This window comes from Nyctibius grandis, chromosome 4 (genome assembly GCF_013368605.1).
Source record: "Nyctibius grandis isolate bNycGra1 chromosome 4, bNycGra1.pri, whole genome shotgun sequence".
Lineage (NCBI taxonomy): Eukaryota > Metazoa > Chordata > Aves > Nyctibiiformes > Nyctibiidae > Nyctibius > Nyctibius grandis.
In genome coordinates, this window is record NC_090661.1 from 100,965,874 (window position 1) to 101,037,962 (window position 72,089).

The 72,089-nt window shown below is 41.5% G+C and overlaps 1 protein-coding gene across 1 annotated transcript; it reads right to left on the reverse strand.

The window, feature by feature from the left end:
- Window positions 1–3,433: 3,433 nt before the first annotated feature.
- CHST15 (carbohydrate sulfotransferase 15) lies at window positions 3,434–47,431 on the reverse strand. Its single transcript, XM_068399310.1, has 8 exons — window positions 47,371–47,431; window positions 20,486–21,560; window positions 19,382–19,721; window positions 17,038–17,184; window positions 12,952–13,108; window positions 8,709–8,865; window positions 5,177–5,324; window positions 3,434–3,970 (listed from the first exon to the last, which is right to left on the reverse strand). The coding sequence occupies exons 2-8, from the start codon at window positions 21,026–21,028 to the stop codon at window positions 3,780–3,782; spliced, it is 1,683 nt and encodes a 560-aa protein (XP_068255411.1). The 5' UTR covers window positions 21,029–21,560; window positions 47,371–47,431; the 3' UTR covers window positions 3,434–3,779.
- Between the last annotated feature and the right edge of the window lie 24,658 nt (window positions 47,432–72,089).

Below are 72,089 nucleotides of genomic sequence, written 5' to 3' on the forward strand. Positions count from 1 at the left end.
TTCTCTGCAGAGTCCCCAGCTCCCGGGATGGACTGGAAATTATATACCTGTGGGCATCTGAAAAGAAACGGAAATATCTTTTTTTGCACCTGCCTTTTCTTTTTTCAATTTAGGAAAAAAATGCATGCCTGTCTACGGCACAAAGTGTTGCTCGTGCTGACCACAAGATGGTACTGCAACACAAGCGTTTTTGTTAGAAAAGACTGCTCATGAGATGCATCATTTACCATGCTCGGGTCAGGGGTACATAGCAGGAGTAACTTTTTGTGACACCGTTGTGTTTCGTCTTTAATAAAAGAGCATTTGGCTTAGCTGGAAGGCGGATTAATTTCTCGGCAGAAAGGTATATTCAGAACTGTGTCAACTTCACTCTTTATCCTCAGTTTATTACGCTGAAGCACACAGGCCTGTGTGCTGGACTCAGCAGATAACGACGCATCATTTTCTGTGTAAACCAGCGCCTGTTTTTCTTAGCAGGAGATCCTTTGTTTTTACTGCGCTGCTTCCAGTTAACATGCTTGGCCTGAACACACAAGGTCTTACGGAAAACACATTTCACATTCTTCTGCAGTAGCAGTGAGAACATTTGGGAACGACCCTTTCCTCATCGCCTTGGCGCTTGGGGAAGCTGTGTGTTTGCCTGATTGCTTTTGTTCAGCAGAGATAAGAGGAAACACAGTACGAGACACACATTTTCTGACGTTTTTTCTCTTTTCAAAGAGCCACTGCTATGCTTTGGCAAACATGGAAATATATTGTCTTGGTAGTAAGTCCAATTTCTTAGCAAATTGCTGTTCTGGGGATGTAGGTCAGCTCAGTGCTACTGTGAATAATAACAATAATATTGAATTATTTCACAGCTAGAATTGCCAACAGAAAGGTAAAGAGAACTGGAAGAACTTGAGATGAGCTTTATCCTACGTAGAGATTTGCTGTGAGGTGGGAGTGAAGCCACCGAAGGGCAGTGGTACGGTGTCTGCTCTGCGGCTGGAGAGATCTGACACCCAGCACCGTCACATCACTCTAGAAAATCAAATACTTTTCTATTTCATTCTGAGTCACCAGATCAATACTACTTTTACAGTCTGGACTAGAGAGCAACATCCTTACCTCTGAGATGCCCCCTTGACAGTTAATTAGCTATTTTTTTTTGCTATTTAGACATGCCACAACCCAACAGCGTAAGGTTGCAAAGCATTTAATCAAGAGATCATATTTTGGAGCTCATGAAAGAGATGAAGACATAAAAGCATCCTCATTGGAGACTTCACTTTCAGAAGGACCACAGGCTCCTTAATAGATCATCTATAGCTATAGCTCCTTCTCCATGTGTTATTGTGCTACACACAACACAGTGACACTCAGTGCATCAACTGCTCTCTCTTGAGCTTAGCCACACTTGGGCATATGTGGTCACCACTGTCCACCTTCATACAGGGAACCTTCAACCTCTCTCCTTCCTCTGAGTTAGAACTAGGAAAGACCTTGATGTAGCAGGGCGCTGGGTATGATTCAGCCTAAAGAAGAAATCTTGACTATGAAACATGTTTTGATTTAGATTATATATATAGGCAAAGGGCAGAGACAATCTCTCTGACCACTGGTGGACTGCATGGTTCTGCTGGCAGAAATTGGAGTTCAGCACCATACACCAGTGTGGCACAAACTAGTGCGTGTGATTTGTTCATGAAATTAATGCTCACACTAAAAGATAATGACAGATACATTCATTAGCTTTTAGGGCTGGTAAGGTAGTATCATTAGATCATGCTTGTAGCTGACAACTAAATGGAAATGTTTGACCATGGTAGATCAGGTTAGCAAATATTCTTTATAGAGTTATACTGACCACACAGTGTTGAGTCTGATTCAGAGCACAGCTGGCAGAAATCTTTAGTGTAAATAAATTGTTGACTGAAAATTTTACATTGGCAAACAGTGGTGAATTCATTCTGATTTTCTGATTCATGCTGCCATGATGTACTGGTAAAATAGTCCATTCTCAGTTCTCTAACCATTTTTGGCCTGTAAGAGTGTCTGAACTAGAAGTAATTAATTCTAGTTGTCTAGAACTGCTTGCCTAAATTACTTCTTTTAGGCTTTCCAAACACCAGTCTGAATCCTTTTTAAACAGTGCATAACCAGTTGTCAAAGTACCTAGAAATGGACTTCTGTTACAAAAATCTCATGTCATCAGTCACATTGTGTGAAATGTTCAGGACTGATGAAGTTTTCAGCATTAACTCCTTATTTAGAAACACAGGAGGTGAGTAACATGTCCCCATGGAGGAGGATGGTGAATAGTTACCTTTAGTATTTGCAAATGTATTTGTGAATCTGTCAGTAAGCTGTATTGTGGGGTCCAACATAAAGGTCAAAAGGGCACATGAAGCCAATTAGAGATGATTCTTTGGGCTTCTGATATCTGCTACCAAGCTACCAGCTTCATTTTACCCACTCAATACACATTCAGGGAAGAAACAATCAGTTTAGCCCTTGAAAGGAAATTATCAACAGGAAGCATTTTCATTTGTGTCTTAAAAATGTCCCCAGCTTAGGTAGACGATGCTGGGCAGTTCTACCTGCAGGAAGACTGGAGACTGTAGCTGACAGTGACCCTAAGCAGGTGTGTTTAAAATCAAATACTGAATTATTGCACATTTATATAAAAAATCAGCTATTTTAGTCAAATAAAAGCTTTCAGACAGTCCAAAGTTTCTCCATAGCTTTCAGAATGCTTTTTTTCCCTCAAGTCTGTATATCTCAACTTTTTAAACTACATGTAGATATCTTTCCTGAAGAGGGAAGCACATAATGTGCAACTGATTCATTAATTAACATATACTTTCTATGAGGATACTGTCCATTTATGCCTTTAATAACAAGATTTCATAATACAAGCATTTAAAATGCTTATTTCTTTGCAATGGAGAAGAGTAATTGTGTACGACCAAACAGAAAATTCCATAAAAGCTCTCTGTGGCCAGCAAAGGACTTTACATCAAGCCCATTGGTGGTTTCCTGGGAAAATGTGAGTGATATGAATAGACGATACATATTTGAATTCACGTGAATAAAATATGGAAGAAAATGGATTTGTTATGCTCAACACTGAATGTGGCCTGTTGTTTAGATTTCAGTCATCCATTCTTACCTAGAATATAATTTTTTTTTACGATAACTATGGCTAGGAAAGTCCATTTATCTTGGAGATATAAATTATACTTGGAAATTTATGTAAATGCAATTATCCTTTATCTTTGTTTCAGAATTAAGGAAACTTAAAAACCTTAGTGCGAGTGAAGACCATTTGTGAATATGCTGACAAAAAGAAACAAAATTTTAGGTTGAAATCAATTAAAAATTTTAATGACTAAATGACATTGATAGTTTGAAAAAAATGAATGAATAATATATATTGAAAATGAGATATAAGTGTAATTGTAGGAAACTGATGCTAATTCTGTGTTGCAGCATCTTAGAGAAGGTTAAACTTCAGCATCCCCGTGGAGAGTGTAACACATCTTTGCACTAATGCTCTTCCACTCTTTTGCTGGGGTAAAAGAAGTTGCAATAAACTGGTAAGCAAGATGCTTTACATTCTCACAAGGAAAATGTGGTATAACTGTCGTGAAGTGTGCTGACTGAAGGTGAGAGTCTCATCTCATCAATCAGCTTCTCTTTGGAATGGGAAAAATGTAAATATCCACACACAAAAATAGAATTTAAAAAAATAAAAATTCCTTTAAGCACTGTATTTGTGGCACTAAATTTACATATTATGTCCTCTTCCATAAAAAAGCATCATCAAAAAGAACTTGTGCCAGTTTTGTATTAAAAGGCCTATAGAAATCTCTTAAAATTGCCTTCGTTGTTGGTAGCATTGGTCCCAGACTTCTGTCTTCAGGTCGTCTAGTGTTTGATGCAGGACTCTTTGTAATCAGAGCTTCTTGTTTTTCACTTAAAGGTCCTGTGGAAAAATAGAATATTATCTTAAAATATTTCACCAAAAACGCCTGTGCTAAAGAAGATGAATGACTAACTCAGAAGGTTTGCCAAGGGAAGACAAATGGAATTTGTGTTAGCAGCAATGATGTTTCAGAATATTGAATACAGGCTTAGAATAGTAAAATAAATCACTGTTGGTAAATATGGAAATAATACGTTTTCCTTTCACATTAATCAATCATCTCTACAACAAGCAGCATAAATCATTTCTGGAGGAAAAAAATTGTTTTCAGAAAACAACTATGACATTGAATACAACTTCCTGCCCATTTTGGAGTTGCAATTATTTTATACTGTTATATCATTTTATAAGGGGAGTTGTTTAATACCTGGTAGAAACTCCACAAGCCTCACTCATGTAAGCCCTTTTTTGTTTGTTTTTGAGGTTGTCAGTGGGATCAAAGCAGTACACAGGTACAGCAATGCCCCCATTCCAGGAATAAATATAAGCCCTTGACAATGTGCTTCAGCAAGATAAAACCCCACAGACTTTCCCAGCGTCAACCACATTCAGGAAGAAGATGCCAAGCTCTTCATCTGTTCAATCTGCCACATTCAAACTTTCTCATCATCTAGACCAGTGTTTGGACCAGCCAGACTATTTTGCAGCCACATTTTCATCCTCTTGCTACTGTCAAATCAACATTGGGCCACATTTTGTCTGCCAGCGTTTCTCTGAGGATTAGCAACAGATGTCTGAATCGACACAGCAAAACCACAATTTCCCCCTTCTCCCCAGCTAGAAACACAACCTTTCTTCATACTCAGATTTAGATTCTGGATTGGTGCATGCTGTTGCCAGCACACCACGGTAGCACTTCAAGATGTTTAAGTTGCGTGGGATAGCTCTTGCATCTATCGAAGCCCCTGACAAACAAGCCCTGACTGCCTGCAGAAGCAGGACTGGCTTCCGTATGGTAAGATATATCCCTACATCCTGAATGGGCTTGATTTTTTTCTTGATATAGTCTTACTAAGATCTTGTAACACCAGTCTTTCTATGGGAATCCAGGAATTTTAATTTTGCTTGACTCCAGGCAACAAGATCAATGCATCCTTCAAGACAGATTCCCATGCTTCTGTTTTGTCTCTTAATAAAGCAAAAAATGACCTAGAAGGATAATACTGATTTTTTAAATGTATCTCAAAACAGCCAGGAGACACCTACCCAGATCCAGAAACCGGAACACCATGTGCATGGTGTATTTCACATTTGATGCATGATCCTCCAAGCGAAGAACGAGTATCTGATCTTTGTCAAAAACTGTCAGCCAGTCCAAGAGATACACAACATAGAGCCCAACCTGTAATCTTACCTGTAAGCACAAAAAAAACCCCAAACCAAATAGAAATTAATTAATCTTACAATTTTCTAGCAGTAACAAACCAACACTCACCTCTGTCTTCTGAGAAAAAAATCCCAAATATGTGCCTTTGATGAACCATGAAAGACAGTATCTGAACATTTTTTTTAACCTCCTTCTTGTTTTCAGTGTAGCTTAAGGGAAATGTTTGCAAATGGACTTTCTACTGGTTGGAGATGTCACTTTACTAAGGGCTTGGCTGTGCACTGCTGCATCAGCCACAGGTCTGTGTAAAAGTGCTGCACAGAGACAACCATATGCAGAAGGATGCTCGGCCACCTCACCTCCATGCTCCTCCATGCTTGGGATGGCCCAGCCTTCAGAGACACTGAGGGCTTTCAGCCCCTGCATGAACAGCAGAGCAGGGGAAGGTGCTTAGCCCTGCTACCTCCTCCAGACCCTAAGGCTGCTTATTGCACCTTCATGATCAGCTGCACCAGATCACGCTGCCACGTGTAGTACAAATATTCCGATTCGGTGTCAGGAATTGGATTTGGGTGTATCTGCTTTACCCTCTGATTGCAATTGTTAGATTTAGATCTAAGCTGCAGTAGCAGTGGCTGATAGACAGTGTTAATGGTGCATCATCTGAGTATGCAACGAGAGAGCCAGACTACGTTAGACGAGAGATGTGAAAAGGCAGTTTTTCAGCCTGTCCTGAACTAATATCTGTTTTTCTTCCGCCCTCAATTTTACATAACAAGCTGAATAAAAAGGGTATTCTGGTGTTCTTAAAAGTCCAACCTCCAGCTGTGCCTGTAAGTATTTTTCTAAATCCCTTTAGGCTCAGAAGAGAGAAACATGAATCCCAAGTCATAAGCATCTTTTATGAAAGAGACTTAACATCTTCAAGTCGTATTACAACAGAAGTCAGATAACAATAGTCTCTTTCGCTTCTTCCACTGATTCGTGTGCCCTACATTGATACCTAAATTCCAGTAAAATAAACCATATTTTAAATTATTGCTAAGTCATTATTACCCTAATGTATGATTCTGATGTGTGTCTTTGGGTGCTTATAACAATAAGCCTCCATATTTAGCAGACTTCTTTATATATGTGCTACACAAGAATTTGAAATATCTTATTTGATTAAAACATCAGCCTAACATGTAATATTGCTGGCAGGGCAGTACTCCAGCCCGCAGCCAATACCCCATTTCACTGAACACTGGGGCAAACGTGTGGCTCAGTGATGGGTTTTTGCTCTTCCTTCTCCTGGGAGATGAAGGTGAGTGAAAGGCAAGTGTCGGCTGCGTGGGATAGTTTGGGATTATAGTTTGGGATTGCAGCGCTTTCCCACACAGGCTTAGAATCTTTTTCAAAGCTTTTCATGAGAAAAAGGAATTTTAACTAATATGTCCTCATAATTTTAACTAACATGTCCCTGTAATTTTCAGTTTTCTTGGAATCAGCAAGAACCTCGATTTTCTTCCCTGCGCAGTGTGTTGTACTGACTTCTTTTTCCATCGCTGTTCTTCTGAACCACACTATCTCCTTCCATAAAGCTCCAGTGCTTCCCCCTATACATCAAAGGCATCAGTAGGTTTTCCCAAGCCATTGTCCCCTCCATAATATCCATTTCTGCACTTTCAGTTTGATCACCCTGGCTCGGCATGCCTTTATCTGGGTAAAACTCTTTTCGCTGACTCTAGGTGAGGATAAGCTGACAAATACCCCTTTCTTTACAGGTTAGCATCTATCAGCAGTGACAATGTCTATGACACCTCTCTTGTTTCAGGAATATATTAACAAATAGCAAAACAAAATTCTTCTGGTGTAGTCGCACAATTCGCAATCTAATGCGCTCACTGGGGAAAATAATCCCTACTTTTTCAATACGTAGCAAACCATGCACATAACAGACTTTAGCATCTTGGCTGAAGAAGCAGCTAAAAAAGCCCACTGAGGAGCACAGTTAGTATTTGTGTTTTATTATGAACACCTGCTTGTGGCTCTCTGGAAAGAAGCATCTTCATTTCCAAAAGTGTCTTCTTCAGACGGCTGCCTAAGACAACAAAGGAAGATTGGTTCTGCACCCTGAGGACAAAGATAAGAGGAAGTTCTTTCCTTCTGGCGCTCTCTGCCTTTCTCTCCCCAGACTGGAAGAAATGCATTTGTGCAAGCAGGTAGCTGGAAAGTACTGTGATACTGCCCAGCAGCAACTCATGCTGAAAGGAGGTTGTAGCGAGGTGGAGGTCTGTCTCTTCTCCCAGGCAACAAGTGACAGGAAGAGAAGAAACAGCCTCAAGTTACACCAGGGGAGGTTTAGATTGGACATAAGGAAAAATTTCTTCACCGAAAGGGTTATCAAGCATTGGAACAGGCTGCCCAGGAAAGTGGTGGAGTCACCATCCCTGGAGGGATTTAAAAGCGGAATAGATGTGGTGCTGAGGGACATGGTTTATTGGTGGGCTTGGAAGTGCTGGGTTAATGGTTGGACTCAATGACCTTAAAGGTCCTTTCCAACCAAAACGATTCTATGATTCTACGTCTGTGGAGGTTCTGGAGGCTACCATCAAAGACTAGCAGCTCCAGTCTACCTGCCAAGGTAAGTAAGAGGAATGTCCTGTTTGCCCTCCTGCTGCAGGGCTCAAGCCTGTGCAATACACTTTTTTATGGGTATTTTATGGAGTGAAGGAGGCAATAACTTCACCCCGGAGACAAAGGAGGGAAGTATTCCCTCTGAGTCCTTTACAGCCTGAGCAAATAAAATAGGATTGAATGGCAAACTGGCCAGATATGATACTTTAAGTCAATCTCTTCCACATTATTCTCCTCCCTCAAGCAAAATTTGAAGACAGTTCTGCACTAAAAATGTGAATTTTGAAATACTGGGCCTGTAATACTTATCCATTCCCCTGCCAGCAGTTTCTGTATTTCCTTTTATCATTTTCTGATGTGCACAATTTAAAAAAAAGGAAAGGTTTTATCTAGTTATTGGTAGCCTTTTCTTTCAAAAGAATACATAATTTATTCTGATTTTGAGGCAATTTCACACCACAAAGATCCTCACCAGAGCTACTTTTTGGAGAACTGCAAAAGCTTACACATTAAATTGTAATCTTCACAAAATGTGCTCTCCATACGCTTGCACAATAGAAAGACTGTGTTATTGCTGTTGGCATTCATCAGGGAACAGACTGAGGAGGCAGCTGAGCCAGTACCTCAGCTTTTACAGGCTTACATATATATTTATGTCATCTGCTCTACAAATTAAAAGAGAGAAAGTTTTATTTCTTGATGCTTATTTGCACAGTATTTTGGTACTTTAATAACCTTGACACAATGTACCACTAAAGAAACAAGGAATCAACTGTTCTTGGAAATACGTACGGGCATGGCATTGTTCAGGGTGTTGTTGTAGACACAGGCTCTCAGTGAGTAATCCAGCATGCAATTTTCAAACAGCTGCAGTGATTCTGCCACTTTTTCATGGAAATCTTCCGCAGATTTATTAGCACTTGCGAAGTACAGATAATCGGAGTACAATCTGCGAACGAGACATGTGTAAGCAAATGACAGAGGAAATGAAATGAGATTCATTTACATGACAATGGCAATCAGTTACGTGAATTGAGGGGAAGGGTACATGTGTGTGACATTGCCCCACCGACAGCCTCTTCAGCCAGTGACATGTTTTCTATTCATTTTGATGGGTTTTGGCTCAGAGTAACATCCACTCGAGGGAGCTGCTAAACATCATCCCCGCTTTCAAGGTCAGCATCCCTTGAGAACCTGACCCTAGTAATTGTGCGAGACGATATTGTCTCCTGAAAGCAAATTTTTCACATGTATATACTTTACATTTGTGTAGCCTATGAACAGTAGAACCACTCTCAGCTGACATTGGTACCCCTCTATATTTGGTGTTCCACGCTGCCATGGATAGAAACAGTCCTCATCTCAAAAGCTTGAAGTTGATTTCAAAACAAACAGAGGAATGGGATGGGTTAGAAAGAGTGATTTTTAAATGATTACCAAGCTGGCTACCATCGAGAGTAGGAAAGAGTCCAGATTTCCTAGGTTTTTTTGCAGAAAGCTCCACCTCCAATCCTGTATTGACTTTCCATCAAAAATTTCCAATTTACAGCATTCCACCTCCTGTTTTTTTTAAGCCGAAATACTACAGCTAGGTGAATGGCCCACACTGGGGGTACAGCCTGTAGTGCTGCGTTCCCCAAGCACTCCCATCTCTACCCTGAGGACAGCAGGACCTGGGCCCATGCATATTTGCAGCTTGCAGGCAAGCAGAGCCCCTGCCTCAGCTGCTGCTGTGAGCAAAAGGCATCAGCAACAGGAATTTCTCAAAGTTACAGCAGAGGAGTATCCCCTCATTGCACATGTTTAGCCCAAGTTTTACAATTGCTTAATATCACTTTAAAAAGATTATCTAAATTCAAATCCCTCTGAGGGGTAGTGGTGGTGAAACAACCCAAAACCTTCAGGCAAGTAAAACATCTACTTTAGCATTAATCGCTGAAACCTTGATTAAACTTTTCCAAGATAAACCTGGTTCAAAGAGACAAAGGAAATGCTCTGACATGGCGTAAATATTACATCTGTTGAACATGATATTTTAACTTTCTTTCATATTTAGGCTTAGAAACTACTACCAGAACCCCAACAATACTGCAGGATTTTGGAGACAATTTTGTAACACTTGGGAAGGAGTCACGTCCCTGGGTGTGTTTGCAGTGCAAATATTACGCCTCCATAGCACCCACCTCTCAACAAAATTCCAGAAATCCTAGATGTCTTTCAGCCTCTTTCAAAAAACACAGATGTCTGAGAAATGACCTAAAAAATTTGATTTATTTAGGTCTCATTTTACTGCTGCAGTGACCTTTTGTATTGTACTTACTTTATTTATTTTTTAACTTCCCTAGATGTCCACAGGTACTTAAAACTTCATCATTTAATTTAGAAAGTTTAGGCCCTACTCCAGCAAAGCACTTAAGCACAGGAATAGCCCCTCTGCACACGTTATTTATGTTTTGCAAGAACAGGATTTTAATTCCCATATGAAACAATGGAGACTTTCTGTTCATTTAAGAAGGAAGAAAAGGGGATACATTTGTTGCAGGATGCTTTTAATTCAATTTTTTACGTACTTTTTAGAAGAAAAATCACAGCAGACTATAGAAGATGAGGCAGAAGCACCCAGTACTATCTGTAGGAGTCACCAACTAAGACAGACAAACACTCTGATTTTTGTCTAGTTCCTCCCAGTCTCGTAAATGCAGTTGAGACAGTTTTCTTTAAATGAAAAAAACTCCACCTCAGCGCAGAGGGAGGGTACCAGGCTTGGACCAGAGTGGTCGGGCAGCCTCTTTCAAAGTGATGCCCACCAGTGCTTGAGGACCACAACCACGGCACCACGCATGTCCTCTCCCTCTGCAATCACAGACCTTGGGTCCCTCACGCTGCACCCACAAAAGAGCCACCACACCAGAGCGAGGTGCAAGGACGAGCTGGGGAGAAGCTAAGGGACAAAGCCAGTCGACTTGAACTAAATTAGGCATACAACAGTATCCCCCGCTTGCAGAAGAGTGTGTACACCAACAAGTCTGTCTTGCCCTGCTTGTCCCAGGGATGGCAGAGCAGGTGAAAAGCTTCTTGCTGGGGGAAGTCAGCCAGCAGGCATCATGTACCGCATGGGCCGGGCTGCAATGTTATTTAAAAAGGTTTAATATGACTGCTTAGTATTTCTCATCATCCATTAAAATAAATGCATCATTTTAAAGACTTCCTGACATCATCTGGAAAACTACGTTCTTGAAGACAAGTTCTCTCTCCATAGGGCAGTTGAGATTGTTCTGTATTTCTTTCCATCTGTTTTTAATTCTGGGGACATCTGCCTGGAAATAAAACCTTTGCTGATTAGGATTTTAGCTGTTCTGGCTACTTGAAGTCATTACCCTCAATCACCATCCATTACAATGAAATATTGACTCCATTGACACCCACCATCACAAACCTTGATGTCCTCCAAACACCCCCAGTTGGGCAATAGACCAGACCCTGTGCAGGTTAGGTCAGACCCTGTCCCAGACCCTGTGCAGCACCCACATCCTCCTGGCTACTGCAAGGCAACTGTGCCGCTGCCCTGCATCGCTGATGGCGCTGCCTGGGCTGCCCCTTCTGCCACGGCTGAAGGGCATAGGGAATCATAAACAAAAAGCAACCAATTTATCATAAATACAGTAAGGGAGATGAAGCTGACTTTTTATCTCACCCTTATTAAAGCTGGCAAAGAGCTACACCCACATTACAGAGGGTGGTTAAAGCAATCACGGAATTTGTCGGTAATTTACATGAGGAAGCCACTTCAGCCAGCTCTCTTGCATAAAATTACCATCTGTTAAATCCTGAGGTCAGGAGATGCCATTCAAAGTTGAGAACTCTGTTTCTTGATGTAGGAGATGGGGAGCACTCGCACAGCTCTGCCTCTCACCAGCAGCCATGCCCTGCCAAGTCCTGCCATCAGGGAAGCTCGCCCAGGAGCACCCGTCACTTCCCACTGCCAAGTGCTCTGGGCAGCTGCTGGGCTGCGGGGTAGGGGCTGCCTGCACAAGCACCCCACGTCTGCCCTTCTCCCAGTGCCTGAGCTCTCACCAGAGCCTGGTCCCCATCATCACCTGCATCCCCGTCTCTTTCCTGGGTGCTTCTGGGGCTTTGCCCTTGAGCACTGACCTAGCTCTAAGTATCCTGAATCTCGCTACAGAGAGAAGGAATTCACACCCCCTTGGTCTGATCCTTTTGGACTCTGTCTCCATCCCCTCCACCCTCCCCATCACCCTCATCATTATCATCCTTCTTCAGAGGACACAGTGGAAAGAAATGCCTTAGAAATCTGGAGGAAGACTTGAGAGAAAAAGTGAAATGCAAGTGAAAAGAAGGACCACCGTGACTAACACAATGGAAAACCATTCAAGAACAGCCCGCACCTCTGCAGAAGTAGAGCCCTTCCACTGCAGACAAAGTTAGGAAGACCAAGGATGAACAGCAGCTGTTAGCTGTGCAAGCTAAAATTGTCTAGGGAAGATTTATATGAGCGTTGCACCAAACATTTTCTTAAGATTAAAAAAATTTTGTATCATTTGCTCTATCTGGAGCTATTTGCAATATTTTAATCATTTTGAACATTACACCGCTTGAAGACATAAACCTTATTAGTTAACATCAATTGAAGCACTTCACAAGACCACTAATGCCAAGACACGTAAATGCAGTGCCATACTCAGTCTAGTGAGCCCTGCTGAGACCCAGGGCATATCAGCTCAGGTAATGGAGTTATATTGCATTTGACAATGTATAAATTATATTATTCCGAGTAGCTCAGGTGTCCATGCATGGCCCTCACTGTGCCATTTACACTCACACGCCCCTCTTAAAACACTATCACAATTACACATACCAAAATACACAGAACAAAACCCGCTGGCAGCTCTCATCACAAGCCAAGTAACTCCGACAAATACCATGTGAACATTTATTTGCATCCAAGAGAGCGAGAATAAAATTATTATCATAAGAAATATTTCTTGCGTATTTTAGCAACGTGACCCTTGCTCACCTTTCAACAGGGTCTCTCAGCATGACGATAAGTTTGGCATTCGGTTGGAAGGCATGGATAAAATCCTGGATTAAGAAGGGAGGTTCTCCTTCGGTACTGTTGTCATAAAAGAAAATCCAAGCGTTGTTGTCCCACATCGTCGAGGCACTGGCCTCCCCTGGAAATTAAAAGCATCTCTGCTAGTAACTCATTTCATTCTTTGTATTGGAGTGGAAATTGGCTGAATTTTGAACTGGTGTAAACTGTTTAAAACTGACTCTATTAATTTCAGCACACCTTGGTTCTTGCAAATTGATCTGGCTAACGCTCCCCAGAGCCAGAGCAATCACCCTGCCTCGTACCTTTGTGAATGTAGTGATGGTTAAGGCAGGTTTTATGCAATTCCACCTGAAATACTACTGTCCACTAACCACACCGCTTCCTGCTAGTGGTTAACCCATGCAAATATATTTGATCTGGGCTGGAATGGACTGCTTAGGGGTTTGGCTCACCCTCCGGCGAGGAGGCAGGAGCTTGTTGCTGCCAAAGACCTGCAGTGCTCTCTGTAGCACCCCAAGGGTTCGTTTTAGTGCTCCTGATCTCAGAGAAGTAACTTGCTAACAGACTGTACAATTTGACACAAACTAAAGAAAAAAGTGGAAACCACCACTCCAGTGTATCAATAGTGTTTAGAACATAAACAGGACAGTTAGTGAGCACACGGGAAATACTGAAAAAGATGCACTAACCAGCTGAATTGTGTCACTGTGGTTTGAAATATCCCTTTTTGAGAATTATCCATTATCAGAACTGTTTTATATAACTACAATTATTCATGTAGATTAAGTCAAATATAAGTATTTACTAACGATTACACAAAATGTCTATAGAATAAATAACACATTTGGTTAAACACCAGATTCTGATACCCTTAGTTTCTGAAGAAGCTTACTCTGAAAGTAATGCTACAGGGAGAAACACAATCAGTACCATCTCTGCCAGAACAGGGTGCATGATGCTTCAGCTGCTAAATAAATGATCTGATATGATGTTTTGTGTTGTGTAATCTTCCCTGTCTTTTTAAGCGATACTGCCATTTATGTGGCACACTGCTGTTTAATAAAACATATACAGAAGCGTTTTGGAAACTTCCACTCTTCAGCAGTCTAATGAGATCTAATTCTTGTTAATGAGGTTTTTCAAATCAAAAGGAATGAGATGAAAATATAATCATATTGTAGGCTTATAGACTTGCATATAATTTCTCCTTTATTTTTTTTTTTCCCCTCTCGTGGGAAAGTCCAATAAAGATTTTAAAAGATGGCCAAAACACAACATGAGATAGGTACTGGCTCCAGACTCCGGCTTAACATAATGTGATTCATTAATAAAGTCTGGGAGTTGTTAGAAAACACATTAATCTTCTGTCATGTTCATTTTGCCTCTTTTCAGAAGGAGGAGATTGGGTCCATTGGCTAAAGCTGGGTGCCCACAACAGCTCTGCTTTTCCATTTTAAATTAATTAGCCAAAGCACTGCCTAATCATTGGTGGGCTCTGACTTGTCAATTAAAACTCAATTAGTCCAGCTCCCATGCTGGGTGTAGCAGAAACAAAAAAGACTAAATACAGGACAAGAGCTGACGTTCTACAGGTTTAGCTGTACCACAAAAACACCACGCAGCTCCTTCTGCGCTATCAGAAGACGGTGTAATGCAAATGGGCACCAGCACTTGCATACACGGATTTACAGAACGCTGTGCTCCGGGGATGAGAGCGACCTTGGAAAGTCATTGCTACATCTTTGTGGTGGGAACGGCCAGGCTTAAACTGTTCCTCAAAAATGTTTGCCTAAAGCATGCCAAAGATTAAAGTCTATGACCTCATCAAGCCATCTGTTCCTCTCTAGAATAGCTTTTATGATCTTCCTTCATACTTTTCTCTGCTCTGTAGACCTCTTGATCATATTTGATGCTGTATTGGATTTATTCCAATTAGCTTACATATAGTGACCAAACCTGAGCATAAGAACAGCTGCTTATACATGTGCTATCTAAACTAAATAAAATCAGTGCATCTACACATAAGCGGGCAGATTCTCTTAACTTCACAGACCAGAACACTCCACAGACACTGTTTCAGCTGGATCAGCTGTCACCACCAAAAATCTGCAGGCAGTGCACGAGCAAGGGAAGATCACAGGCACACGACCGAATCATGCTAAAGCATTAACAGGGACTCAAGGTGCTCTAATGCAGTCAGTCCAGGACAGCCTGGGTTCAAGGTGGCAAATCTTCCCCAAACAAGCTGACTGTCAAGAACTAAGGGCGGGGGGTGGGGGCAGTGTAAAAACATCATTCCAGTCTCTGCTCACTCTTATAATTTTAATTTTCTGAAGCAGGCAAAAATACTCCTGACAATTTGACAGTGTTCTGTTCTGTTTTATAATACAGATTTAATATCTGCAAAGAGAATGAGCCATACTAAATATGAGATAAATTAATCACTGCTATAGTAATTACGTCAAATTACTGCAATGCAACCAAAAATATATTAATTTTCATATGGACTTAAAGAACATGCGAATTATTAATTGTCTAAAGAATAGATTTATAACCTCTTTATTTAGTCATTAATGGATTAAAATCATACTGTGCTTTCACTAGACATTCCTCTGAATTTATCCTATTAATGATCACAAATAAACAAGTCCTGCTCGGAATGCCTCAGGCTAGATCAGTGTTGTCCTCTTTGGTTCATCTCTAAGCAGATGTTGTTTTTTTCGGGAAAATGCAATTATTAGCCACTAAGTATAATATCCAGAGAAGCTTAACTTTTCAAAATAATGTAACATGATGAGCTACTGAAATGTTTGTAGTTTTAATTCGATTTTTCTTTCTAGTCATCTGAAATAAGAAAATGGAGGATTCCAAGCAAACCTGATATTCACACAGATTCATTTTAGATGACCTAGCTTTGTTTTGTTTTTCCTACCAAGGTCATAAAAGACTGGCTTAATGAGTATAATCATTCAGGACTTTTCCTGTAAACTTAATAAGAAAAGTGAACAGAACCTTAATGAAACAAGAAATGAGACTACAGGAAAAAGAAACACAAAGTGAACTCTAGAAAAAGCTGTAACAGGAGGTAAGTAATCAAAGATGTACGTTGCCAATTAGATTAGCGAATTTAATTAGTATAAGCACTATGCCCATGAAAGGACAGGAGATATTATTGTAAGTAGGAGGAAAATCTGCAGACGTCCTTGATGGCAATATTTCTTAAGACCCCATCTTGCAAATTTTGCTCAATGCTGAATATTTAATAAAGTGAATGGGAGACTTACATGGAGGCTGAGAAAGTATTGAACAAATGTGACTTCCATAAGGTACAATACAACTGCATTTCTGAACCATTTTTAATGCTAATCAGGTAATTTAACAACAACTGAAACTGTAAGATTACCTTCAAATAGTATCCTGTACTGTCCCTCTAGGTTCCACACATGAAAAGAAATACAGCGCAAGATAGCTTCAACTTGACTCCCTATATTCCTGCTCTTGAAACTTGCATTATCTTTGCTGTTAACAAAGCAGCTCGGGAGCTGAATCATATTTACTTCAGTCCATCATAGGCTACGTAGGGATGATGACAGAAAAAATGGTGGTCCTTCTTCCTACATGTATCTTACCAATAGTGGTGTGTTACCCCAGACACATTGCTACAGCATTTGGTCCTGAAGCTACAATCCCATCACTACAGGCAAACCCCTCGTAATGCAAATAAAATGAAAGCAGTGGTTGAAGGAGTCACCAAGGTCGTTCTCTTTTTTTTAAAAAAAGATTTAATTAAATGCTGATGTTCATCAGACATTTATTGCTTGCTCGTGGATTTTCTAAAGATAATCACAACTTTTTAACGAAGCAAATAACCACCCTCCAGGAAAAGGCAAGAACCTCTACACTATCCACACACACCAGAGAAAACCAACATCAGGGGCTTTGCTGTGAGCGATTCACATCTGGGAAAATGCCCCTCTCATGCCTCAGCTACGAACGCTGCCAACCTGGAGCTACAGAGACATATTTCAGAGGCTGTATTTGCCCTACCAATTATGATGTTGTTCATCTTGCCGCGCTCTTTGGCTGCTTCACTCTGCAGCACGCCCTGGATCTGATGTGCTGCTAAGTCAAACAGATCAAGGTAGTCTTCCACTGGGTAGCGATCATGAAATCCATCCCTCAGACGAATGATTCCTAAAAGACAGTGAAAAGAGAGAGGTTTAAAATAAAAATAATAATAGCAGGGCAAGATTAACCACTTGATTAAACCAAGATTAACCACTGGTGTAAAACAAGACGGCTTCATTGACATGGCTGGCACTGAGCCAGCTAACGTCAGCACAAAATTAGAACCACGAAGTGCAACACTCAGATAAAAGTGCCAACAATGAAGTAGCTGAGATTTGAGATACTATACGATTAAGCCATAAATTCACAGTGTTCTGTTTTATAGTTCCTGCATTAATAGCTTGCATTCATTTATTCTAAATTTAGCTTTTGGAATGAATAGAAAAGACCAGATTCTGCTCTCATTTGCACCAACATAAACTGATGTAATATTGGACTCCCACTAGATTTACTATATTGAGATTGAGAACAGACTCTGATGCCAAATATGCAAATCAACATACACTTATCAAAATCAGAAAAGTGGGAAATCATTCATGTTTTTATCTTTCACAAGTAGAACCACAAAGCTCCATGATAGCATCTTATTTTTCTCCTCTCCTTCCTTAGACTCCAGGGTGTGTTCAGTATCACCTTCTCCCTGCATTTCTCAGCATCTTGAGCCACATCTGTGATTTTTATACTCCTTTCCTCACTCTTCTTTCCAGCCCTCACTTCTCCACTTTCTGTATATGCTGTCCATGCTCGTCTTTGAATTCTTGCCTCTGACCATACCACAAGAGAGTTTCTCAAGCGGGCAGAGGTCAAGGTCAGCAGTGGGAAGGCAATGGAGTAGGAGCAAAGGTAAGAGTATAGAGCAGGACTTCTCAGCTCTCCCTCTCCTGTCCCCACAGGGCCAATGATATTCAATTATGCAAGGGAGTTCTTCTGTCCATTCCCTCTGATTTTCCCCTTTAGGAAAGAGGGATTTAATGAGGGTAGAAGAAAGCTCAGCAGTGTATTTTGACTTGTTTTGCAGCAAAAAAAAAAAGGTACATGCAAGGTGCTACAGACTGCCTTGGTTTGTTGCCACCTCACCATTGGGAACAGAAATTGTGGCCAAGAGCCAGGAAAGGGAGACAGTCAAGCTGGGAGAAAGTCCTATAGAGCATCAACCATCCCAGCGGAATGAGAAAGCAGTGATTTGTGAAATGGGGCCTCCCCAGGAGGGCTGTTTAGCTTCAGCTGAAATTAGTCAGTCTCATAAAAATCCACTGAATCAGAGAATGCCAATAGAACAAAGAGACTTTCTTCTCCAGATAAATGTTACAAACTAAACTAAGTTAATAGCCAGGAGCACAGGAGTCATACCCATTACCTGGCTTATAAAGGAGGCTGTCTCAGTTTCACTTGTTAGTCTATTTTTCATATTCTCTTTTTTTCTTTTTTTTTTTTTTTCTTTAAATAGCAACCATTAGCTAATGTACTCTTTAGGCAGAGAGAAAGGACTGAGCCACCAGGAGCAAAATTTAATCTTCCATTCTCAATGACAGACGGTCTGAGATGATGATGGGAAGGTCATCTCCACAGATCTCCCTCCCACGACATCCCAAGCTCTGCAATCTTTCCTCATTCTTCAGCTTTACAAAATAATTTCAAAAAATTTAATTATGCAAAGAAAGTTCTCTTCAAGGATCTGCACTTGGTCCCCAGTGGCTGACCACAAGATCATGTAAGTGGAGAGTTTATGAATGCCAGCACAGAGATGGCAATGCATCCTCGTTCTCAAATTATACGCACTCCAGCCTGATTTCTTACGCTCTTCTGCCTGTTTGGTAGGTCCAGTTCTGAGCTTTAGTGAGTCCAGTCTTGCTTTAGTGAGGCTGGATGCACTACTTCCTCCAACATTAATTCCAAACATTTATGTTGAGGCTATTCTTTAAATCTCCCATCATAACCTAATAGTTCCTCTTCCTGATTTGAAAAATTCACAGGGTTGGTTTTATCTAGTGTTTTTATTTTTTTCCTAGATTTTCCAAACCATTGCAAATAAACCAAATGGAAAGTGCATTATCTCAAGCTTTAACCCAAAACATCATTAAACAAAAGCAGGCTGGAACCTACTGACCATTCATCACCCGTATTTTTCAAAACTATTAACTCCCGTGGTTTCAAGGTAAGCCAATATGGAGCAAATCCACAAACTTCATCCCAAATATATACAAGAAATGTCAAAGTTTAATAGAAAGAACTCGCCTGAATATCAGAGGACACGTTTACTCACCAAACCGTTTTCTTGTCCACCAGTGTGGCTCTTTGATTGCCGAGAACCGAACGTCGGGGTGCAGCCTGAGCCGGTCGTAAAGGTCCGTCGTCCCACACTTGGGCTGGCCAATGATGTAGAAATGGGGGAGACAGCGCAGGCGGTAGTGTTTGTCCTTATAATGGTACAAGTGGTTCCAAAATACCTTCCTGAGGTAATCAAATATGGTTCGAAAGCGCTTTGAATACAGTGCATAGGAGTTTGTTGCATAAGGATCTGTGGTTGTGTTTCCTCTGTACTCTTCATACCAACAAGGATTCTTGCTATTTGGAAGGAATTTATTAGGAATTACTGAAAACATCTGCAAACATAAAGAACAACAATTTCAGTCAAGGCAGCAAAAAATTTACAGTTATACTTTTCTAACTTAGCACAGTAAGGGAACACAACTGAAACACTGTGTGGACATTTTTAACCCTTATTTTTTTTTTAACTACAAAGTCGACATAACTTATTTCTTCTGATGACCCCAGAACCAAATCCTGTACAAACAGCTGGACTGGGAGAGGAGCACATTTAGAAATCCTTTGAATTTAAGGCCAGAAAGGACCTCAATAATTCCCCAGCTCCCCTGCAGCCCCAATAATTATTTTTCAAAGTCAAACACATAATACTCAAATCAAATTAACTTCCATTTTTTAACTCTGAAATACAAGGTTTGCAATGACTGGATTTTCAGGGAGTCACACTGGTAATCAGTTATTAGAAAGGCTCCTTTTTTATATATCATTTAAGGTGACTGGCAAATATAAGTCAGAATGATTTTGCATGGGACAAAGTAAAAATTCAATGAGATTGTACACCTATCAGAAGATTGCCTGATTTTTTGTTTTGGGTGTCAAGACCATTTATATAACTCATCGATTTTTGCCCATGACTCAGAAGGACGTGATCTACAATATCAGCTTTTCAGCTGGTGTAAATCAGGAGGCTCTAGATGGTGTAAATCACTGTATGAACGTATGAGCAGTTGCACTTTTTTTTTATTTCAGTAAAAGATTGAACCAAAGGTCTTGAAATAAGCAAGTACACAGCAGTTTCAGACACACTTTAATTCATACTTACATGTGGCTCTTGTTTCCTCAGCTCTTCTAAATCAGGGCGCTGTCTCGTTATAAACTCTATCTTTGAAGTAATAGTGTCAATAATTAATTTAATGCTTGGATAATCCTTTACATATGAAATATTCATTTTAGAAGGCTGGTAATGGTCTTTCATGTCACTAAGGCTTTCATTGTCCATTAAGCTTGGATTGCTAGTAAAAGCTCCATAATGGAAGGGAGACGGTATTAACAACAGGCCATGCTTGGCTCCAGTCAGTATGTAGGATGCCATCACTAGAGTCATTATAATCAACCCAAATATTAAGCTGCATAGCTTCCCCTTCCTCAAGCAGAAAAATCCATTCCAGCTTTCACTGTGATCAGTCCTTACTTCCAGAACTGCAAGCAACTTCATCTGCTTGCTATCGGTGTACAAAGGGATCTTATTTTCTCCTTTGCAAACAGGACACTTCTGGTTATTATGATTAGGTTCACGGCATCTGAAACACTGTCTGTGCAAGTCATTTGGTAATAAATGTATGCAACAATTAATGCAATACCTCATACTACTACTGTTAAACTCCTGTATTAATGAGCCAAGCACAGACAAAAAAACGTTGCTTAAGCATACGAGTCATCTTCTGTAAGGCTGAAAATATTTAATTCCTTGAGTGATTCTACAACCACTCAGCAACGCAAAAGGACAGGTTCAAACCGGAATAGTTAAAAGCACTCAAAAAGTGACATATGTCATATAAGGAGAAAAAAAAAAAACAACCAACACACAAAAATAGATGTACTGTGGACGCGGTTTCAAGAATTTGGCTCAGTAAGAGGAATGTGGCGAAGTAAGAATCAGCTACACAGCTGGCTCAAGTTTTTCCCATTGAACAAAAAGAGAAGGAAGAAAAATTCTTATGTAGTGTGAAAATATGCAAAAAATAAAAATAACTCATTGTCCTCTGATTTACGCTGGAATAGGCAAATATGGATAGAAATTCCCAGGTATTCTTAAAACAAGCGGGTTCCAAACCAAACTGCTGCTAGTGTAAGCTTCATCTTCCCAGAGGTGGTTTCAAAGATTTGCATTGTACAACCTAAAGGAACAAAAACATGTATATAGATACACACAGAACAGTAGAAATAATATCTACAATCACTTTCATTCAAAGCCATAGCAAAGTACAATATACCACAAGTAATTTCACAACTCTATTTGACGGATGTCTTCTATTTGTGAAGTATATTAATTAAGGCACTCATGATATTAAACCCAGGAAACATTTGCCTTCGAGTTCACAGTGAGTTGCCCTTTTCAGTCACCCATCTGCTCACATCAACAAACAGTTGCTACCACAGGTAACGCTACACGACTTGCCTCAGCGGCTCACTAACCTATCTAACAGATCTTAATCTGTTCTTTAAATATGGAAGCATTTTTGGGCAGTGTCCAGGAACACAGGTTTAAATATTCACCCTCTGTCTGTGCGCAGGGACCTTAAATTAACTGTTCTGAAGTGGAGTAGGAACCTAGCTAAAAGGAGAAGGCAGAGATAAGATAACAGTCTCCTTTCAAGCATATGAGATAAAAAGCCAAACAAAAAACCCAAAAGCCACAAGTAAAACATTCAGCAAATCGAAGGGATTAAATAATAGACACAAGCAAAAGCTCATGACAGGATCTCTGGTTTGTGGACCAATTGATTCTGGGACAAGAGTAGCCATCTGCGATGTACCGCAAGCCACCAAGATACTTTCAGCACTACTAGGCAAACATGTTTTGAAAACACTACTCGCTAAAAATGGCAAGACACGTTGCTTAAATGAAACACACAACCAATACAGCAGCTTCAAGGCAAGACCCTGGATCCAGCATATCCTCTTAATGGTGTACAGTTTGGTATGGGAAAGATTGTGCAGAAACCACAGGAGCAGATGTCCCCTTGCTACATGGCAGCCACCATGGGCAGGGACTTGAGCACCTGTGGGTCCCATGAAGGTCTCCACGTCCACACAGACCAGGGGCTGAAGCACCCTGCTGCACAGGGTACGTGTCATCCTCCTTGAAACACTTCAACACCATGGCTGCTTACAGCCTAAAAGTGACCAGAGCTGTTTAAAGTATTTATGTCAAGCTTTGGTCTTGGCTTGAGCGTGTCCATGCTTGGCTTTCCAGGCAGGATTCAGAGCAGAGGCACTTAAAGTCACAAACAAGTCATCAGCTTAAGGACAGTCTTAATTAAAGTATATTTATGCATAGTTCCTCAAGAATTTCTGTTTTCATGGTTTATTAAATACCTTACTGGAACTACTCCCATTTTAAGGGCAAAATCAACTGTCTAGTTTGAGAAGTCAGATTATCCAATACAAAAGTTCACAGATTATATACCTTCTTCTATATACTATAAAATATTTTTATTTTCTAGAATTACCTTTCCAGGGGAACTAAAGACAGGAAATGTTTTAAAACAATCTTGAAAAGTCAGAAGCAAACCATTAAAGTGGCATAGGATGAAAAGGAAAAGAAAAAGATGGGGGAAACCTAATGGACAGTAGTAATGTATGGCTCTGACAGGCAACTTCTATTTTGGCTTTTGACACCTGATACAGACTGCTCTTTAGTCCCTGGGAATGAAGATACCTTAAGGCTCCAGTGCTGTGATGCTCCTTGTCCATCCCGATGTGGATACCCATGAAAGCAGCAATGCAGTTACCCCCCAACAACTCCCTTTCTCAGCATCACCCAGGACCTGAGCAAAGATTTTCACAGAAGCAGCAAAAGAGGCAGGAGAAGACTAAAGTACTGTCAGGGCATATTCGGACATCATCCATGGAGGTAATAGAGGAAATAATGAAAACAGAGAGAGTTTGCAAAAAAAAGTCTGTAGAAAAAGAGAGGATGGAGATGAGGGCCCTGGTAAGAAAAGATAAGAAAAGGGAGGTGAAAAAAGCACCTCTTAAAAAAGATGCACAAAGAAGAGGCTACAGGTTACAGTGGTAGCTATAAAAAAATCTGGTAACCAGAAGGTAGCCTACAGCACCACTTCAATTAAATTAATCATGTGCTACACATTTGTTTTCGTGTAAACCTTCCACCCTGAACTCCTCCACTTTGACACCCAGCGAGTATCTCAATATTCTCCCAGACCTCTGCTCTCCAGCTCCTTGCTGTTTATTTTCAGAGGGACTAGTTACTATGCAATGTCTACTGAGAGAAAAAATAAATCCATTTTATTTTCCAGTCCTCTTCTAACAGGGATCTGAAACTTGCTCAGTGACACTGATTGAACAGATTTATCCAAGATAGTCTTACAGAATCAATTCAAGATTTGTGCATTTGACATTAATTCTCAAATTTTTAGAAACAGCCATCAGAGATACATTGGATACAGGGTGCAGGATCATAGAAAAAAAACACATAAGCTTCTCAGTCCTATTTTATGTCGATTTGCATGTTAATAAAATGAACTGGAATTTATTGAACCCTTCCCAGGTGCAGACACTTCTCATGAAACCCCGTTACAAATATTACAAACTCAAAGAAAATCCATGTTAACTACATCTTCGACAGCTGAGGAAAATGCTTTATCGGGAAGATGATACAAGGAAAAAAAGAAAATAAATACGCTTAGGCTACAGTAAAATAGATCTTAATCACACCAGTCATGAGGGAAAATTTAAAGTTCCACCAGCAACCATAACTGCCAACTTACGCACATGCACTACAATAGCCTGCTTAATTAGACATCAGTTTGATGACCTACCATAGGGCGATATGACATATTAGTCAGCTAATAGAATAGAGAAGTTGATTTTGTTTTTTTTTAATAACTGCTAGTTGCAGACATAACATTTACATGATTTCCCACTGTCATGTTCACATAATAAAAAAACCCAACTGTAATAAGCACATAAAAGTCAGGATGTAATTCCCTACTGCCACTCCCTTCTCTTTACCAAGGAGTTTTTAATAAAAGTTCATTCCCCGACCTTTTAGCACGCAATGAAGGATGCCCCTCAGAAGGCCATGATCTTTCCCCAGCATAAGCAGCCCTCATTTTCCTCATTCACCCCACAAAATCAAGACATCTACAGTATCTTTTTTTTGTCGTTTCTTCCATTCAACATTTCCAGTAGTCATAAACACAGATACACTTCACCTTTGTTGTATTTTGATTTAGAAAGCAGAAGGCTGTGAATTGCAGACAGAATAAAGGTTATGGGATTTGAGTTGGTAATAAACCATTTATGTCTTTTTATATTTTAGTCGCAAAACTGCTGTCAGTTCACTGGCAGAATATTACTCTCTTTACACAACAAGCAGTGTCTTTGTGTATTGTTGAATAATGTAGTATGTAATTTCCTCTTGTTGAAATGAATAGTGAATTATTTATGATTGTGTCTATACGGTATTTGCCTGTTGTACATAAATGTATACCAGCTCTAACCACAAAGCAGAAATCAACATCAACCTTTCCAAGCTCCTTGGCCAAAAGCAATCCCCCTCAAAAAATGAGGATCTTTGGGAATCTCCTAAGTGGGAATCATAGAATGGTTTGGGTTGGAAGGGACCTTAAAGATCATCTAGTTCCAAGCCCCTGCCACAGGCAGGGACACCTTCCACCAGACCAGGTTGCTCCAAGCCCCATCCAACCTGGCCTTAAACACTGCCAAGGAGGGGGCAGCCACAGCTTCTCTGGGCAACCTGGGCCATAAACATGGATATAGGAGATGACACACAGTGGAATGGGGAAAAAAAAATGAATAGCTGTCTTAGAGTTCAATATACTGCTGAAGCCAAGGAGACCTGCACCACTGCTTCAAATTGAAGCAGATGCAAGCTAACAAATATATTTATATGCAGGAGAGAACTTAATAGCACACAGGTGAGTCCTTTTCCTTGCTAGTTTCCCTGTGCAACTCCTTCAGTATATACGAGGAGGATTCACTGGGTGCACAGGCTGCAGGATGCCAGAGAGAAGGCTGGCAGGGAACGCGGGTACCACAAAAGCAAACAGCACAAGGCAGAGCTGCCTGCTAGAGCCTTACAATAAACTACTGACAATGCAGTGTCCACCGTGTCCTACTCATTGCCCAATGGGAAGCTAAATAGGGTAAAAAGACAAATTCCACCAAAAATAAAACATGCAAGATTTTTCATTGTTTGCATATTTTTGTTCACTATATAGAAAATGTTTGAAATTCTGTTTTATTTCTTTTAAATAAAGATTTCATGAAATTCCTCCCCTTTCTCTTAAACCATTGTAAGGGAAGACTGTAATCAAAATGGCTATAAAAAGAAATTACTTTCATATGCTCAGTCATATAACTAAAGTTCTCCTCTGTGAATAAGATAAAACAGATGAATAGATTTTACATGCACGCAGATCTTCTGGACATCCAAGTGTATGACCTATTTTTCAGGTCACCAACCTTAATATTTAATGTGCTTTCCTTTGTTCATAATTCTTTAAAATAAAGATAAAACAAACGTTTGCTAGTACTCTTAAGGCTAAATTTTATACTAGCCTTGTTACTTTTAATCATATTCAGCCTTTCCTACTCACACATGAAAGAGTGGCATGCTGTTAACCTATTATAAACACACTTCAAGTACACCAGTAACATGTTTCTCAGCTTGATGTATAACTGTTTCTCTGTTTGATGTCAATGGAGCTACAGCACTTTGTTTCCTCTCTTCACACAATATAATTAAAACCTGGAACTCATTGAGGCCAAAAGTATGAGTGCATTTGAAAGACATGAGACAATTAATGGAGAATAAATCTATCAATGGCTGCTATCCTCAATTCCCAGAAGCTAGGAAGGGATGGGGATGGGATATTAATACCTGTTCTTACACTCTTTCACTGAGCGTTTATTACTGGCCATAGCCAGAGGCAGGAGAGGGGGACAGAGATATCTGTGCCAGCTGAAGATTTGGGCTACGACTGTCCTGTTGGGCAGGTCACAGCCTGACAATATGGATGTGTAAAACAAGTTAGAAAATAATCCACCAACTCTCATGTTAGATGGGATGAAGCCCAGCCAAAGCGTGCCCTTCAGGTACAACTCCCACAGAACAGGCTCTGCAGTCTCACAAAACACATTGTCTTTTTATTTTCTGTCCATTTTTCTATCCCTACTCATGTTGGGAACCATGTCAAGGATTTGTATGTTGATGTGCTTATTAGAGCTGAGAAAAATGGTCTCTTTTTCCCAAGGAATCTTATTACTTCTCAGCAAGAGTAAAAAAAACTAGAACTGTTAATATGTGGAAACACAAGAGCACTTCATGTTCTTGCTCTGTTGCTTCCTGGTTATGGGAAGACCTTCAGCTGCTGTGATGTCTGTTATTTCTCCGTGTGATGAGAATCAGTTGCACCACAAGAAGATACTTCAGCTGATGCGTCACCCAAAGCAGACATGTGGAACATGTCCTCTGCAGCAGGTAGTCCTTGTTCCGCTTCTTTTTTAAATGAAAGCTACAGGTGCTATAAAAATAAGGATAAGCACCTTTAGCAAAAATTGAAAAAAAGAAAAAAAGGATTAGGCAAAATATAATACTGTTGGTTCTCACCTGGTCAATAACTTCTGGAGGAGCACATGGCTCCTAATTTAACAATATCTAATGCCATTCTTTGAGTAACAGCTATGTTGTTTCATCCATAGTCTCCTAATTGTTTTCACTAATCTGGATAAATATTCTTACTGGCTAAGTGCCTTCCCTGTCAAATCAGGAAGATTTGTTTAATTCAAGTTCTCAGTTTGTGCTGCTGATGCTTTTTGAAATCTCGGAGCAAATCTGATCCCACACTCTCCATCAACACTCCAGAAATTAACTTCCCTTTGGTAATATTTCACTCTCAAGAGCTCCTGTGAAGACAGGGCTGTCATTAGTCACAAAAAGATGTGGGTCTCTAAGTGAAACGCTGCCCACATGATAAACTTTCCATGACTCACATGAAGAGGAATGGAAACATTAAAGGGCAGAGTGAGGCTGGTAGAGTAAAACTTTCATAAAATTTTCATATTTAAAAAAAAAAAGCAATATTTAGTAGTAGTGCAGCACAACCATGTAATTCCTCTTCCATGGGCAACTTGGCCCACGGCAGCGGGGACCAGCTTTCTGGTCAACAGCAATTCTTCAGCTTGTGCAAGATACGTTTATGACATCCGGACACATAAAAAACCTGCAAAACTTTACCATTACAGATACTTTTTAGCTATTGAGCTTAGTGGAAGGGATAAGGCTTGAACCACACTACAAGCTGGACAATGATTTTGCTCTCAGACGTGGTCTCTTCAGAACAAGCCGAACTATTTGTTCAAGTGTTGTGAAGTATTTGTACAGCGTGAGGAAGTTCATCCTGTTAGTGGGCAGGTTGTTCTGTTTTAATAAATAAACAGTACAAGCAATAAAAACCTGACCTAAAAAAAAAAAGAAAAGAAAACGAGCTCAGGAAAGGAGAGGAATAATCGTAGATTTTCTCTATCCTGCTTACTGCACACATTTGGCTCCTCAAGTTAACATTTTTGGAAATAAACTTTGCCTGAACTCACATCTATTTACCTCAGAGAAATCAAGAAGCTGCCAGAAAGAAGATATGTCAATAAAATGAGAATCATGAATCACTGACCTCTGCAACCTCCTTGCAAAAAAAAAAAAAAAAAAAAAAAAAAGAAAAAAAAAAGGAAAAAAACCCCCATTGCAGTGGTTTAGAAAAGCCGCAGGACGCATTACAAAGCTCAGCAACCTCCTGCAGACTGAAGTTATGTAAAGCTCCACTATTTGCTTAAAAAACCCAATTAAAAAAAAAAATCAATAAATACAACTCCCAAGAAATTATATAAACCCACTAGAAACATTTTTAAGGCATTCACTTGAAAAACAGTCACATTTTAAAAGCTAGAATATGTGGTCATAACCCATGATTATACATTCAACCTGCTGAACACTTGTTCAAGTGTAAAATAGTCTTTAAAGGACCCAGTTCTGAAGCTTTTTAAAGCCAAAGAAAACCTCCTGAATCACCACTGAATCAGCAATCTCGCCTAAATAACAACTGTGGCTTATTCCATAACCCAGCTGGTTTCTTTCTCAAGATCTAATCCAAACATGCTCTGCTCCTTCCTCATCAATATACTTCCAAAGAAAATGTGAGGATGGAACAAACGACACCCTCCATTTGCAAAAAAAAATCAGCAAACTCCCCTGAAATCAGTGTAACTGTAGCTGTTTCAATCAAATAAAGACCCACTCTTCTTATTTGTGCTGCAATTCTCAGTAAATAGTTACTGAGCTTGAATCACCACTCAATTAGGGCATAAACATTGCCTGAATAAACAGATTATTGGAAGCAAGGAAAAAAGGTGGGGGGGGAGTGGGAAGGGGAGCAGGAGACTGTCCTGGATCAGCTACAGCATGGACATGCCTTCCCCCAGAGACCTGTTATTAGATCTGAAGTCTTGTCCAGGTTCCTAGAAATTACCAAGGTCCAGCTTCTCGTGCTCCTAACATGCCACATCCACATGTTCTGATGTGTTACTGGTTTATTTGCCTTGAAAATCTGAAAGTAATAGCTAAGCTTGGCATTGCCCATTTTTAAATTAAACTATTTTTCAGGGGAAAAAATATTACTAAAATTTTTATCCACTTTTATGTTGGTTTTTCGTCATATTTCATCTGATTTAAGTCAGTCTAGAACCAGACCTGTCATTTCTTTTTGGGCTACTTGCAGAATATAAAGTCCAGACAGGAAAATAAAACAGAACCAAAACCAGACAACCCCTGGCCTACTGATAAACTCCAAAGTACAGTACAGTTTAGATCTAAACTAGCATACAGGTTTAGAAGATAACAGACTGGTTCCTTCACATTTAAGGCAGGGATGAGAACTCGCCAATAATTTCTCTGCAGTAACACCTGCCTCAGATCCACACAAGGTCATTTTCCAAAAGCTATTCCCATGCAAGATTTATAGTGAAGGTTTTAGGAGAGCTGAAGAGAAGTATAGAGATTTGGGGCATCAGCACTGTAATGACTTCTCCAGTAAAGCAGGTCCAAATGCCCTAGAAGAAAAAAAGCACCACTGCCAACCGCCCAACCTGTGACACCACGTGTCCCGAGCACTGTCAATCCATCACCCTGCGTCAGGGTAGAGTTCACATCAATGTATTTAAGTCCTTCCTCTTACACAAACATGGAGCAAAACCTGTTCTCATGTATTTCTAAGGATGCTCAGAGGAGAATTTTGCCTACGGTACACACTGGCTTCTCAACCCTTGATCAAAACTTGCTGCCTACGACGTGCAACATCTCCAGCAATTCATCTTTTCACTGCACTTAGTTTCCATTCATCTCAGATAGTGTCTTGCTACAGAAACACTGACAGATTTATATGGAACATGAAAAAACTGCACGCTGTAGAAAAACTTTGTCTTTATATAAATTACTCCAGTGCAGGTTTTCTCACAGAAAAGCCATTTTAAGCTAGTTTCAGAAATCATTACGCATGGTCAAAGTTAAGTATATTTTCTGTTTTTTTTTTAATTCTCATAGCAACTGCAAGCAACCTCCCAATATATCCTACGCAGTCCTTGAGGTCATCCCACAAAAACAGAGATAAACCGATGCATCCATTCTGTGGGGCTCACAAATTCCTCTCACAAACATCTGGAACCAGATTAAAAAGCTCTGGTATTCAGAATACAACCAGAAATCACATCTATTTAACAGAAAAAAAACAACAGTCAGTCCCTCATTAAAATGATCAAATCACTAAGAGCCAGAATAGATATAAAATACTGATGCTAATGGGAGTTAAATTTTATCCCTTGCTGAGAAAAAGTGTATTTTCTTAAATCTCCAGAAAGACACCCAACATCAAAAATAATATGAAGATGGACATAGAAGGTTAAATCACTTAATCAGTGATTTAATACCAGTAAGAATTCTTCAGGCTGAATTTGCCATATTTATTTGCTTTTCACAGAATCACAGAATGTTAGGGATTGGAAGGGACCTCGAAAGATCATCTAGTCCAATCCCCCTGCCGGAGCAGGATTACCTAGATCATTTTCTTTTGTTATGTAGCAAAAGAAAAAGAACCAGAGAGTTCACAGTAGGGATGACCTCAAATACAACTTCAGGTGCAGAGTGAAAGTGATAAGGCTGCTCTTGCCACCAATGTTTTTATTACATTTTTAATAAGACCAAACAGCTGTTGAAGTTTCATTCCCAACACAGGATATCACACTACTTTACAATAATAGAAATTCTTACCTACATGCTCTTTCAAGGAATAAATCACGCCATCATCCCAAAAATCAGCCAAGTTCCTTTTATAAGTACTAATGCAACAGGGAAACATGAAGCGTGGAGGCTGAATCTGTTATGAAGCTCTTCCACTCCAGATACTCTTATCAACCAGATCCAGAGGGTTTGGGGGTTGGCAGGTGGGAAAAAATATCGTATCTAAATACAGCTCCCGTACGCCCTGCAGTCAGGCTGTAATTAAAAATAAGTAAGTACTTACGTTCAGAAAACTCCAGAGGCAAAGAATTGGTCTAGTATTGACAGAGTTCACTTATCAAATGCAGGATATTCTTTGCTATGCATTTCCTTCTGCTTTATTTTCAGGCTTCCAAGTCTGCTTCGTTGTTTGAGTCTCTGGACAGGTATTGCTGTAATTTACTCAAACAGCTGTTCTGGAGCAACTCGCTCAACAGAGATACGGGTTTTCCCTTCATGCAAAGCTCAGTTTGGTGAGGAGAGCACGCTTGTTTTCATCACCCTGTCTGAACATGGGGAAATGGCTCAGGATAGCCAATTTCTCTGTGTCGGCTACAACGTGAGGTTCAAGTGACTGCCTCAGATTTCGGCATCTGCCATCCACACCTTTAGGTGAGATGAACACCAAAGCCTCATTGTGCTAAAGAACAATAAATCTTCACATTCAGAGTGCCAGCTGACTCTTATCTGGGACAGAGATGGAGAGCTAGGGTAGCACAGCTGAATTTGCAGGAAGAGATCTTCCAGTGATGAAGATTTATTTTAAGCACAGGTCTTTGTCTCTTGCATTGATTACTGGTCCAGAACTAGGACGTGGGTGAAAAATGTTCTGAGAGTATTTCCAACAGTCCTGCCAAGCATTTTCAGCCTTGGCACGCTGCAAAACAGTGGGCATTCACAGTTGTGTTACTCTGATTACCATCTTGTTCTTTTTACACAGTTGATTTTACTTGATTTTAGCAGCTGCTACCTCAAGTCGATTTAAAGTGAGAAACATATTCTTGCCACCATCTGAAATCTAATACTTACTGCCACCTTGCAAACAGTATACAGTACAAATTGCTAAATCTTGTGGGTTGTGAGAGATTAGCTGCTAATTTAAGGCTGCTTTTAAGGGATGAATAACATTATATGGAATAAATAGAATATGCATAATGTAATGACTTCAGTGCCTGTTTATCTCACGGTGTGGTAAAATTTTTTTGCATGCAATAATGCAACCAAATGGTATCTACTAGAATTCATTTGATATACCTTCGTGCTTCATGAATAAGCAGCTTTTCTGAAAGGGATCGGTCTATGTGATACTTAACATTGCTTTAAACACAATATTGTAGCGACAATTCTAGAGCAACGTATATGCTAACAGCTGCTCATTTGATTTTTAGTGACTGAGAAGGGATTTTCCTCTACCTCCAAACTGAATTTTCTCCATAAACTTTACTATCTCAACACATTCATCTGAAATTTTTCATTATGACTCATATATGGTACCTTCTCCATGAGATGTACATAAAAATGGATGCAAAAACATATCTCATGTGTACATAAGTACCATGTAAGTACTTTTTCATGAATAAGGCATTTCATCTTTCATCTAGTGCTGAGTGGGTGAAAGGAAACATACACAGCTGCATCCTGAAAAGACAAGCTCAGTATTAGAGTGTGTCATTAAAGTTTCTTGTAAATTCAAACAAAAATTAGTAAACAAAAACTATTCATTGATGCCAAATCACAACTGTGGCTTTTTTTCAACACTTTTTTTTTTTTTTAAAAAAAAAAACCCTGTGTTCCAAGCTTAGTAGTAACTTTTATAAATGTTCAACAACTTTAATTCTTTAAGCAACAACACAGCAGAGAAATCTCAGCCTGTTAACCAAGAAACCACACACTTGTTCCAAAGTGAAGCAGATTCAAAGTCCAAGTGGAGATACCCCAAAAGGTCCAAGTATTCTCAAGAAATTGCTAATCAGTTATCTCTGTAAGAGTAACATAATATCACCAGCTAAAATTCCTGCAGGTAACTCATGGCTACAGTTAATTAAGCAAAACCTTTCTGATGCAATGTATTATATTGCCTTCAGCATCTTAGGAAAATATTTATTCTGCATAAGTCAAGCAACATTTACTTCCAAAGTCTCCTATCACTATTCATAAGTGTTTCATTGAAGGCTTAGACTCCCTCACTCATCTGTATCATATGCTCTTTAACTACACAAAAGTGCAATAAATTTTTACTAAACAGCTTACAAGATCCCATCATTCTGAAGATGTTCCTGCACGGCTATGCTGTGTTTTCTCTTGCTAACAACATATATCTTTATAGGCAGAGCACATACGTGATGCGGAACATAATGCCATTTGATAATGGATTAAATACTCATTACTGTCCTCTCACATCTTTAGATCATCACAGCTAAAGAACAACATTTCTATCACAAACTTCAAAGAAATTCAAATATCTTCATTTACTGATTTTCACTATTACAAGAAAGAGAACATGTTGCATTCGTCCACCACTCAAAAAAATCACAGCTCTCGGCACAATTTTCATCACATGGTAAACTCTAGCGCAGTAATCTCGCAACTGCACAACGAGTCCTCTTTACAACAATAATAACAAAAAGAAAAAAAGTCGTGCTATGTATGGGACCCAGTAAGTAAATACTGTAATACCCAAAACAATAATAAGATAAATCTGTTCCTCAGCTGCTGAGTTGCTGACTCCCTTGACTTGACTCTATTCCTGCAGTTTTCGCCCATGTTTGGCTTCAGTACACTTGTTTTCCACTTGGAAAGAACACAACCACAAATACCTTTTCATGCTTTAGGTTGCACTTAGCTGTAAACAGCTGTAAGACTGTAGACTGTAAACAAACAAGATAAAAATCTGAGAACTTTCTTTACTGAATTTCCATGAAAAGAAACCAGGAAAAAAACAAATAAACCAAAAACCCAACTCTGCATAATGATGAATGGACCAAGAAAAATTTGGCATGTACTCCCTCACACCCTGCCCCTTCTGCAACATAAAGACAACATTTAACATAGCAAACTAGATGGTCTTTATTTGTGGAGCAAGGCAAGCTCCTTAAGAGACTTTTTCCCCAACAGAGATGGTAATTACTTAACTTCTGTTGTAGGGAGACTGTCTCAAGCTAACCTTCCACTCTTCCTCTGCTTAAACTGCAGAGGGCTCAAAATCCACTTTTTAAGGCTTTGCACTGAGGAAGTGAAAAAAAAATCCCACCCTCGATGGAGCTCCCAGGTGGCACAAGTGCTTAATTCACACGGTGGCCCTTATTGACCCCTATTTGAACACCACCTGGGTGCTCTGCAGGGATGCCTGGGGCCAGGATGCTCCTGCTTGTTCTGTGGGACAGACCATCTCCTGAGATGGCCCAGAGGATGCAGTTTTAAGGAGACAGTGTGAACAACTGTTCTCAGATACTCTGCTCCAGCCAGAAAGCTCTCACCCTGCTTAAAAATCCCTGCGTCCATGGGCGTAGCAGGGCACAACTCAAAAGTGAACAGCGGGAGGTCAAATGAGGTTTTATTTTTAAACAGCCGTGCTTATTGATATATTTGGTTCTAGATAAATAGAGGAGGACATGGAGTCACTTTAGGACTTTGCAGCTGAAATCAGATCGACACTAGTTCTGGAGCTCGGGTTCCACTTCTTGAAATGAGCCATTTACTGAAGCAATTCAGAGAAGAAATCTAAAATGAAACAAATTCCATCAACTGCAGTTGGCAGTCAGCTTTGCAAGAACAGATGCATGATTGTTAATGATAACCCAAAAAGCTTAGTTTCTAATGCAGAAAAAATGAGATAGAGTATTTACATTACAAAACACTGCAGAGAAATAGAAGCATCTCCAGAATATACCCACAAAATACTTTGCAAGGACCTATAAACTCCAACTTTAGCAGAATTAACATATCTAACCAAAAACCATCTCCAGCAAAAATACCCCCCAGTATTGAAATGCATTTCCATCTCTTAGATTTCTCTGTTGCCAATAGTGTTTACTCTACCTCGAGTCAAAGACATGTTGGATTTCGTAAGATTAGTGTAATAAGTTGGTTTAGGCTGTTAATGTATTCAAAGTTTTCAGACACGCAGGAGACTAAGATGGCATCAAGAGCATACAGATGCACTTGCAGGGGATATTTTTTATGTGAAATAAACTACAAGTTCCTTAATATATGTCTGCAGCAGGGACTACACCAAAATAAAGATGGTTCTTTTAGTGCCTCAAGTCCAGAGAAATGTGAAAAATGGGTCCATATTGACCTGTTGTATCAACAATGCTATTGAGTTACATTTACTTTTTTAGTGGTCACCAAAAGGAGTGGTATGGTTTCAGAAACAAGGCACTGCAGAAGCTGGCCCACACTCAGTTTCCTTTAATGCTTTCCACCCTCAAGAATGCTGTTAAGAAAACATGGCATTTGCCACAAAAAGCCATTATCAGTCATTGTCTTCTACAAAGATCATGCCACGCCCACATCTAAAGACAGCAACATGCAATAAAGTGCCACAAAATGCCATGTCTTCCATCAAAGCTTCAGGAATGTGACTCAGCAGCTGGCAGGAGCAGCTTCAGACACTGCAACCCTTATGTCCTCTGCAGTGGAGGTCCCAGAAGAGCAAAGCTGCCCCCACTGTCCACTCCCTGCCCAGCTCTGGCTTGCCCCCGGCTTCAAAAGAAACAGCTCCAACACCAATTCAACAGCCTTGTCACCCAGATGTGAGGGCCTCCGTGAGTCTGGGCGACGAGGTTGTCAGCCAAATTGGTTGTTTTGGTTGGGTTTTGTAATCATGAATTGCTGTGGTGCTCTCCCCGTGAAAACCCTCCTCTCTTTGGCAACATAATTGTTCTATGAGTTTCTCTCTTTGCTTAGGCTTCCAAGGGGGGAGTTGGCATCTCGACTGTGACAATCCCCTTCTGCATCTCCAATGTGCTTCAACAGAGCAGGTCCTGCTTGGCACAGCTGGAACAGAGCTTTGAACCAGACAGAGTGAACAAGGGAAGGCGCCCAGGGATCGGCTCTCTGGCCCTGATGGACAAACTCTTTGCAGTGGACAAACATGAAACCTACTATGTGAATAACTGAGTCAGTCCTGCTGCTTTTATAGCAGTTAATTCACCAGTAGGTGGAGAAATTAGGCATCATAGAAAACCATTCATCCTAGGTGTGTAAGAGAAATTATAGTCTCACCACTGACCATTTGATTTAATTTACAAATTTCTTGCATGTTGAAATCCTGAAAAATGCCTCCAGCATCCAAAACATTTATAACCGAAGTGACTTCAGAAGCTCAGAATAGTCTATAAACTCAGAAAATGTCATAGTTCTTCGCATTAAGTGAAAAAAAAATTATAAGCTGATAATATACCTCAGTTTCTTTATTGTGTGGCTCAGTGTTATAAGCTAGACTTTGATAATAACATCAAATCAGAATAAAACCTTACAATTATATGCTTTTCCTTCCTTTACATGTGAAAACCTGACTTCGAAGTTATTCTCATTTTTCCTCCTAAAGGTTACTTGTACAGGGCTAAGCTACGCCAACAAAACTGATCAGGAACAGAAAAATGTGTATTCTCCAAACATGAACATTTACATACAACATATGTATTATTTCATTAATCTTTTTATATAGAAGCTTCTGTCCAACGTGAAAAACTAATTAAGTGAGTAAAGGCAGTAGTTTCATGGCAAACATTCATGCCATACACAGCAGACTTGGGGGGATGCTGAAGTGCACTCCAGCGTATCTCAGAGTTTGGTTAACGTCCATGTGCATCGGAGCCTTGGGGCATGGACAGTATTCATTTTCTTGGAGCAGCTCCCAATGGCAGATGTCAGGGTGCTTTTCCACTTGTGGATGACAAAGTGACAGAGTACTGACACGCATCACCTGTACTACCACATGGCATAAAATGGCAGAAGTCCAAGAAAAATCTAGATCTCCTAACTCACCATCCAGAATCCCATCAAATGGGGATTGAGGGACTTAGAACAAAATGCAGATATGTATTGTACAAGATAGACAGTCACTGGCAATCCAGTTTCTAAATAACCCATTTAAGGCAGACAGCATTGAATCTGAATTTCCCCCAGAAACCATACTAAATGGGGCGAACTTCAGTCTTTCCATAAGCTCAAAAGACAGAGTAGTTAATTTTTCCATCCTTCCCAAGCTGCAATCACGCTCCCCATCCCAGGGCTGCACCGAGACCCCGCTGCACGACGGCACCAGTGAGCACTTTTTGGGGCCAAAGCTGGCAGGTGGCATTTTCAGGAGCAATGGTGCAAGACCTGCATCTGGGAAGTGAAACCCTCGGTCTCATAAACAACTCTCAGTTAAGATGCTGGCGCCCTCGTTAATATAATTGGTTTCATACTAGCTGCTAAAACTCTAATTCGCTGCATTTAGAAGCCAACACCATTTCTATTAGTTAAGGAGCGCTTTGCTCACCTCTGCTTTTGCTCAAGCACAGAAGAAAAGGGAGGGGGAAAGTCTGTGACATATACTCTGCCTCCAGTTAGTGAATGCCACGCTAGAGCACATTTTTCACCACAGATGAAAAATGAAGGTAAGTAGTCTTTCAAAACAGCTGCTCCTGGGGACTCAAAAGGAAAATAATTTGGAGAGCAATCCTCACATCATTCACTTGGAGCAATGGATTTACGTCCTCTAACCTGCATGAGATCCACAGAGCAAGTATAACTCCATCCCAAACTGAAATCTGAGGTAGAAGACACATTTAAAATGTAAAAACAAACTACAGTACTACCACTGGAAAAAAAAAACCAAACAAACCTACTAATCATTACCCTTCAGGAAATCACTCAATTTTCAGTCTTTCTGCTTCACGTCCAGAAAATTAAATTTCCCTTTTCTAATGGTGCTGCCTTTGAGTACAGACTAAAAAATAAATGAACACAAAGCTTACTTGACTCTCGAGCAGCAGGGTCTGCACCTGTCAGTTTAGCATCTTTGGTGATGGGAGGAAAAAAACATGGTTGAAGACCACGACCCAGATCACGAGCCCTTTGCTCGCTCTCACTGGTGAGCACTCGGTCATCTCATCCTGCTCACTGATACTCTTCGTGCTCATTGGGGCCAGGGAAAACAGCTTTGCGTTGGGTACCAAGTGTTCCTTTTCCACTTGAGAGATATATCCCCATCTATCTATTTTTATTTACACATTTCTCTGAAGCCTGTAAACCCAGAGGATGAACTGCATTGTTCTATAAGTGGATGCAGTTCTCTGACTTTAGAAGTGGTCCTTCCCCTGTCTACACACACTTCCACCTTGCTTTCAGTCCTGCTTGACTTTAGCACTCATCTCACTGCTTTTAACTTGGCTGAAGATGAATATATATTCAAGCCACTGGTTAAAGTGCCCTTAATGATAGTACAGTTCATAATAATAAAACTGTCCTTCCCATAAAATGTACTTTCATCCTTTTGAAAATTTAGTAAGCCCATTAATTATTTTCTTAAAGTCTGAATTTCAAAATGTCACTGCTAACATTTAAGGCTCATAAAAAAAATGCAAGTCTATCTTATCTGTGAGAAACAAGTCTATACAATCTATTTTAAGATGAAAACATTTATCAAGACAGTTGCCAATTATGAACACAAACAGAAACAAAGCCACTTACAGCAAGTTGCTATTTTTTTTTTTATCTTTTACATACCAAGGGCATAGCTCTCCCCAACAAAATAAGTGACACCTGGTGGCTATATGCTGGAATATAAGGCAGCAACTCATTTCAGTGCTGTTAACCAATTCAATTTTTAAGTTTACTGCTTCTCAGTAAAGTTTTTTAGACATTTTATTTATTTATTTTGACACAAATACTTCTGAGACTCCTAGGCATCACAATCCCCACGCATGGTGACAACTGCTGTTATCTAATTAAAGTGGGATTGTCATATTCACATCAGGAAAAACATGACTCCAAAAAGGAATTAGCAAGGCACAGCAAAACAGCAGTAAGTTTTAGCTGGGCAACACCAGTGAGGATCGTACAGAGCCAGGCTGTGAGAAAAGGCTGCACAGTATTTTACAAAGGAAACCCTTCAAGTGCTCAAAGTAATTAATATCAACTCAAGTTCCTCTGAATTGTTTTTCATTAGGTTTTAATTAAACAAAAAAGAAACAGCTGCAATTTTCATTCTGAGCTTAGCAGCATCCTGGTGACTAAAAACTTTCACAGATTTGAAACAGCCTTTCACTTTTCATACCTTATCGATCTTCAGTGATGGTCACATCTAATCCAGCCAAGCCTTCTGCACCTGAACCTGCACGCCAGACACAAAGCAATTACAGCTCCCCTTCCAACTCCCACAGCTCAGAAATGAAGTTCTCTTTTAGAAAGCTGTAAGCCTTTCTTGGATAATTAATAAATATACTGTCAGTCAGCTACAGTGAGAATTACAGAATTACTAGCACTGCAATTTCAAGGCTTGTAACGCCAATTTCTTCAGTAATAAGTATTTATGGAACAAAATCTGTAAGCATTATCTAACAGACATGAGATGAAATATAAACAGACTCTAAATATTTATCAGCAGAGGAAGTTCAAAAATATCCCTGCAAAAACAAAGCGGATGGCAAGCTAAATCCAGGGCCATTGAGCGTTCTTCGAAGGATGTGCTAGGAGGAACTTCATTTGCAGTTTGACAGCACTAAATCAAATTAATTCCTTCCTCCTATTCAATTGCTACATAAAAATCCTTGATGCCAAAAGGAAAAAGCTAAAAATGTCCCTAAAACCATGCCTGAATGCTGCCCTTGATGCAAAAGACTATCCAAACTCCTATCTACACAGTGCAGTAATGTAAGACTTTAAATAAAGATTTAGACTTTGGGGCCTTCCATCACTTTTAAGGCCTAAATATCCTTAACAGGAATGTCCCCCTGCACGGGCAGCTTCCCTTAGCACTGAAATGGGCACATGTCTGCAGTATCTCAATAAAAGGCGACCCCTGGGATAACACAACTACTGATATATTATTTCAAAGAGAAATATTATTTCCTTTTCACATACCCTCATCCCCACCAGACATTGTCTTCACCTTAAGACTTCCTGGCTGATCAAAAGGACGTATGCACAGAAAAGTACAGCTGAAGGACTTTAGCTCCAGTAACTCGAGAAGAAAACTTCTTAAGATCCCAATTCAACATATTTTTTTAAATCCTGGCATGCTGAAGCCAGCAGGAAGACATTTCACTGACTTTAATGAATTGCTGTTTGGAACGAACACAGCATTTATAATATCTAATTTGAAACCCTCAACTGTTTTGTTAAATGCAACTTAATGGTATTTGTTATTTCAGAATTATTTGTTATCTTTAAAGACGATACACAAAGAAGGTTATTAAAACACTGCAGTGTAAGATTTTTAGTGATTATGGTTGGGATATTCTTGTTTCAGTAACAGGGAAGTATTCTTAATGCGCAAATATAAATTGCCATAAAGTTTCAGTTTATTTTCTAATACTGTAAAGCCTTAGAATCTAGGAATTGTAACAGTCCAACAAAAATCACTGTTGATATTTACACGGTTACCTGTATTTTCACAGTACATTTTTTATTGCTTTTTTCATTTATTATCCTATGTGCTAGTACAGCATGATAAAAAACTGGAAAACTGGATAGATTACTACACCCACTTAATGGGTACCGTTAAAAGAAAAAGATATCAAAGCTCAGCAGAAGCTTTTCATGCATTCCCCATATTACACCAAAATGAGTTATTGCAATATTGTAATTCTGATATCAAACAACAAGAATACTCAATTTTTAAAGCTGTATACAGAAATAAGCAGCAGGCGATTTGAAGCCATCTAGAGAACAATATTTTATCCAAAGAGTTACTGAAATCTGTTTTTTTTTAAAAAAAACAAGTGGTGGGGACTTAAGCTAAAAGCTACTCACTGTCAAGTACTAGAGCATTACTAGACTCTAGTAACTAGAGGAGTTACTAGGGCTTCTTAGGTTTACCAGCCTTACCACTCCAGCCACACACTTCGTCAAGCAGAGGACTCTCAACTTCTCCAAAACAAATGGAGAACATTTTTAGTGCCCACAGTTTAGAGGAGCAAGATCCTGGTCCCCCTTACACCAGTGAAAACCAAGATCTACCCTAATGCAAGAGAAATCCACGTGGGATTTCCATGGATACCAATATATATTCCATTGTACTATGCTGTGTATTTTTAATTCTGCTGATCTCCTTAGCAGTGTTCAAAAATCTTCCCTGCAGAGTTAAATACTTCAGTATTTAAAATAGCCTGACATTAGAGAAATTATTTTTTCCTCTTTCCTTTAACGAGACAGATGAGCTTAGGTTCCCCTGTTGCCTTCTGTTCACCTCTCACATCTCATTTCTTGTTGAAACTGTTTTAAAGCTGGTATAAATAGCTTTGCAAAGTAATTCTAATACTAAATGTCAAGAGCGATAGTGGTTTCATTCTGATTTATCCTTATCTGTTCCTCAGGCAAGTTAATCCTCCACCCGAGATACTGTTTTCACAGCTCTATAATTTATAAAATTTTTCATCTAAATTATTTACTTTATGAATGGCTCCGACGAGTTGCTCATGGTATAAAGCTGTAATACTCAGTGCTGATGTGCTTGAGAACACGTTTTTGTCTTTTTAAATGAGAGACCACCACTGTATCTCGTGTTGTAATTGCTATTGGTAGCCTTTAATTATCCATTTAACTTATTTAACAGTAACAATATCTGTTTAACATTAGCTATTTAATATCTATACAGCTCAGTTGGAAGACAAAGGTCTCACCTTTAACAAGCAGCCAAAATTGAAGAGGCTGGAAAGGAATATTAGATAATGCATTTGATGGACTTGCAAAAACAGTGTTGTTTTTAAGACCTGTTAAAGAATTTCCAGGAGATGAAGCTTCCCTGTGAAGAGCTGGCCCTGCAGGCAAACCCATCTCATTACATGATATACACTCCTAATAATCTACTAACCACCCTTCTCCATTGCCTCCCATTTCTAGCTTCACACAGTCAAACCTTCTGGATGCACCACTCAAACAGATACCTTCTCCTTCTTTGGATTAATAAATTCTGGCACTTATAGGCCATTATATGCAAGGTTAACTCTGGGCTCTTACATTTTCTTCAAATCATGTGCAAAACCCTCCAGAATCCCGATTTCTGCTACTTTTTTTTGCTGAGGTCTCTCCTATTTATTGGTATCTCGCTAATAATTTGGTGCCAGATCTAAAGCACTTTAATTAAGTGCTTTTCCCCCTACTGCTCCAAGACCTGAAGTTCAGCTGGGCACGTAGATCATATAAGGATGTTATCATCTTCATCTGAAGCCATCCAATATTGCAAACTCACACTTAACGTGCTGCCCACTTGCATAGCACTCTTTCAACACTGCTCCTAGCTAACAGGCTTCTTCCATCCCCTAAGTACACACAATGCAGATAAATCTATAAATCTTTATCATTTTTCCTATGTATCCTACAGAAGTCTGCATTTTTTCAAAGCCATCTTGTTTTCTCTGCACATCTATGAATCTTTTTTTCTTCACTCTTTTTGCTCTACCTCATAGCTCTTCCCAGTTAAAACTCACCTGTAGCACAATGACTGCCATTATTTGAAAGAAAGGTCCTTCCTTCTACTCCATGCAGTCCTGAGAAGTTACAAGGTCTAACTTAAACTTGGCAGATGATTCAACCCATGTAACAATATATGCAAGAAAATAATAACCCAAAAGTCTTCTTCAATCTCATCAGTTTTTCTAATTTTATGGTAAGATAGCAGGGTATGTTCACCCACACTGAACATCAAGGTTTTTTACAGGAAAAAAAAACCTCCTGGTGAAACATATTTTTCCCTACTGGAAGGCATGAAGCAAATGAAAAATGTCAGTTTTAGTATTTTGCTATTAAGGTACAGATCTGCACCTTGTACAGTGAGGAACGACCTACCTTAGATACGGAGTTGGCATTAAAAAACGCACTTATGTGTAAAATGGTGTGCACATTTGATGAGCCCAAATGACAGTACATGAAGTTTTAGAATAAAAAGCGTGTATTTAGTAGTGCTTGGTATATAATAAAGGCCAGTGTCGCTTCCCTACCTCTCCATCACCACATTTCTTATTATTGTTTAGTGGTGGGCTTGGCCGTGTTAGGTTAATAGTTGGACTCGATGATCTTAAAGGTCCTTTCCAACCAAAATGATTCTATGATTCTTCACATGACTGTGTGGATTTCAAAGGAAACCCATCACACAGAAGGCAGGCACCTTGGCAGCCGAGAGCCCTTCACCACCCCTAATGCTGCAGGGGCTTGAGCTGCTTTCTGCAAACCAAGGGAGGAAGGCTTGCGGCTCTACGAGCTCCAAAAACATCTCTGGAGCTGGGTTAGCTTACGTGTACTACCTCACTTCTGGCAAATTCATAAGGAAACCAGCAGGCTTGCCACTTCAGAGCTTTGGAAATCATGCATTTCAGCCAGGTCAGGCTATTGTGGGAATGTTCAGAAGCCAGATCTGAGAATGAGAAGAGGCAGGGCAATGGATTGAGGTTGGTGGGTCCATGACCTCTGGCGTGCTGCCACAGGGGGACAGAGGTAGAGTGTTGGGACAGAGCCTGCCATGGACCACTTGCTCCTATTCACATTCATCATCACATCTGGTCTCTCACCACCACCACAGCTGCCTTGTCCTTGCCATCAGCCACTGGTACCCAACTGGACATCATTTTTTTTTTTCTGTGCCTTCTCTCAAGGTATCAGGCGCATCACCTGGTTATCTCTTCTTCCAGAGGATGCCACGCTCCTTAAAACAAGTGCTTACAAGCCACACTCAACAGCTGCCGGAAACCAGGTGTAACATAAATGAATAAATATTCCATGGAAAAGCTACATTAACCGCTTGCCCCTGAAGTGCTGTTTAGTGGCATGTCAGGCCCAGCTGTGTAATCAAAGGATTACAGTGCTCCCATTGCAACGCGCCTGCCGCACGCCAGCTCCTTGGTAGCTTTCCTGTCTCCCTCGCACATAAAAACCAAATCGAGCAGTCGGGACAGGATTGTAATCATGTCTTTCAGCCCGGGAAACACAAATGAAAAGGTCGCAGGGACAAACAGCCAGTGTGACTGTACAATGTGCTTTCTGCTAGATACATGGACAGTCCTATGTATCTTTAAGGGAATGGGTCAACAATGCTGTATGTAATTAGTTAATTGTAGTGAAACTGCAGTATAAGTGGAGAGGCCAGCGTAATTCAGGCTGCTTTGAGGTAAGAACTTGTAGAAGCTTACAGATCCCTTCCCCTCGTGTGAATAGCTGTATTTAGACCTCAAATCTGGCACCACACTTCATCAGTAAGAGAAACAGCACACTTCACTAAAAAACATAAATAAATGAGAAATACAAATTTGTGGGGGAAAGCAGTGAAAAAAAATGCTATCTTACTGGAAATCTACCTTGTTTTTCCACAGCACTTTGGATTCTTCCAGCTGAGCAACGTAACTCCAGCCAAGGAGTATGGTGGGAATTCAGAGTTATCCCTCTCTGTGAATGGTATGGAGGCAAATAGGTGGGTTAAGGGAGGAACTAAAGCCTGAAGACAGCGATTAAGGAGCCCACTTCAAATCAGGGTATAGCTCCTGCAAACTCTGTAGGATGTTGGAAATGGGGTGATTCACATCACCCAACTATCCACAGTAGCACTGAATGGTTTAATAGCACATTTCCTTGGAGTTCCTGATTGTGGGATCCACAGCCCTTAAGGATACAGTAAGTGTAAGGGTAATTAAGACTTGGGAGGGAGAGGGAGTATATTGGCACTTGTTTAAGTCACAGTTTTCTCCAGCCGAATGATGTGTCTGTACCAAAAGAGAAACACAGTTGGATGTTCTAGCTTCCTAAATCAATATGCAATTTAGGCAAGATCAGGCCGCTGCTGCTAGCTTATCTCTAGAGAAAGTATATTGGAACAACGTTAAAAACACAGAACATAATGGTAACACAACGCTGAGTTACAACTTCTTAAAATTGTGCTCCTATGAATATATGAGGAAGCACTCAGCATAGGAAAAGTAGTTTCTGATTCCCTTCCTAGTCAGCAGAGGAATTTGATAAGAAATCATTATTGGGGGGTGGAGGGATTGTAGTATCGTGATTGGCAATACCTCATGACCTTTGGAAGAGTTTGCTGTCATCCACCTAACAACTTTATCTTAAATATAATCAATCAAATACCTTGAGAGATGCTTTAGTTTTGGGACACAGTCCATCTTCAAAAAACATGTGCAGCAACACTGAAATCCCCTGGGCCACAAACATAATCTTTGCCCACTGAAACTCCTGGTTCTCATAGAGCTCCTGCCACAGGTTGCTTAAAATAATGTTAAAATATAAGCAGTGTCTTATTTGCATCTCTGTGATTATGCCTACATAATCCCACCCTTGCTAATGCTGCTACTGGATTATATAAATTCTTCCTTCCACTTCAACCACATGAAATAATCCAAATACAAGAGTCTGCTTCAACCTTCTCATTTATATGGTTTCCAGACCTGCTTTTAGTTTAGCAAAGAAGATAAAATCCATTAGTGTCTTCCACTGCATTAGTGGAATTAAGTGTTTTGTCATGTAAATCTCCACTGTTTCATCATGTTCCTGTTACAAACCACCAAATAAAACACTCTGAATTTGAGATTAGTCCTCCTATTACAAAAGCTGAACCGTAACACTATTTTGTTATTGATTTCAGAACTGCATGGTGACTGCACTTACAGACACAGGATCTAAATGCCATTTAAAAAAAAAAAAAGGTAGTTTCACTACTAAATCTTCATACGAGTAGTTTCCTCTTTTCTGCATTCAAATTGATTTTCTTTCTTTTGGCATGTGAAGAGCCAGATGAAGCCTTTGACTCAATGCCCAGGAGTGAAATGGCACCAGCAGCAGCAGAGAAGCTCTCAGGGCAAGAGACGTGTGACAACAGTTTAATCACTGACAAAAAAAAATGCTTCAAGACAACTATTCCATTAGTATTTACTGTTTATAAGTGAGTGTATATATATGTGTGTGTGTCTGTATATAAAATACATGTATCAATGTATATAAACAGCATAGATCTAAATACATGTGTAGCTCATATATACATTGTGACCTCTTATTGATGAAAATTCCCCTTTTTGCCAGAGATCAAGTAGTCCCCAGTCAGTATCAAGTGCAGTGCTGTTCAATTAGGCATTTGTTTACACAAACGAGCGCATATGATATTCAGTTAAACATTAAAAATATTTACTCTTCACGAACAGCTCCAGCAAACTTTGAGTTTTAATGTGTAATCGGCTCAGCGGACTACTCTGCTTTTTTTAGTCACAAAATACAAAAGGCACGTGTTTGTTCTACAGGAGATGATAATGATTTTTTGTCTGGCTAACAATTCAAGAAGTGAAACCATTCTTATGTCATATGCAAGCAAATCAATATGAAGAGAACTTTAGGCCATAGAATCATATACTAAAAAAGAAAATACAAATAAATTTCCAAATCTGGAAGACTGGTAGGTGTTTTGATGCAGCATCCTAGAAATACTATCATCTATCCTATTAACCTACAAATCCAGCAGCGTCTAAGAAAGTCAATTCACTGCAGAGTACGGCTGTAGTATTACAATGAAGCAGCACAGGGAAAAAAAAAACAAACCCAACACCACCAAAGTTCAGCTGGTGAATTGTTGCTTAACAGCCTCTAACCATAATAACCCGGCACTGAACCTTGACTGCATTCTCAGCAAAAGCATGCCATGAAACTATTTTTAACAGCCAACAGCTAGCATTTAAGAAATACCCCTCTTCCCCTAAAAATATGCATCAGTGAATGGCAACATCCATCCACGGCTTAATTCTAGGTTGGATGCGCTGCCGGAATTAAACGAACCTTTCAGAGAAAACCGCCTCACAAGTGTCTGCTCTCCCAAACCGCCGTAAAACCAGCGCACCGAGCCCCTGAGCCTGGCAGGCAGCGGGGATCTGCCCAGCCCGGCGAGATGACAGAAAATGGCATTATCTTTGTCACCATTCCCTCCGCCCCGGAGCACGAACCTGTTCAGGGACACGTTTTAAAAGAAGTGCCCCCCCCCGCGCCCCCGCCCCGCTCACCCCGCGGCGAAGCACCGGGGGATGCTGCACCCCGGGGGCGCCCCGAGGTGCCCCAGCCCGCGGAGGAGGGGGCAACGCTCCCGACCCCCCGTGTGCTGGGGAGGCACGGCCAGGCTGCACCCTGGAGCAAGGCTGCGGCGCGGGGGGGCAGCCGGAGGTGTCTCCGCACGTCCGGAGCCGGCTGCCGCGGCGGGAGTACCCGCACCCCCGGGGCCGCCCCCCCGGGGCTCCGCTCCGCCGTGCGGTGCCGTGCCGTGCCGAGCCGCACTGCCCAGCCGTGCCGGCTGCCCGCCCAACTTCCCGCAAAGTCCTGCCGCCTCCGAACTTGGGGAGCCGCAGCCCGGGGAGCCCCCACTCCTCTCCCCTCCCCTCCCCATCCCATCCCCATCGCCGCGGCGCCCGCCCGCCCGGCGCACCTACCTCCGCCGGCTCTGCCCCAGCCCCGCTCGCTCGTCCTCCCATCCGCGCCCGCCGCCTCCGCCGGCTCTGCCCTGCGGGGGGAGGCTGGAGGAGGAGGAAGAGGAGGAGGAGGAGGAAGAAGGAGGGGGAGGGAAGGAGGGAGCAGCCCCGCGCCGCTCGCCGGCCGCGCTGCGCAGGGCGGGAGGCGGGGTGCCGCCGCTCGGCTCGGGCCCGCCGGCTCCGCGGGGGCGGGGGGTCCCCGGCGGTGTCCCCGGGGCGGGGTGGGGGGGCAGAGCCACCCTGCTGCCGGCGGCTCTGCGGGGGAAGGGGCGCGGAGCCCCCCGGTCGGCGGCGGGGAGGGCTGGGGGGGTCCCTCCGGGCACGGCCCCCGCGCCTGGCCGGTCCCGGCAGCACGGCCGGCAGCAGCACCGGCTGGGCGCGCTCGGAAGCTTTTGGAAGGGCCTTTCCCCAGCGATCCTGCAGCAAATTGGAGTTGTCCCAAGCAAACGGCGTTTGGGGGGAACCAGCACCCCAAATTGTGGTGGGGCACTCGGGGGTCAGCCCGAGGAGACACGCTGCTCATAGGCTGCCAGGTCTCCATCGCTTGTACCATGCAGACGGCGTGCAGGACATCGTGCCGTGGTCCAATTTTGAAATGGCAACAGCACAAACATTGGCTAAGACACCAAACTCTCCTACTCAGGAAGTTCATTCTCAACCAAGAGGGTCCTACCATGTATACATAAGTATATATGTATATGTAAATGTATAGTCTGCTTATTAAGTCATCCGTGTGATATATGCACATACCTTCTGTGACAAGGGGTAATGTTTTTAAAAATGTTTTCTAAAATAGTTTTAAACTAAAAGAGGGTAGATCTAGACTAGATATAAGGAAGACATTTTTTATGACGAGGATGGTGAAACACAGGCACAGGTCGCCCAGAGAGGTGGTAGATGCCCCATCCCTGGAAACATTCAAGGCCAGGCTGGATGGGGCACTGAGCAACCTGGTCTAGTTGAAGATGTCCCTGCTCGTTGCAGAGGAGTTGGACTAGATGGCCTTTAAAGGTCCCATCCAACCCAAACCATTCTATGATTCTATGATTTAATGTGATGTAGCACAGTTTCACATGAAGGTTTAATGCAATGCTCGCAAAGCCGGTGGTATCAGAAGCTGTTGTGCAGCTGTGGCTGCCTGCGGCTGGCCAAGGTTTGTGTGAGCACACTGGAGGAGGCTTAGAGCATGCTTAGATCTGCACATTTAATATTCCGTGACGCTATTTCTAAGTTGAGGTGACTAAATACAAAGAACAGTGAACACTGTGTTTTAGTATCTCCTTTCATGATCAAGTCCATCTTTGGCTGTAACCTTCAGAAGCATCTAAAACTTACACCCATTTGTGGGAATCTGTTTTGAAGTGAAACCATATGTAACTTAATAGTAAAATGCAAACCAGAAGCGTCCAAATTACACAGCTACGATTGGGAACCAAACAATTTAAGGATTTCAAACGGATGATTATACACCTGTAAGACCCTATATAAATAACTAAGAGACTGATTGAAAAATCGCACATGCACAGGTTTCCTACAGCACAGTGTATGTACCTCTGTTCAGGTCACATCTAATTCTCACCTAATTCTTTGCTAAAAAAACCGCACAGAATAAAACACCTCACTAGGTGCAACCTATGATTTATAGAATATTCACACATATCCAGTGTTTCTGGTCTGGGTTAAATATGCTACCTTCCAAGGACTTTTTAGGCCTCCGGGGTGCTCTGAATAGCAATTATGCTTAGCCAGATTTCTGCATAATTATACTCCTTTCTTTTTTGTGTATTTTTTTAAAAAAAAAAAGATGCTGTTATGAAAACAACATCTCCATTGCCTGGGGAGGTCTCTGTTCACACTATTCCTCATCAACCATCAGCTGGAGTAAATATCTTGATGGTGGTATCTAAATGTGGCAGCTCAAACTTCCAAGCACTCTGTAACAGTTGTGTCTACCCATCTCACGGACACTTACAAACTATCTTCAACCTTACCTGGTGAGATGGGGAGGGAAATATAAAATTCCATGCCATAATATATCACTATGCAGGAACTAATTGTGTTGCCAAGAACAATGATAGAAGAAGGACAGTCAGAATAAATAGCCTAAAAAAAATCTAAAAAACTAAGACTGGACTTTAATTCTCATGATTCAAGATGTTCAAAGAGGGAGGAAGTGAAGACGTTTTGATATAGAAATTGCAGTAAAACTGTCTCAAACTAGATTGGTTTTCATAAAATGAAAGCTCCTGACCTCTACCTCTGTAAATACAATTTCTGCTGGTTGCCATGCTTACTCGGCAGTATAGAAAGGATGATCTCACTTTTAAAACAAGTTTGTACATATTTCCTAGCTCTGGGCAGGTTTATCTGGTAAAAAAAGAGGGGAGAGCCCTTTAGTAGTGTTGAAAAGCGGGCACACAACTAGTAGTGCAAGTGTGTGAATCTTAAGGGTGATTTTTTTATGCGGGAGAGTCCTACTTTATTGTGGCTGGACGTGGCTTGGGGCAGAAATCTGGCGAAGAGGTCTGGTGGCTGGGTTTGACAGCAGCAGAACTGTGCTTTTATAGCCAGATTTAACTCTGGGATAAACGAATCGGATTGTGTCCTCGGACCACCGCGGTAATGGGACGCTGATCCGGGGAAAGGGACTGCTCTGCCTCCGCGTGCCGATTGCAGCATCAGCATCTTTAGGTTAGTCTCACAAATAGGGGTTAGAGATGCAGGTGTTTCTGCGTTGTGCTTTCTCTCTTCCAAAAAAACAGAGGAAGAAGTTCGTTGCCCGCAAGCACCCGGGAGCCTTCTGCTTCCCATTCCTGCTGCTCTTGGGGAGCCCTTTTCCCATGACCTCCCAGCACCAGGCGCTGCTTTCCAAAGCTTTTCTCAAGGGATGTTGCTGCAGGGTACCAGCATTAACAGATACCCTTACGTCAAATTGTAATCTCACCAGAAAAGGATGTGGGCTGTGACAGGAAAAGACAAAAACTTCCCCAAAAACGTCTCTATCCCCCTTCTGTCATGAGCTGCGAGGAGCAAACAGAGGTCACGAGTTCCCCGAGGGAGCTGCCTGAGCAAGCATGTTCAGGATTCCCCCTTTGTCGGCAAAAGCAAAGGGGTAGATGGAGCTGGAAGCAAATAATTTACTGAGCAGGGACGTCTCAGTTCAGCCGGGGAGTTTCCATGCAGTAAGTCCGAAAAACCACAAGGTGATATATATGTTGTACTTAGCAGTTTTAGGACGTTCAGCGCTGAGCCGCTCTGCTGAGCAGAGACATGGCAAAGCCCAGTTTCACGCAGACATTCAAACCTGCTGAACGCACGGTTGCTTTCTGACACAGGCTGGGGTTAGGATGTGTGGCCACGGCACCCTGACGCCCATGGAGACTATTTCGGCACTTCTTCCAACTCTGAGGCCGGGCTCTGAGCTGTGAGTTGGTGCTATGAGAAAATCGCAGACAGATTTATTCTTCTTAGTGGTCTGTTGTCCCATTAAAATATTGGTATGATTCTCACTGGAATTAATGGAATGTGTATGTTTTAAAGAAATGCGTTATTGCTTTTATTTTCCCCGTGGTATCCTGGCAACAGACACATTCCTAAAATACAGATCACTAATTTTGTATCTTATACATCCTTTGGCTCTGGGTAAAAGGTATATCAACCTTCGAATACTCAAAATGCTTTTTTGCTGGTTTCCCAACTTGGATTGGGAATTCTTGGCATGCACATCCCTGGCATGCATCTGGGAGTTCTTGCTCAGTCTTTAGTTGAAGACAATACTTTTTTCCTCAGAACAAGCAAAAATTAATATGAAACATGATTAGATAAATGTTTCAGAGTTTGGTTTCCCACAAATGGTCTGTTAGATTTTAATGATGAATGTCAAGAGCCAGTTTCCTTCTGCCTAACGCCATCCCTTTATCCCAAGTCGTATGTCCTTCAGCACCCTGAAGAATTCCTTCTTATTTGCTATATTTATGCCCTCCGAGTACTTGTCGAAGGGTATCGTTTCCCTCTTAGTCATCATTTAGCCAAGCAATACATATTAAGTTCCTTTAATCTTCACTCATAACTCAGTCTCTTCAGACCCTTAATCATTTTTATTGCTCTTGTATGAATTTCTTCCAATTTGTCTGCATCTCTCCGGCAATGAGGTACCCAGAATTTAATGCTTTATTTTACGTGTGATCTCCCTGCAGCAATACAAAAGATGTTACCTCCTGCTACTTTTATCTACCACTGATTTAACAATATGCTGGAATCATGAAGTAGCCGGGAATCAATTAAAATAGATTTTAAATGGTTCAGCGCTCAGAATTACCATAATGCTATTGTGGCACCGCATGCAACGCGAAGGCTTGAAGCCGGTTGAAGCCTGCTGCTTTTGGAAATAAATGTGTGTGACTTCTAGGGCAGGCAAAGCTTTTAAACCTGCTGCACGCACAGCTCTGCGATTCTTTAAAGGAATATGAACGAGGAGTTATGACATAGAAGACAAATGGAGACAGGTTCAAACTGGCACCAGAAATAGCTCACACGTGCTGGTGGCCTGAGGGTTTCACACTGCTCCTCCTGTAGCTCCTAGATATGCGACACCAGCCAAGGGCTCATCACAGCAATGGCGAAACGAGGTGAGCCAGCAGCCAAGGAGCTTGACGTTAGGTTGGTTCAGGCTCTTATTTAAATCGTTTGCTTTAATACAAAAAAGAAAGTCTTTAGGAATCTGTAACACATCATGAGCTTTGATTGAAGAAGAGCTTGAGATAGCTAAGAAGCAGACTAAATGGGGAGCGATGCTCTAAGACCCCTCAGATCTCTGCTAAAATGATCAGGTAATGGGGAAAGATGCTCTAAGACCTCTCAGATCTCTGCTAAAATGGTCAGGTGAGTTCTCTGTCTCCGTTGCGTGTGGTTCTTGATTAAAGGCACACATCGCTGCCACTGAAGTCAATGGGAGCTCTGCTCCTGCCTTCTCTTTTCTCATATGAACAACCTTGTTACCTATTGCTCTTGTGAATAAGGAGGGGAGAGTGCTGCTCTTGGAGGCATTTAGTTTCTGTTACAGAATAATCTTTTCCCCTCCGTGTCCTATATTTAAACTGTCCCTCTCCAGATCTAATATGTATGTTAATACATTTCATCTCTGAGCCACTAGTGGGGAATTGTAGGTCACTGGGCCATTTTTTGTGGACTCCGTTGCCCGGAGTTTTTACTTTCATGTCATTTATTACTCCTCTTCCAGCTCCTGAATTCAGAATGAAGCATTTAAAATTTGATCAGGGATGTGTTCTAACAAGCACTTGGATTATATGTGTGCCTTATTTCCTTAACTAATTTTGACTATTCTAGCTACCTCAAGAAAAATCAGATTAACTGTATTTTATAAGCTCTTTTCCCTGCATACTCTAGTCTTTCCTCTTTCCCATCTGTTGCTCCTCATTCGTGCCTAAACCTGAAGTTCCTTGCAAACCCCAGCCTTCAGCAGGGGCTTCAGAGTTGAAAAAAACAAATTATGGCATGAAGCAAATGTACATACAATACATGTGCATGGATGTGCATGCACATATGAACCTTTCCTTAAGAATTATTTACATTCTGGATAAACAACTCATACTGCTGGGAAAAAAAAAAAAAAGAAAAAGACTGTTTCTTTTAGCTGTAATGTATAAATATGTCAAGTACCAAGGCTGACTTGTTAATGCTGAGTTTGTGGGATAAGTGCTTACCCTATGGACTTGCCATTTGTTGTAATAGAAATTCATGTATGAAGAGCAAACCCTGTACCTGTACGAGAGGGAATCCAGGGGGGACACAGGCGTCGCTCACCCCTGATTAGAAGTTGCTATCCGGCCAGTGTGGGGGTAGGGGGGAACAAAACCTGGAGCCCAGCTATGAGGTCCCACTCTGCCGTGCTTTTGCACACTCCGTTTTAGCCCAGACAGTATCTGGTTCGGGGAACAGCGTGGTCAGCAGATGTTCCTGTAGGTATGAAGTCACCGATGAGGTCAATGCATGTTTTTGCTGTTAAAAGAAGAGGGTTCACTTGTGCAGAGGTGGCCCCTGCCATGCTGCTTTCCCTTGGGACCAGAGGACGGGCCCTGACCCTGTACAGCTCCAGAGAGATGAATTTCCAAGCACGCTTATGCTAGATTAGCCTTCATTTTAGATATACAAATACAGTCATCTAACTCACTGGATGTTATATGAAAAATATCAAGATAGATCAACTGTCTCTACCATCAAAGTTATGAAAACCATTATTACAAAGATAAATCACACACCTCCTTGCTGACATAATGATAAATGTTTTCTCCAAGTGTTATTCTTTCTGCTAATTTCAGAAAACAAAAAATATTCCTTTTTTCTGCCTTTTCTTTTTGCTAACTCAGGTTTTGTTCCAAAGTCATTTCAATTTGCAATCATTCTTCCAGTCCACCTGCAATGACGGAACTGATAAACACTTTCTTATATTATAATTTTTAATGACTACCATAGTTGCAACAGAATTTTGGCTTTAGGAAGAATACCAGAGATGGCAGAAAACAGAGAGATGCAATTCAGTCTCCATCACACAAGCTGAAGAAATAGCACGGGAGGGATGAATTTCATACATATATTAAATATTCTTAAAGCATATTTTTTTCTGATAAGGTTCTACTCACATAGTGAAAACACTGCCATACTCAGATCTGTAAGGAATCTCTCAGGCTGCTTCCTCTCTCTTGGTCCCTAAAAGCTGAAACATAGCAGCAGAGCTTCTGCACGCTGGTAATATCTTGCTGAATCAGGCTGTTTGGTGCAAAGCCAATTCCTGTGACTCCTGTAGTCTCGCATGAGAAATTACTTCTGTTGAATAAGCGTTGTCCATTTAATATACGGTGCTCATGACTTGCCGTATATTCCAAGAGCACTTTGAGATATTTCGATACCGTCTCTGTATTTTTACAACCTAAACGTATTCCCGGGAGATTTATTCAGCTTCACATACTTTTTCTCATACGTATTTCCAGGGGTTTTATGGGGGAGCAAAGACGGAGCCTAACCATTGCAGGCAGCTCACTTAATTTAGCACAGTCCTGTCCTTTCCAGTTCACCCACCTGCAAAATGGGAATAATAATAAGCACTTAAGGGAGAGTATTCACATGTCTGGCTCGAGACTTCTAATGTTAGGCTCTCCAGAGGCTCAGCAGAGAGAAATAGTTTCTGATTCAGATGCTTTGAATGGGTTCCTAATGGAGCCTGCTCCTCTCTGCTGGCAATGAGGGAGACCAAGTTCTCAGCTCAGGCACCCCTACGTGAGGCACTTCAGCTACATGCTGAAAGCCAGACACTGTGAGCATCCTCTTTCATACCTCATCCTGCAACCATTTCCATGCTCAGCTTTCCACTGTGGAGCAATATCTGATTAACTCAGTGGTTTTCCATGTATGCAAGGTGGAGTGGGTTGCAGGATAAAGACCATGAGTACACCCAGTGATCAGCGAGGGTGAATGAATTAGTATTTCAACAGCACTTTATATGTATTAAGCTCGGTGAAAGTGCTATTAATTATCAATATAGTCAGTCATTATTATTCATTAGTGGTTAGAACAAACTACTGAGACTCAAATCTTTGCGTTTCAGTCTCAGGACTGCAACTGTGTGATATTGAGCAAGTCACTTGGCTTCTCTCATCCTCATTTTTCCTGTCATTAGGATATCTGCCTCATTCCTAAGTGTGATGTGAACCTTAATTAGGCTTGAAAAGAGCTTTGAGAACTTCTGGTGAAAAGTGAAATATTAATGTCAAGCATTACTATACAGCAGATGAGACAGAGCGATAGTCTCATCCCTATTCAAAGAGCTCGGACTGGTGCCGTGGAGCACTTCAATGGCTTGTGACTTCTACCCAGAAATGCTGAGACAGAGGAGCACACCGAGCCAGTTCCCCTCAAAGTGAGAGCCAAGGAACACCACCAGGGAGCTCAGATTTGGAAAACCCATCTCTCTACTGCTTTTCTTCTAGTTGCATGGGCCAACTGCCCATTGGTATGCACAAATGGATATCTAGGCATCTAAATAACTGCTCCTGGACACAAAAATACAATTTGTGAGTGTGTTTCACATAGAAGGAGTGGCATAGAAATCAATCTTTATTTAAAAAAATCTTCTCTTCAGTGTTTAGTCTTTGTGTTGATTATATGAATTAGATCCCTGTTACAAATGAGCCTCATGTCCCAGAAACTAACGTGCTTTGCTCAAGAAGCAAGACTTTCTGCATTTCATCGTCATTCTGTTCATTAGCAATTCGGCTTTCCTGGCAATGATGAGAAACATTTATTTCCCTGAAGTATTTCTGGATTGTAAAATTATCATGTTAGTTGTGGGCAATTGATGCTGTATTAACACGCCAAGGTTATATTGCCGTATTTAATCACGCTATTTGGAAACCTGGTCACCTTCCTTCACACCTCTGGTTGCCACGATACCCTTTGGCCATTATTCATTTATTCAATTCACTTTTGTGCTGAAGACAGTGGCTGCCAGCTTCTGACTGCTCAAAATCATAACAGCAAGACAAAATGAAAACACAGCAGTGACATAAACACTACTGAGAGGTCTTAGTCTGCATTTTAAGGACTGTTGTAAATCAGAGTGGTGGAAAGAGACAGATTAGCGATGCCAGTGTAGAAAGGTGAATGTGCATGCTGGAATATACATATTCCTATAAAATGCATCTGCATTTAATTTATACCCAGTTCTAGTAACAATGTCATAAAGAAGTGGGAAAAAAGCCAACATTAATAGCGAGGTCAAGCTCTTGCACTGTTCCTTAAGCTCTCCAGTGCTCACTGACTGAGTTAGCACAGGTTCCACAGTGATACAGGCACATTTTCTTATTTACGTCTACTGTCCTCTTTACATCTCCCAGTCAGAAACAGAGAAATACATTATTCTAGGCTATCATGTACAATAAATCCTTCTTCATTTTGAATGTCTCGTAACTGCTGTCACCAGGTGTTTGCTGATACTCTCCATCCCACTGTAAAATCCAGCTACCTTCCCCAAACTGGAAAACCAAGCCTAAATATCAGAGATGAGATGAGTTACGTATCCACACATACATACTTTTTGTTGAGATGTTATTATGTTTTGTGTAACGTAGCAGCATCGGGTAATGCAGATTCTCTGTGAATTGACCACATGCTTCCCTCCACCAAAAGACTGCACTCAAGAAAGTTACATTAACACAATGTCAGGCTTGAGATCTGCCATCTGCTAAACCAGGAAACTTTAAAGTTAAATTCACTATCAGAACCGATACTCGCCTGCTCTGCGGTTGCAATCTGTAGTTTTTTACATTACTGTTTATTCTCTTAAATTTATGCCTTAGCGTGTAAAAAAGTCCACAAACTATAAAAGCAAATAGGCAAATTGTCAGATTTTGTAGACTTAAAAATCTCAAGGCTTAACCTTACATAAACCCTTGGGTTTTAAATTTAAAATCTCTGTGCTTAGTGTTTGAAATCTTGCAATATCCTTATTCCCTCTGACTGCACTTTCAGCAAATTGGTATACCTCTCATGTTAGACTGACAAAGTATTGTATGTTCGAGAGCTCTTTGTTTGGAAAAGATTATTCTCTCTGTTGTAGAACATACTACTACTAGTATCAATTGCTCCTACAGGAGTTTCTAGGTCAGCACAGTGTATGCTGTAGTAAAATCATGCAAAAAGCTTTGGTGCTCGGTTTCACATGCTCCCAATCTCAAATTCAGCCTACATGTGAACAAAGAAAAATGCTTGAGAAATATACAGGGATGCAAAAGTCCCCGTATTTGATGACTTACTTGGAGGTGACTCTTTTTTAAAAAATGCAAAGTGACACAACATAAGAAGGAGCAAACTTCTGTGCGTTTGACTCGTTTATTAAATGAGTTCTACAGTGCATTTTCTTAGACAAACGTTTCTTCTCTGGTGGGCTGCAATGTCAGGATTTTTGCTGGCTCACTTCGTTTTGCCATTGCTGTGATGAGCCCTTGGTTGGTGTCACATATCTAAGAGCTTTTCCAGGATTTCCAGTGGTTCATACAAAGCAGCGAGCCCTCTGGAGGTGTTTGATGTGTCTCCCACAGTAATGAAGATCAGATGTAGAGGTCATTCACAGCTCGTACAGTGCTTCTGGGCCATGCCAGGCCAACTGCTCTTGCCTGGCACAGATGGGCTGGAGACGTGCAGGAGGGCTGACGTGCCTTGAGCCGCCTGAACTGTCTGTGCACTCGCAGATCACCCGCGGACAGGACGTCTGCGCCTTCCTGGAAGCTCTCAGCTCCCTGGGTGTGGGACTGTCCTGCGACATGACCCCTCTGGCTTTGCTTCATTTTACGATGCGGGAACAAAATCATGTGCTAGCACGGTCAGCCTTGCCAAATCAACGGTGAAGCTGGTCTGGTGTGTCCTGGCCACAGCTAAGGCTGCTGCAAGCTCAGGTGGCATAAAAAACCATAGGGAAAAATGATGGAAAAGGAAAGCTGCTTGCATGAGAAAATGCAGAACTGCCTAGGAAGGCTGCTGTAGCACCGTTGCTTTTTGTTTTCTTCTGGATCAAAAAAGAAATATCAGTCAGACCCATATGCTGGGATCCATGCAGAACCCCAAAAGACCTATATACGTGCTGGAAGACAAGTGCCCATATGGTGTCTTCATTCATTCATTCATTGCTGGTAGGCAGCAGAAATACCTCAGGGAAGAATTGGGGCTGAGAGGATATTTTTAACAAAACACACTGCAGTGAGCTATAGTAGGAAATAATCACTGAGCCTTTTTCACAGATATCTAAATTTCTATCTCATATGCTTTCCCTTCCAATGCTGGCAGAGAAAAAACAGAAAAGAAAGCTTTCTTGTACTATAAAACACTGAGAAATTCTCAGTTACTGGTGTTCTACTGTATCAAGGTTACTGTTAACTTTATTAATATTCATTTTCATTACATTACTTCAAAGTTATTAATGTGATAAGAGTGTTATTATCTTTATAATAAGTATTTATTAAAAACATGTACGGTGAAAATTAGTAATACGATGAAGCATTGCAAAGCACAATGCAATGAATCCCTTAGGAAGAATAATAAAGATTTCTGGCTCTTTTTATTCCTCCCAACAACTTCACAGTATTAAAAAAAAAAAGCAAGATAACAACACAGGCTTGAAGCCGCTTATCAAAATTTGCAAGTGCTCTGAGTGTTTGTCCTCAGTGAGAGCTGGAGGGATCCATTTCTAGAAAATGATTATTGTCCACCCTTTCAGCAAGAAACTGTCTTGCTGTTTTTGCTTAATTAAACTGCCGCTGGCAATTACTACCTGCAAATAACATAAAAGTATTGAACGGTGAACTTGGGAAGGCACTTGGCAGTCACCAGGACGTTGTGAACTCCCTTTGCCTTCCCTGCACATTTACTGAAGGTGGTACGCCTGTTGAGAGATAAAATTCACAGAATCACAGAATCAACCAGGTTGGAAGAGACCTCAGGGATCATCGAGTCCAACCATTGCCCTGACACCACCATGGCAACTAGACCATGGCACTAAGTGCCATGTCCAGGCTTTTCTTAAACACCTCCAGAGATGGGGACTCCACCACCTCCCTGGGCAGCCCCTGCCAATGGCTAATGACCCTTGCTGAGAAGAAATGCTTCCTAATGTCCAACCCGAACCTCCCCTGGCGAAGCTTGAGGCTGTGTCCTCTTGTCCTATCGCTAGTTGCCTGGGAGAAGAGGCTGACTCCCACTCCACTACAACCTCCCTTCAGGTAGTTGTAGACTGCAATAAGGTCACCTCTGAGCCTCCTCTTCTCCAGGCGAAACAACCCCAGCTCCCTCAGCCGTGGGTCAGACCCCTGACCCTCGTGGGTCAGACCCTCCAGACCCTTCACCAGCTTGATCGCCCTCCTCTGGACTTGCTCCAACACCTCAACATCTTTCTTGAAGTGCGGGGCCCAGAACAAATTCCCCATTTCTGTCCATTTCCCACTTCCTTTAAGGAAATAAAAACGATCCCTAGTTGATGTGGCACTGTTGATGAAAACATCAGCGTTTCCATCCCAGGTTTCAGTATTTTCTTTAGTCCCAAATGCTTCGTCTTTGTGGAGCCTTTCCTGTCGTCCTGGCGAGGGTTTCCTCCCAGGGGGCTGCAGCAGGATGCCCTGGCCAAACCGGGTGCTCCTCTTCCTCTCGCTACTGACACATCCCTCTACTTCCAATTCTGCAATCAAGGTTTAATTCCTGCTTTTTATTTTTTTTTCAGGAGAAAAAGTGGTGAGCTTTGTGCTCAGCTGTTTATCTAGGCTCTAGGGCCAGCAGCTCCACGAAGGCAGAGCGGTCCCGAAGCAAAGGAAAACAAAGAGCTGTCCTTTCCGCCTGTACGCTGTGTTCCCCGCAGCTCGGCTGGAGACTTCCTTAGGCAGCAAGGAGCCCCACCGCCGGGCTGCAGCTGAGCCTGGCGAGCGTTGCTGCGTGAAAAATGACAGTCTGTTTTTTTCTTTTAAACCGGTCACCAGCTGAGCGATGCCTTCTGGTGCTTTCTGCTGCCGGAGAGCTGGAAAGGTGACCTCTGATAAACTTTCTGGTCCAGCACCATCTTACACATGCTGCAACTGTGCGCTGTAGCTGAGGGCTGCAGCTTGCTTATTAGCTGCTCCAGAAGTCCTCTCCCTTATTGCAAGTCTCTCCTTTTTCAGCCCAATCCTAGAAAAAAAAAAATTGTGAGTACAACTGTCAGTGATGTACAAGGTCTTGATTGAATTGGATGCAATCTCTGACCAAAGTATCTGAATTCTCCGAACGATACAAGCAGAGAAGCTCCGCTGCCAAGTCTTTTTCTTTTTTTTTGAGCGTAATTTTTCTGTAGGGAACTTTTTTCAGTTGAGTTGAAGGCTTTGTGCTCTTTCCAAAGGCCATCCATAAAAAGATTGTTCCCCATCAGCTTTGGATATTGAGGATAATCGACTCTGGGGTAAGATTTTCTATGGTGTATGTGGGCTGTGCAGTCAAGATAGTGTGTGCCTGGACTCTGAGCTCTATTTTCAAGATGTACAGAGATATGAAATACCATTACAGTAGAGTGTAATGTTAATTAGGTTCAGTTTTCCTCCCATCTGGTTGGCTCAGCATAGTTCACTGATTTTATTTATGGATAGACTGGACCAACGTTCAAGTATTTACTTGAATACCTGCTCACCCCACATACCCATAGATCTTTATTTTCTGTAATTTTTGTAATGCTCTCATCACAGGAGGAAATCTGATGTCCCAACCTGCTCTTTCCCAGAGGTGTGTTATTGCCCAGAGCCACCCCCATGCTCTCTCGGGGTTTGCTGCTGTCCCCCAGCTCTGTTCACCCGACCTAAGACACTCATTGCACAGCTGCTGAAGTGTCGCTGCCCTGTGCTTGCAGAGAAATATAATGCCTGCAGCTTTTTCCTGTTTCAAGTACAATGCTTAATTTATATTGGAGATGTTACCTCACATAAGAAGAACACAAATGCGATATAACATAGAGGTGAAAGAACCACAGCTAAAATGACACATTTCTTTCATGTCCCAGATGCCTTCACTTTTTCCTTACTATTTCAATTCTCTCTTCTCTCCTTATTACAGATTTAGCTTTGATCCATCCCAGCAGAATCAACAATCTTTTGTAAAAGTTCTTTTCAGTCTGAGCCCTTTTTGTGATAACAACTAAAACAGTATGGAAAGAAGATTTGGATTATATTTGTGTGTGAGGAGACTATTGATCTCTCAGCCCAGGAAAAATAAGATGGAGTGAGTGTGATTTTTAAATTTGACCAGGAGGAGTGGGTCAGGATGAAGCCAAGCACAGGTCAATGCGGTGTGTGATTCTGCAGGGACTCCAACCACCTCAGAAAATCAAGTTGCAGTGTTTGCATGACATAAATTCAGCTTCTTGAACTCACTGGGGACTTAGTTGTCTCCAGGGAACATTTTCAGCCTTTTTAATTTATCTTACTCCTGTTAATTACACGTTGCAGAGAGACAGCAGTGCATTCTGGCTTGCAAGGGATGACCCCTGTCCTGAACACCTCTGTCCTACCCCTCATTCACCCAAATCCAGCTTTGATCCCACTTGTCTGACCAAGGGCTTTCCCCAGGGAGGGTGGAGAAGGACTTGCAGCGGGTTCTTCTCTGAACGTCAGTTTTTCTGCGGTGAAGAAAATGTGCCTACTTCTGACTCAAGGTCTTTGTGTCTCACCACCAGCTGCTCAGACCTCTTCTCATCTCAGCTAGGATTTGTCTCGCCGTAGCAATCATGAGGCAGATTGGTCTGGAGGGAAATGGCGACGCCTGTCTGACAGTGAGCTGGGAATTTTTTCTTCCTTTTTCTACTGTAAAGCATTCTTCATTCCCCACCTTGCCCTTAAAGAATCTGATTAGTGGCCTAATTACCACCCCCATACTATGCCCTAGCTGACCTTTGCTGGCTCGGGTTCTCAGTCTGCCTTCCCTTGTCAATATGATTTTGTGTCGTAGGTCTGCAAGGTCTGTGCTACTTCCTCCGTGCGTTGCAACATCGCTGCACTCTGCTCAATGGTTACCTTTATTCCGCGCTCCAGCAAAACTGAACTGTGAAAGGACTGTAAATTTTCAACCTCGAGAGGCTCTTCATTAAGCACTCTCTGCACCTACTTGACATTACCCTCCTGTTAGCTGTTCGTCACGCGACGTGCCCCCCTCCCCACGCAGCCTGCCCTGGCAGTTCCACTACTCAGCTGGCAGAGCTGCTGCTCGTCAAATGACTGCACCTTATATTGTATTTTCTGATCCTCTGACTTTAATACAAAAGCAACAGCACCATTTTTATCCTGGCTGAATTTAGTTCAAAGGCTCATGCTGTCTCACAGAATCACAGAATGGTTAAGGGTTGGAAGGGACCTCTGGAGATCATCTAGTCCAACCCCCTGCCAAAGTAGGGTCACCTAGAAGATGTTGCACAGGGTCGCATCCAGGCGGGTTTTGAATATCTCCAGAGGAGACTCCACAACCTCCCTGGGCAGCCTGTTCAAGTGCTCTGTCACCCTCAAAGTAAAGAAGTTCCTCCTCATATTCAGATGGAACTTCCCATGTTTCAGCTTGTGCCCATTGCCCCTTGTCCTGTCTCTGGGCACCACTAAGAAGAGTCTGGTCCCCTCCTCTTGACACCCACCCCTAAGGTATTTGTAAATGTTGATAAGATCCCCTCTCAGTCTTCTCTTCTTCAAGCTGAACAGACCCAGCACTCTCAGCCTCCCCTCATAAGAGAGATGCTCCAGTCGTCTGATCATCTTTGTAGCCCTTCGTTGGGCTTTCTCCGGTAATTCCTTATCTTTTTTGAACTGGGGGGCCTAGTCTTGAACTCACCGTTGCTATCGGAGGTCAGTGAGCAGTATTTCGCAGGCCCATATCCTGATACTATCCTACAGGAATAGCTTTTTATGGCTTTATGGCCACTGCTGTTGCTAACGGCATTTCCATACAAAGAGGTGCTGTCCAAAATAACGAGTTGTGTTTAAAACATTGATGCTCTGTTCCTGACGCCGTCCCACCTAGCAGCCGGGGTGCCTCTACAGCCCAGCTGCCCCACGTCTTGGGAACAGTTTGAGCTCCATCTCCTTTGCAAATCCTACCTGCCCTTGGGGCAAGTGGTATCACAGCTCTCTGATAGGTGCATTATGAATTTTCAAGACACAGTGCATCTAAAAGCCAACCACCACCCTGGGAAGTATGTCATAAAACAAATATTCCTTTCCTGCTGAAATGCATTATTAAAGCCTCTACCCTATAAATCCCAAGTAGATAACACTCTCCATGGCACCTTGTAAAATAAGCAATTTTCTGCTACCAGGGAAACAAATTCTTTTTCTCAGTCGTATCTAAACTCCACCAACATGGTGACAGACACAACATTGCATCTGAGTTTGGTTTTGACAGCCTCATACATTTCTACCTCTGTCAGCAAGAAAAAATGTATGAAGCTTTTCACTTTAAAGAGCTCTAGAGCAAAATGGACTTTCTGGGACTTGTCTATACCAGACATTATGCCCTAACATTTCCCACCATTTCCACCACTGCTTCATTGCTAGAGTGAGGTAGAATTTAAGTGCCAAGATCAAATCCAGACTAAGTTACCTTTTGAACAGAGAAGTGAGGTTGGGATTAGACAGATAGACATTGTAGGTTCCCAAAAATATGCTTTTTCACCCCGAGAACATGTCAGCATGAAGCTCACTGTGTATCATACCCCCCAGATACTGTTGGGGCAAAACCAAGGAACATCTGCCTGCTGTATCAAACAGCTTGTTCTTGCACAGGATATCACGACACCAGGGCTTTAGATGCCAGCACGTTCAAGAGTAATCATGGAAAATTCTCTGAAAATGCTGTTAATGCATAAGAAAAGCAAGCTGCAGGACAAGTCACGACCATGTGTACTGTGGCCATCACAGCCATTGCTAAGACAGACATGGAGCGGGACCTGGAGAAGTGCAGTTTTGCAGTAGCAGAGTGTTTGAGGTGACATATCAATTTTGACTAAATTTTCTCGTTTCCTAATGAAAATGTCAATATTTTCTTTCAATAAGATATTAGCTTCATTGTTTATTTGGGTTTTGTTTTTTTTTACGTACAGCACTACAATACTGTTTCTGGATGATTATTGTATCAGCAAATGTTAACATTTTATTCCTGTTTGGAATGAGAAGAAATGAAGAAATTCCAGCATTTGCCTACAAAATGAAACTGTTATTTTCTAAATAGCTCTAATCAGCTACCAAGACATCTGAAAATAATATCCTATTTTCATCCACTATGAGCCTGTGCAGGTATACAAATATATTTCTCAGACTGAGAGGTCTATGGGATCATTCATTTCAGAAAGCTATGTAACGTCTCTCTCTCCTGTTCATTTCAAGAGCAAACAGGAGAGTTAAGTTAGTAGTTCACTGTTATTTTTCTGTTCTTTGGTGCATAGAGTGTATCATCTCCCATGTATTGAGCAGCTGCCAGCAAAGTGTTCAACATCAACAGACCTTACCAGGGTCCATATGTGACCACAGATTTTAAATACAGACATTTCCTTTTTCTTTTATGGCTGAAGTTAAATTCAAGAAATCTTTATCTACTTTATCATGTATTCAAGGATCAGCCTGAAGCCAAAATAAATTTGTTTCATATTATGGGTGAAAAATGGCTTGTTCTCCATCTCAGCAAAGATAGATCACTCAGCATAAATCCCTCATATAAAAGCCTCTGCTTCTCACTACCAATACAGAATTCCCAAGACGAAAAAACATGCTTTCTTTTTCCTCCTCATTCTCACAGTTCACACAAGGTGTAGCTTATGCATTTAAAAACATTTCTATTTCAATATTCAAAAAAGCAAAGCTTCAGTGGATAAATATTGCAGCAGGCTCCTGTAATGGTGAAAAAGGTTGAACTGGAACCAGTCTACATAATTATATTGGGATATTGGGGCAAATTCACAGTCACCTCCAAATCCATCCTGCTCATGAGAGAGCTGCATAAATATTTGAGTAAGATCTTCAGGGAGCTGATGTACCCACTGAGAAGGGCAATATCAAGCAGCTTATCATGTATCTACCCAAGGAGTATATTCAGTCATGGGTCTGAAAAAATGTATGAGGGACTGCACTAACCTGGAGATGGAAAGGGTACTGTTTAACTAATTAGGGAAAGACAGTAAAGTATGCCAGCTCTCAGCACTGACCTCTATTTAGTGTTGCTTTTCCTCTGATAAAACTTGTAACAAGCTCCTTTCCTTGTGTCTGAGGAAGAAACCCAGGACCCATGTCCATGAGAAAGGACCCACAGCGTCACTCAGTCCTGCCACGAAAACCAATTAAAATTCCTTCATAGGGAAACCAACTTGGGGTTGTTTTATTTTTCAGACTGCTATTATAAATAATAGCAAGGAAAAACAAAGTTTTTAATTTGTGCAAATGCTTTGACAAAGTTGTGCTTCATCCTTGTATAAATATTGCTCCTGTAACACTGCCAAGGAATGGCCTTGAGTGTCTGCAGCCAAAAAACCCAGACCTGATCCTATCTGAGTCCATGAGACCTACATATAACTCATATTTGTAGCTGGTATTCCAGCTCTTCAAAAATTGTCTATGAGCCCCTCCTGACTGGGAATCCAGACTGTCGTTCCCTGACTTCTGTGCAGCATTTCAGGGGTGGCCATGGCAAGTTTTGCAAGGAAAAATACTTTTATTAGACAAACTAACAAAGCTGAAGAGAAAGGATATACTTTCAAATAGGCAATTCCTTCCTGAACATTTGGACTTGCGTGCCTGGGTGCTTATCTGTTCTTTTACAGTAATGCAATAAAAGATAAATTTTCCCCCCCAAGAACCATTACCTCACTTACATCCTAGACCATCATGGCTAAAATACCATGACTAGCTACAGAGATGATGATGGAGATAAGGAGAAAAGAATCTGTTTGACTAAAGAGGGATAACTTTATACAGAATGAACAGAAATGTAGCAGCTCTATTGCATAATCTGGCTGTATTCCTCACTTCAGCTTCTCCAGTTGGTTGCAGCCTGCATTCAAACGAGGAAGGGAGAGAAATGCCAGGCAAAATCCAGTCAGAGATGGTATCTGTAGGATGTGTCCCAGCTCTGAAGTTTCTGTTGAATCTCTGTCTCCTGTGAGATCACTTGATAGCAAACCCTAGCTGCTAGGCATGAGGCTTTTCCCAGTGCCTTTGGAAGCTTTTCAAGTGAGGGTTCAATTATCCTGCATGAAAAGTGATGTGAGAATAAACAGAAGTTATGTGTTTTTGAAAAACACAGGCTGAAGCTCAAAAACCTGCAGGCATTTTATGATTCTGCCATTTCATAACCCGTGAGCTTGCAAATTTTGAGATAAAATTACAGACGGAGTTGAATTTACAAATCCCATAGGACTAGCTCCTTGATTTTGATGAGGTACTGACTCAGATTAGACTCTTCAGTCCAAGATAGTGCTTAGTTACATTCCAATCTAAAATTCAGAAGGCCACACATAGGCTGAACTGCTGAAGAATTACCTGCTATTTTCCTGGGTAGGAGAATCACCTCCTCTTATGCATAAGCAGGCTAGGCAGAAGCCTCCAACAAAACATAAAAATATTCTAAATTGTGCTCCTGAGTCTGCACTGAAAATATGACTTGGACCGTTCTCCAGCTCATTACTGTTTTAAAAAAGATGCCTTTGTAAAGCAGATACATACTAGTGGTTCATTACTGTTATAAATATCTGCAGATGATTTTGTGATCGTAAAATCTTGAACATAGAAAGTTTCTGAACATGCCTTCTGGTGCCAAGGAAGGTAAATGCTGGAGAGCACTGTCTGCCAAGGAATTTTTAGTTGCTCTGTTGTAGCCAATGCTTTTAGTATATCTGTTAAATAAATCAATAGACATTTTAATGAGCAGAGCTGGCATTGCAGCATCTTCCTGCATAGAAAAGATATATAATGATGTGGGAGTTTTTTTCCAAATGTCTATTGTCATCCAGGTACAGGAAAAAATCTAGTTATAGTTCACTGTAACACTAGACATAAAACTCCTGAGTTATTTGCAAATTCTGGTAGTCAGAACTACAACAGACAGAGAAAGAGAGACAGAGGGAGATCTATTTATAATGGAAAACCATAGGAAATCTGAACGTAAAAGAAAAAAATTTATCTTAAAAGACAAGGTATGGTAGTTAAAATGCCCAATTATTTCTTTGTTTTCATATGCAACCCAGTCTCAGGCATGAGTGCTGTGATATCCCACAGAATAACTTCCCAAATGCCAAGAAGACAGAAGATTTGATTGCTATTGTCCTTTAACTGATACTAGGTGTCTTTTTTTCTGCAGAAGCAAGAGAGCAAACACAGGTCTCCATCCTGCAATCACTTCCATGATTCACATGTATAATTTTCTCATGTCAGCTGTAGTTCAGGGAAATGAGAACTAAAACTGTCAGGTTAAATAAGTTAACTTCTCTCAAGTGAACACAAAGTGTAGGGGATGTCTTTCTATGAATTAAAAAGTTCATATCTGTGAACTAGTCCTATCAGACTAGGGCAAGTACTGCATATATACAAGTATAAAAAAACAGTGTGAGATCTGAGTCATCTGTCTAATCTGAACATTTCTGTGTCCCATCAGTAGCTTCATTATTTAGACTTGCCCCTCACCATCCTCTGTGGACACCTCCTCCGTCACTGACCAGAAATGATTAACACTTGTTGTGGACTGAGGTGACACAAAATACAGATATTTCACACTGAGAATTCTATTCTGGCACTGGAGACAACCTGGTGGAAGACGTGGCTCCTCTGATTATGCATTACTTTTAGCACCCTTTTCAGAACTTAATTGATGAGTGTACCTTCCTCTGCAAACCCCCAAACACAGAGGCAGTCGTTCTGTTCACATAAATTATTCAAAGCAGTACTGTGTGTTCTACATATCTCCTTGCCTTTGAAAGCATTGGCTAGGAAAACCTAGTAAGAAAGCTATGCTGACAAGATTTAACTGTGGACAAGGCCGTAGCTCCAATTTATCAGCAGACGTCACCATGGCCAGCCAATTGAAATAGTTAAATTATTCTGGTTTTTAAGGTCAGGAAACGGTGACACAGTGAAACTGTTGCAGGAAAGCATATTTTACATAATGCTGCTCTCAGCCCTAAACCAAAAACACTGAGAATAGCCTGGAGGAGATCAACGCCTTTCATCCAGTTCCAAGAGAGTCTGGAAACACTCACATTTAAATTTGTTAACCATCCCTTAACCTTTTCTCCCTTTTCTTTCCATCTACTGTGGTCTCTCCGTACGCACTCCCTTCCTGTTTATTAGTTTATTTTCTTTTAACAAAAGAAGAGACCACTGTGATAACCTCCTCGGGCCTCAGTCGCTTTAGGATGGGTTTGCTGCAGGCAGGAGCCCATCGCTGTGAGCTGCCGCTATTACTCCTCTTGTTGACACGGCACCTGCTAGATGATTTCTCAATAGGTATGGAATCCTCTCGTGTCACGCTTATTGCCTGTACCTGCTGCCCCGTGAGCAGAATCCTGACTTTGCCTCCTCTTTCCTAGCGCAGCCTGGCTAACCAGCTCTTGGAAAGGGCTTATATTGCCTTGGAAAAAATAAAAACACAAAACCCACAAAACCATGGCTCCCATGCTGTCCCTTCAGCCATCTGGCCAACAACCTTCTTTAACCTGTCCGCTTCGGTTTGCCCATCTCTCTGAAATCCATGGAAATGTTTTTCCTCTCTCTTGCTTTGTAGCATCACAACAACAGGGAGCTGTACAATTTTACAGCCTAAAAGATTATTTCCCCACAGGGCTGCTCAGTTCATAGGGTCAAAAAAGGTGTGGGACTCTTTCTCTGCAAAATATAGGGGTATCTGCCACATCTGTGGGTTGTATGGCTAAACTGGGAGAGGGGAAAGTTATCATTTCAGAGTGCTTTCCAAGTGAAAAAAATATTTTAATATGAGCAATGCATTCTTGACACTTGTATGGTACTTGCTCTCTCCAAATATTTAATTTTAATAAAAAAGTGCTTAATCCTCTTAATGAACTCATCACTTGCTGAATCCTTCGGTTTACAATTAGAAAACTAGAAGAAAGTGAAGAGTAAAATTTGGTCTCGTCCTTTCTTGTGCTCCTGGTGAATGAGGAGGGTGCAGCAGCCATGGAGGAACGGCCGGTCTGGTACAGTAGCTCCCTCCCATTGTCACCCCCTGGCACCACTGGGGTCAGTAACTGGTCTGAGCACGAGAAATAAGCTGCAAAACAATACAGAAAATGGAATAAATTTTGATTTTCTTTATCAGGTAAGTGTGCTTTGCCAGGCTAACAGAAGTAAAAAGTCATTTAAAAGTGGCACGATATGTGAGTGCTGAGTTGTTACTGGATGTACAAGAGGCACATCACTTTTGAGAAAGAGATGCCATCTCTTCCATAGCCACCACTCTTAGTTAACCAGCTTTTTCAGCATGCTGATGTTCCTGCTCTTGTTAATGCATTTTAATTCCACTCATAATGTTTTTGCACGCTCATGCATAACCAGGGACATTGCCCTGAAGAACTATTCACAGGGAAAGGGTGCAAGAAGCTGAGCCGACGATGGGAGGAGGAGCACATGTTTCCTCGTGGAATCAAGTAAACAGTAATAATCATAGAATCATTTTGGCTGGAAAGGACCTTTAAGATCATCAAGTCCAACCATTAACCTAACACTACCAAGCCCACCACTAAACCATGTCCCTAAAATGCCACATACTGTGTAATTACCACTGCTCCCTCTTTGCACTCGTTGTCTCTGTGGGCTGGATTCATTCAGCAGGTAGGAAAGGAAGAGAAGAGGAGAGGAGAGGAGAGGAGAGGAGAGGAGAGGAGAGGAGAAGAGAAGAGAAGAGAAGAGAAGAGAAGAGAAGACAAGAGAAGAGAAGAGAAGAGAAGAGAAGAGAAGAAGGAAGGAAAGGGCAATACCTGCTCTGACAACTGCCCATCATCCCAGCCACCCACTTATCATCTAACCTAACTACGTCCAACAAGATTGCAAAAATAAAGGGGCGGCATATTTGGAGAGCTGTAAGGCTGGACTTGGAGTGGGATGGAAGAATTCAGCCGTGCTTTGTTACCTCTCTCTGTGGGACCAGTCCGGGGTGAGCGGCTGTCTGGCCCCTGGGGCGGGTGCTGGGCCGTGCTGTGGGAAGCACCACGAGCCAACCGTGCCCCCAGCCAGCCCGGGTGACATTCCCAGGAGGAGATCATCTTCTGCGCAGAAAGCCAGCGGTTTGCTGTTGCGCTGGAGCAAGGAAGTGCTTTTAAAGAGGGTCATTGCCACTGCGACTGATTGCAGTCTGTGGAAGGAAAGCAGCTTGTGTCTTCTCCAAACAGACCTTCGAAGGTCGCTCCCAGGTCAGCCCAGGCTCGTTTGCAGTGGAGCAAAGTGCACCCTATGCAGACCTACCTATCATTAAAGACCTACGGTTTCCTACATATGTATTCTTAAAACATCTGTAAGCATAATTGCAGTACACCATTTAAACAGCTTAATATGAGGCAGGCGTTCTTTTTCACCAGGAGATTGCTTTTAACAACGCAGCATACAATCAAGTTTGCGGATAAGGCCAGAAGTGCACCTAATTATCTCTGCTGGCAGCTACTGTACTTAAACTTACATTTTCATAGCCGTATGCCAGGCTTTGCTTCATGAAGGCTCCCATTCCTCTTAATGCTTAATTCTCCATGCACCGCTTTAAAAATTAAGGCTACAGCCCCAAGCCTGGGCTCCATCCATCTAATTAACCACAAAGAATGCTCCATGCCATTTCCTTACATCTTCCCTCTTCATCGCTCTGACGCGTGCTGATAGCACTCTTTTGTTAGCTGAGGAGTATATTTAGTGTCTGTTTTGCAGGAATTATTCTATTTTTGCCAAAACGCATACTGTTTGCCCAGGCTGTGGTGTCTGTAGTGTGGCAGAGGGTATTCAGAGGAGACTGAATGTAATTCCTGGCCATGCTACAGCTCGGCTTTTGCAGTGAGGCAAAGTTGTGGGGAACTATTTGGCGTCTGAGACATGGTTCTCACTTGGGGGATTTTTCAGCCTGGAAAAAGATATTAAAGAAACAAATTAAGGATGGCTAAAAATCTGAGCTGTTTTCCAGGGACTTTTTATTTTTAACTGGTTTTCAGTTCTCTTTCCTGCTTGCCTGAATTGTCACCCCATCTCGGGATGTTTGCAACCTCGTGAGGAAATCATATCTTCATAGCACTGGTCTGAGGTGCCTCTACAATGTAGGACCCAAAGCTGGGGACCCACCTGGGGATCATTTTTGGGGGGAAGGAATCAAAGTTTCTCAAAATAGGTGTCCAATTTTCACCCCAAATAAAAAGACTGGGAAGATCTATTGGATAAACTGGGTGGTCTCACAGGGGTGGGATTCTCTGGAGTTTCTCTCTTTGCTGGAGAAGGCACTGCTGGACTTGAAAGTAAAAAGCAGAACTGTGAAGTTTTCTGCCATCACACAAAGTCTGTAGCATTTTTTTTTTAGCATGAGAAACAGACAGAAAGAGAAAAGCAGCTGCCTAAATAAGGAACTGGCTAAGAAGGAAATGTTTTATGAACAAACTGTTGTCTTGCATGAAAAGGTCAAATTCTGGGTAAGATACAAAGAGGCTTAAAAGTCAGAGATGATAGAGGCTAATATGATTGAGAGGGGAGAAAGAGAAATCAAGAAAACAGTGCTTGCAAACAGCAAAATGGAAATACCCAGAGAGGTTAGAAGGAGAGGACACAGATGGGCAGAGGAGCAAGGCTGCTCACATTTTGTGAGGCTTCTCCTCTCCTGTGTGCCTGCTCGGTGGTGAGTCCTAGAGGAAGAGGACGTTGGTATTGCTGCTTTCCAAACAGATGAGCCCATCACAGTCCCCAGCAGCTCCCTCCGCCCAGGCAGTGCAGGAGCTTTGGTTTGGGTTTGCAGATTTATTTGTCTCTCGTGATAACATTCAGTGACAGATGACCCCCCGGCTGACTGTGTAAGCTTCCTGGGATGAGTCCTCCCTTGCGTGTGCCTTCCTGTGTCACGGCCCAATCCTCATCATCACGGACACCAATTGCACAATCCAGCCC

Bases quoted from the DNA above. Each gene is read 5' to 3' on its own strand.
- CHST15 (XM_068399310.1), bottom strand. From the start codon at position 21,028: ATGAGGTATTGCATTAATTGTTGCATACATTTATTACCAAATGACTTG. The intron at 13,109-17,037 runs GTAGGGCAAATA...TTTAATTTCCAG, and splicing joins GATGAACAACATCATAATTG to GGGAGGCCAGTGCCTCGACG. The intron at 5,325-8,708 runs GTACGTATTTCC...TTGTGCTTACAG, and splicing joins CCCTGAACAATGCCATGCCC to GTAAGATTACAGGTTGGGCT.